This window comes from Ranitomeya imitator, chromosome 1 (assembly GCF_032444005.1).
Source record: "Ranitomeya imitator isolate aRanImi1 chromosome 1, aRanImi1.pri, whole genome shotgun sequence".
NCBI lineage: Eukaryota > Metazoa > Chordata > Amphibia > Anura > Dendrobatidae > Ranitomeya > Ranitomeya imitator.
In genome coordinates, this window is record NC_091282.1 from 643,596,514 (window position 1) to 643,668,602 (window position 72,089).

The 72,089-nt window shown below is 46.0% G+C and overlaps 1 protein-coding gene across 2 annotated transcripts; it reads right to left on the bottom strand.

The window, feature by feature from the left end:
• Positions 1–12,675: 12,675 nt before the first annotated feature.
• IQGAP3 (IQ motif containing GTPase activating protein 3) lies at positions 12,676–40,315 on the bottom strand. 2 transcript variants are annotated; one of them, XM_069727832.1, is made up of 38 exons: positions 40,200–40,315; positions 38,726–38,813; positions 38,485–38,641; positions 37,774–37,851; positions 37,573–37,649; positions 35,799–35,866; positions 35,609–35,722; positions 35,219–35,397; positions 34,582–34,669; positions 34,337–34,500; positions 34,176–34,263; positions 33,740–33,903; positions 33,497–33,657; positions 33,266–33,387; positions 28,238–28,401; positions 27,380–27,470; positions 26,741–26,908; positions 26,500–26,642; positions 26,248–26,418; positions 26,071–26,154; positions 25,926–25,997; positions 25,705–25,774; positions 25,227–25,435; positions 24,991–25,143; positions 20,616–20,779; positions 20,306–20,530; positions 19,864–20,004; positions 19,680–19,764; positions 19,336–19,562; positions 19,130–19,262; positions 18,940–19,042; positions 17,450–17,597; positions 17,252–17,339; positions 16,966–17,178; positions 14,982–15,148; positions 14,799–14,900; positions 14,612–14,720; positions 12,676–13,795 (listed from the first exon to the last, which is right to left on the bottom strand). In XM_069727832.1, exons 1-38 carry the CDS (start codon positions 40,237–40,239, stop codon positions 13,679–13,681), a joined length of 4,935 nt encoding a protein of 1,644 aa, XP_069583933.1. In that variant the 5' UTR covers positions 40,240–40,315; the 3' UTR covers positions 12,676–13,678. The 2 variants fall into 2 exon arrangements, with proteins under 2 accessions (XP_069583933.1, XP_069583941.1); XM_069727840.1 differs by having other exon boundaries at positions 16,966–17,174; positions 17,248–17,339.
• Between the last annotated feature and the right edge of the window lie 31,774 nt (positions 40,316–72,089).

The window sequence follows — 72,089 nt, forward strand, 5'->3', positions numbered from 1 at the left end:
ACCCCTCTGGCTGTCAGGAGGGTAGGCCTATTCTCTGAATACACAGGTTCTACCAGGGCCTGATAGTCCTTACCCCCAAGGCCTATGGCTGCCCGACACCATATTAACATTTCACTCCTGGGAGGTATTGCAATGGGATTCGAATCACTCACTGTGACCCGGCCAGTTTCACCACCAGTCAGCTCCACTTGCTGTCTCCACATTAGGGCTCTGATTTCTTTCTGCAAAGCACGTTGTTCACTGTGACCAGCTGTCTCTGCTACTTGCTGCAACAAGACAATAACTTCTGCAAGACAATTTTCTATGACATTAGTACTGATGGTCATCATGGGGTAACGGTCACGTCGGTCAATATCAACAACGACAATTCCTTGGGCCTCCAATTCTACCCGCCCCACCTTAATAGTGACCTCTTTATATCCCACTTGTGGCAGTGGCTGACCATTGCTAGCTATTATGGTGAAATCATCATCAGGGGCACGGGTAATGTCAGTGTCCTCCCAATAACGCCTATAAAGAATGTAGGGCATAGTTGTCACCTGAGAACCGGTGTCCAGCAAAGCGTTCATGGGGATACCGTCGATCACGATGAGGAGAACAGGACGCCCCCTGACGTATTTGGCTCTCCAATTTTGCGGGCCTGGGCGTTCTACTCCTGGGGGTTGGCCCTTGGCCCCAGGGGTTGCTCGTTTAACAGACAGTACCTTGCAAGATGGCCCACCTGGTGGCAGCGGCGGCAGATAGGTCGTCCATCCTGATGAAAACGATCGTCGTCTCTGCCTCTGGTCGATGGAACCCTCCTTGGTCGTTGCCAGGGGACATCCTCCGGTCTGGAAGCCAGCTGGATCTTCTCCTTGGGGGCCTCCTGTAGGGACTGGATGGTCCGGGCTAGGGCAGCAACGCTCCTGGTCAGTTCCTGTACCTGGAGGTGCAGTCCTGCAGGGGAGTTGTCTTCCAGGATCTGGGCATCGGCCTCGGCGGAGACAGGTGCGTCCGGTGCCACCTCCTGGTGGTATGTGAGGGCTTGCCGCCTGGGAAGTGTGGCATGGCTGGGCTGCCGCTCCGGTAGCACCTGGATAGCTTTATCTTTGAATAGCGCGAAAGTCAGATCTGGATTCTGCATGGCCAGGAAGTGTAGCTGGGCCCTTTGGTTACTGCACAGGAGCCCTTCAACGAACCACTCTTTCAGGAGTTTATCTTCATCTTGCATGCTGTTTGGGTCACTTTGCTTGATGGCCCACAGCGCCTCCTGCAGATTAAGGGCATAGTCCCGTAAGCTATCCTGCGGCCGCTGCTTGCACCCATAGAACGTCAATTTAATTTCAGTAGCGGTGCGGGTGTCAAAGGTGGCTTTAAGCTTGGCAAATACTTGTTGCGCAGTTTTCTTGTCCGCAGCGGGCCAGGACTTTACTTCCCTCAATGCCGCTCCAAAGAGTTGGCCGATTATCATATGAACCTTCTGAGGCTCCGTCAAGGGATAAAATTCGAGCAGGCTACAAATCCCTTCTTTAAAGTCAGTTAACGTATGAGCTTCTCCAAAGTATCATGGGAGCCAGGCGGCCCCTGGTAGGTACGGCATAGAGAAGGGCATTATGGCTGCTGTAGCGGCGGCAGTATCCGGCTGGTTGGTGGGAGCGGTAAGCCCCACGGCCTCTAGCGGTGATACCGGGTTTGTAGCTGCGCTTACCGCGGAATCCGGAAGTGCTCCCGAGTCTGCAGCTGTGGCCGCCGCCTCCGCTCCTCCGGAATCCGACATGGCTGTTCCTCCCCCCTTGCTAATCTGTCGGGGTCGGGGTTCTCCTTCCGGGGTCGGCGCCTCACCGCGTCTTCCGCTCCGCACGCTTTTCCAGCCGGCTCCACCCATGAAGCTATGGCTCCTCCCTTCGCGCTCCACACGGCGTGGCAATGGCGGATTTTTGGCGGCAAATAGCAATACACAGTCTTTGCAAAAAGTCACAGTTCAATCACAGTTCCAAGGCACACATGACCTGATTCCTCAGGCTTAAGTAGATCCTGTTCGTCACGCCAAGTTGGATCGCCCCCAGACGCAGGGCCACGGGTTACTCGGTACCGGTCCTCTGCTGGCTCAGTTCTGGGGATGTCACGGTGGCTGAACCCGGTCCATGACCCTGCTAAGGGGCGTCCAATAAAGGGTGATGGTGCATAGTGCGAGGAATAACGAGGACACAGGGTTCAGTTTCTTTACCTTTTACTGAAGGTTTCAGGATCCTCAATCCGGGGCACTGTCAACAGGGCTGTCTGAGACCGGCCGGTCCGAAGGCACATCCAGAGTTCCCTTTGCAGGTGGAAATCAGTGTCTACCCACTAGCACCTGTGTGTTGTAGTGCTTCCCTGCTGAGCATTCAGGATAGTCCTCACAACTTCTGTTCTCGTTCTTTCTAGATCTTTCTCTTCTCTGTCCCCCAGGTATGTTATGGCTAGGACGCACCTTTATGACAAGTAGGCGTGGAGTTATTCTGGAACCCTATTGTCGCCCCTCTCCCACGATTGCCTCCTATGTCCTTCTTAGGTGTTGTATGGTAGACAGCCAACCTGTAATTAACTGTCCTGCCGCTGTTTGAAGTAATGCGTGGAGACTGTTACTTCCTCGGTGCTCCGGCCACGGGCTATGCGCCTCAGTAGGATGTTGCCATTCTCGGGGCACGACTCCTACTGGTTCTCCTTTGTGCTGATCTCGTTTCTCACTGTTCCACAATATCCTTCACTTTGGGTCTCTTTCTTAGGATACCGGCGCAAGGTAGTGCAGGCGCGGTTCCGTAACAATCTGTCCTTTCGCTAGGTACCTGCCAGATTTCCCAGTTCTGACAGGTCCTCCCTGGAGCTCTCCCAGGCTTCGTTCTGCCTAACTTCCTGTCCAACCCCTAGTTTTACCAATGTGAGGAGTGGCCCAATAAATAATGCCTTTTACTCCCTCTAGTGGCCGGAGTGTTAAGTGTAGTGTGTGCTTGGTGATACCTGTTCAGTAGAACTCCTTTAGTGCAGTCAGACGTACCATCACTCTCCTTAGTGGCCGAGCGACGTTACTGCAACGACCAGATCTCTGGGGCGCTGCATATATTTTAGCCACAAACTATACAAATATATAGTAGACTAAACTAAACAACCCACACTCAAGCCCACCATTCCCAACCCCAGCACTGACCTGAGAGCTGGTCCTGTGTCTTATGCCCCAGTCCATGCCCAACGTCCATAGGCCAGATCAGGCAGTGTCAGTTTTTTCCCAAACACCCCAGTATCCCATAGTCCCACAAGATGACCCCACCTTCCCCCTTTTCCCACCACCCAACCTAACACCTACACCCAAATCTATATCCCTATATACAATATACAGAAACAAACACTACAATAACTGCAAATAAAAACCCAAGTTCGACTCCTGCAGCCCTACATCACTGTATAATGATCAAACAAAACAAAAATCTACAGTATCAGCAGCAGCCCACCACCAGGAAAGGAGATGACCAGACTAGGGCACACTAAAAGAAAAGCCCCTTATACTAAAGACAGCATTATGGCAACATTCTAGGCATATGAATTAATGGTTATTGAGTGAATCCGACTTCAAGGGGATCCTGATAGAATTCAAAAGATGCAAACCCACCCCAAGATCCCAACTTGGGCAATCCCTCAGCGCCAGAGGCCTCTGGAAATGGGTCAACAGAACCCTATTGTCAAGATGTTTCCTTGGCAGAGGCCTGATCCCCCACATTCCCAGACCCCGCCGGCGAATTATCTTCAGAACCAAGGTAGCATAAGCCGGAAGATGTCCATGCAGTGTGCGAAGATCCTTCACTTGCCCTCCTGTCTCCCAATCCTGGAAGAAAGGCTGAAACCATCTCCTACAGAAGAATACCCACGGAGGAGCCTTCTCTTTCCAGATAGTCCAGTCAAAATACGGTTTGACCCGGAACAAATTCCAAGAAAGCATTTTATGATTTTTTTTTATTATTATTATATGTGGGGAACAACATATTAAAAGTTTTCCAAAAATTGATCACCACAAAGGTCCTAACTATGACGTCATAAGACGATGACAGCCATCGCACTAAAAATATCGAATATTGCCCTATTTCATAGCTGTAGCTTTAGGTTACAGAAGAGTTTGCATTTTGTATACTATATATTTTCATATAACAATTTTTATACAAAGTTTTATACTAACTACATGGACAGGCGAGGTCATGACGTCATCAATGACATCATGACATATATGTACATTTCTAGAAATTATAGAATTAATACACAGTGTATTTTAAGACCTACTTCATCACTGAATAAGCGTGTCAGGTCAATAGTCACTATTTTCATCATCAGACACTGCTTCCTCACTCATATTGTCACAATGCCCTTATTGACATGATCCGCATGTACCCGTGAACAGGTAAGTCCGTGTGTTTTGCAAGTGCACCGAAGTGTACTACAACCACGAGAACAATTGCAGTGAATTATTTTCAGATGTGTTTCTGGCACAGGTGAAGTATCCATCATCATTGGAACTAGACTGTTGTTCTGCAATTCCCATCCCCATTCAGTAGTGTCCATGGCCTCACCATTGTCCATCCAAAGCATCACTTGGAGGTAACTCCGAAGGGCATGATACTTCGTTGCAGAGGAGGTCGGTGGCAGTCGTTCAGGTGTAACAAAGATTTTGGCTGAACCAACTTTTTTGCAGAGAGCAGAATACCTCATTGCAAACAGATTGTCTCCGAACAATGCCACCATCGCTTTACACCCATCGTCTTCAATCTCAGCTCTGGTTTTGTTAGGTGTGGAAAAGATTTTACCACAGCTATTTAAGATTGAGTCTCCCTTCAAAACCTTGTGTAGACCGAGTTTTTTTTCCGATTCCAAAAACCGCGGAAGTGGTATCGCCACCCATGAATGCATGAAGGAACAGAAGACTGCTGCAGACATGGTTTCCCAGGAACTTCTTCATAACCTTAATGTCATATACTGTTGCAGGACTCCCTTTATCCGAGTAGAAATAAAGCTTGTTGCCATCGCTGGTTGACGCGTGATGAAGTAACAACACCAAAAGATCTGTATCTTCGCCAATGAGACTAGTACTTTTGTTAGATGACATTGACACTGCTGCCTTAACAATCTCCACATCTGCATCCCCCTCTGATTGTATTAGGTGGCAACCTCTGTCATTCATGCGCTGTGAAACGAGATTGATAAGAGACTGTTTGTTCTCCACATTCGAAAGGAAGTCCTCCTTTTTCCCAACAAATTTTGTTCCTTCAGCAATGTTCACTTTGTTACTTGTTCGTTTTTTGCGCCGTCGCTGATGGGTAATGTCCTTAGTGTTTGGTCCTCCAATGTAACCATCAAATACTATTGTAGCCTTACCATAGTGCTTTAGTGTGAAAGATGCATAGTCTTCAGCGATTGAACAATATGTTTTTCCTTCTGACCACTTCAGGCGATGGAGAAGAGAACCTCCGTCAAGAACATAATGTTCCACTTCTGTTACATCCTTGAGTACTGCGTCATGTGAACTCTGTTCTTTTATAGCAGCCATCAGTTGGGCTTTGTTTGGTTTGCGTAAGAGATGTTTTGCATCAAAGAGGGATGGTGGATATGGTGAAAGTTCATAGGCCATCACCTCATCAAGGGAAGGATCAACAGTTTGAGACACCACAAGAAACCTTTGGAACAAAACAGCGGGGTCTATTGTTTTGTCTCACTGGATGCCAGGGTCTTGGCTTTCATTGAACGCTTGTACTTAACTGAAAACAGTGATTGACCCTCCATTGTTGCCACTATTTCTCTGCCAATGGTGAACAGGTTATGGACATTCACATCCTTATTTGCATTGACACCGGTGATAATGTTGCGAAGAGACACTTCATCAGAGAAAGGTGAAAAGGTCTGAGTTTATCTGCAATTTTCTCCAGGTCTTTTTGTCCTTGATATTCTTGCCTCCTTGTGTTGTTCACTGGTGACAAAGCTCTGGCGAGTGAAACCCTGCATTGCATTACTGTAGGAAGAGGACACTGGCACAGAGTCCACAAGGCCCTCTGATGTTCGGACATTCCACTTCCTCTGGTGAGTCCTCCTGCAGTTTTTAGGGAGTGCATCAGAGCTTACTTGATAACTAGGTCACAACCCAGGCCTGCCCAGTACTGATCAGTCCGCCTTACAACATGCAAGCCATTCATAAATCTATGTTAGACTGATGGCATATCATCTTCCAGAGTGTGAAGTGTAATGTGTTCTGGTGATACCTGGTCAGGATAACTCTTTAGTGCCATCAGACGTACCGCTGCTCCCCTTAGTGGCAGAGCGCTATACTGCAACAACCAGGTCTCTGGGGCGCTGCATTAATGTCAAATGAACAATGATACAGTCTCCAGCATGTAAGTCCTTCCCAAAGTACGCGATTCTCCCTTGAATCGTGATTGCCCAGTCATCATTACGCTGTTTGCAATGTGACATGATGGACCTTACAAATCCATCCATTTTAACAAAGCTATAGTCATCGAAATCACTACTAGATCTTGTCTTCACCACTTCATGTCCACAGAACAAAGACTGCGTCGTGCTATCATAGGATCCAGTAGACACCAGTGTACCTCTCTTGGCAGGTGAACGATGAACGGAAGTAGCTTTCTTATGTAAGTCTATTTGCTTCTTGTTTATGTAGTTCATACAACATCTCTTGTGCACCACTGCTCCAGCAGCTAACAGTGCTAACGCTCCTCTCAATACTGGCTTTATTGATCCCTTCAGCTCCTTTCGCACCAATCACCACTCTTTCTCCGCCATCTTCTACTTCATGGCTGCATAAGGGGCAAGTTAGATGGCTTTCATCTTCCCACTCCCCTTATCCTCTGCCTCAGAGGAGGAATGCTTCCCCCTCTTTAACAACATAGAGGTGTCCATTCCCACATGTTTTTTCTTTTTATAATCTTAGTCTCCAGACTCTGGGCCAGTCCCTCAATTCAAGGACCTTACATTCTCAGAAGGAGACTCGGCACCCCCTGTAAGCCCCGCCGAAGCCGGAACCTCACCCTCCTCCTCAGAGGAAGAGATGTTCTCAAGGGCTTGGAACCGGTTAGAAAGGCCAACCAGAGGGGAGTCAGTTTTTCCTTCCTTAGGTCCCTTGGTCAGAGTGGGAGATGTTTCATCTCTCTTGTTTTTAGTGCTGAGCTTACGCTTGTCCTGTAGCCACTGCTTATTATCCTCATTCATACTTTCAGAATAAAGGGACTCTGAGGAAGTGGTGCTTTCCTCCCTGTGGATCTTCATGACCTCCTCATCCAACTCATCATCCCACGGGGCCTCAGTAGCAAGACTGGCATCCAGGACAGGGGCCACCCTAGTAGCCTGAATGGGGCTCACCCAGCTCCCTCTCCTATCTGCGCTTGTCTAGATGCTTCAGCTGGGAAGGCATCTTTTTATTGCTTTTCCTCCCTGGCCCCTCAGTTCCATCATCCCTGTTAGTTCCTTCCTCAGCAGAATCATCCTCGAGGCTTTCTTCCACCGGAGTCACGACTGCATTAGCAAAGGATTGATGACAACGGCTGAATGGGTGACATAACTCAACACACAGGTGGCACCTAATCTATACACAAGATGCAGCAAGATAACCGATATCCCCACACAATGCACATTTCTGCACAGTGCAGTTTGTATTGAAGTGTGTAGGGTCGCAGCACGTGACAGGGCTTCGGTTGCCCCTGGTAGACCTGGATACAATCCCTACTCAGGATGGCAGATGATGGAATGTGGGCAGCCGTACCACCTGAGCACTTAAGTTTTTTTTTTTTTTTATAAATCTGTTTATTGAGTTTCTCAACATAAAACAAAACAGTCATATAAAAGTAGTTAATTCAACAGTAACTCCCTTCCCTTAAGCCCACCCATAACCCTCCCACCTAACCTCTGTGTGCGCATCTGTAGCCATAAGATTATGGAATTGGTGAATGACCACTTATCCGTTGCAGCAAATACCATTGCGTATTTTCAAATTGGGCTCGTAACCTCTCCCTGATTTCTAGAGGAAGCGAGGGAATAAAAAGAGACCATGTATTCAAAAATTTGCTCGATAACCTCTCCTTATTAGACTGAGCCTCCAACCACTCCATTTTAAACAAAAAATTGACCTTTGTGTGTATAAGAGAGAGCGATGGGGCCATTGGATTCTGCCAATGTTGTAGTATGCTTTTTCTGGTGGCCGAGGCCCAGAACACCAAAGTTGCCTTAATGTGTTTAGGCCAATTCTGATTTGCCTCGTCTATGATGTTAAAGATGGCCCATTGCGGCGTGAGTGTGAAGCTGATCCCGCATAGCCTCTGTAGCTCAGAGTGTACATTGACCCATATATCCCGGATCTTTAAGCAGCTCCACAAATGATGGAAAATGTCAGTGTTACGCGCTTTACATTTTGAGCATAAGTATACACCTGAGGGAGACATTCTTGATTGCAAGTAGGGAGTGATATAGGCTCTATGTAGGATTAGAAGGGCCATGTCAGTGTAGCTGCTGTACGTGATAAATTTCCTTTGTGTCATGGTTGCTTCAAGAAAGTCTCCTGCTTGGTAACCTGTAAGATCCCCAGACCACCTTGCGACCCCTGTGGTCAAACCTTCCCATGACCATTTCCTTCTTAATACTGAGTAAATAGAGCTTATTGACATCGGTTGAGACTTCGTGTTTCTAATGAGCACTTAAGTTTTACCATAAACGTCCAGGCCCCCGACCAGATACCAAATTCATCACGGTTTTTCTTTGACATCTCCACCACCTCTCCATACCGGCTAAAACACGTCATGATGTCATAACAAGAAACCGACTCATTAAAAGTCATCACGGTCACTTTCTTGACTTTATTTTGGTGAGACACCACCTGAATGGCAAAGTCTCGCCAGCCGGGCTCATTTTTTGCCAACTCATAATTTGACAAGAAGAGCTCAAGGCCCTCTGGCTGAACAAAGCTGACATCAAACTCAGGCGTGGAATAGGGATGTATAAAGGCATAGATGTCAATCGCCTTGAAGCACATCATCAGCAGGAGTCCCACAACCTTATAGAGGACATGCATCACTGCCCCTCCACTGAAGACGGACCACATTCCTACCCACACTACCCAGCCCAGCTGTTGGGAGGGACCACACTGTATCCCTCCCTTTTTTGCACTCAGAAGGCCCCAAGGATATGCCTCTTTATCCAGAAGGATAGATCAACCTCTCGACCCTCTACCGTTAGTGATGGAGCTCTGCGCCTCACTACCATGCTCTGTAATCTCCCTGGGCTGGGCAACAGGGCTTATACAGCGAGCTGACCCTGCAGCTAACTCAGGGGGTACAGGGAGGGGAGATACACGTAGCTTACCGCTTCCTGCAGCTTTGGCTTGTTGGTCTTCTTTGCCTTTTTCTTCTGGCCCCTAGGTGCCTCCTCAGGTAAATCGTCACCAAGATGGAAATTCTAAAGGCACACTGGGGACACTAGGAGCTTGATCTCTGCCATTAGCACCTCTCCCTGGCCGCTGTTGTCACTATCCTTCTCAAAGTCGGCAGAACTGAGACAGGATGTCAATCTTACCTGTCTTTCAGGGAGCTTGCTGCACGTGGCCTGCGGGATACTTTGCAGGCTGCCAGGTGGGGCTTTCTGGTGATCATCACTCTCATTATCCACCTGGCTTTCAGGCTGCAGCTCAAACTACACATGCCCGAAAAAAACTTACAGCGCCGGGGCCGCAGCAGAACACACGGGCAACTACTGCGTGTTGACTTCCTTAAAGTGGTCGCTGTTGTGGCTACTGCTCCAACCGCGGAAGGTCATCTGGGAAGCGAGGGACGCACCGCCGTGGTCACTGACATGGTGGTAAATCCGGGAGCCCCAGTGGGACGCTATTGAAGGCAGAGGAGGCGGATCCTGGCTCGTAGAGTATTGAGTGACGGCTGGGAGGTGTTTGTGTCCGGGGGGAAAAAGACGTGCCCCAAGGACAAATTAGAGGTATCAGGGACAAATTGTAAAAACGATTATTTTAGCATTGAAAGGGACCACAACTAAAAGAACCACCTTGACAGAATGCATCATTAGTGCTGTACAAGGTGGCTTTTAGTTAAAAAACTCCTGGGGGGGGGGTGACAGGTTCCCTTTAAAGGGTCTACTTTTTTTATCTAATAATTGCTTTCCTCACTTGAAGCTCAATAATTTCATGTTTAAGCCTCCTTACCTCCTCCTGGAGTTGCGTCTTCCCCGGTTTGGAGGCACCTGCAGCGCAGCTCCTCCCAGAGCCTCTTGATAGTCTTGCTTGCTTCTTCATACTCACGGAGGTGGCTCATGACCCGGAGGTCATAGGTGGACACAGACTCCCGGGGTCTCTGCAGCCCCCAACCTTCCTCAGGGAAGTCGGCCTCAACTTTGCGAGCACTCAGCTTTCCTCTGGAAGGACCGCCATCCTCCATGTTGGGAGCCTTTCGGCTTCTCTGGGTCTCAACAGATCAGGGGCAGTAGGAGTCACATTGCTGCAACTCCTGGTGGAGCGTCCCACCCCCGAGTCCTCTGATGTGTCCGGGAAATAGAAGCCTGGGACTTGGCTCCATTGCTCAACCCAGAAAACCTCCCTGGGTATTAGAGAGAGCAGGTCCCGAGTTGAAGAGGTGATGATTCTCTGAGCTTTGGAGCACCCAGGGGGATCAGTAGTGACAGCACCCACAATCTCCACAGTGAGCAACAGCTTAGCAGAGCTGCACTCACTATTCTGCTGGTGCAGTCACTGTGTACATACATTACTGATCCTGAGTTACATCCTGTATTATACTCCAGAGCTGCAGTATAATACAGGATATAACTCAGGATGAGTACAGGACAAGTAATGTAATGTATGTACAGTGACTGCAACAGCAGGATAGTGAATGCAGCTCTGGAGCATAATACAGGATGTAACTCAGGATCAGTACATGATCAGTAATGTAATGTATGTACACAGTGACTGCACCAGCAGAATAGTGTGTTTAGCTCTGGAGTATAATACAAGATGTAACTCAGGATCAGTAATGCATTGTACAGTGCCTTGCGAAAGTATTCGGCACCTTGGAACTTTTCAACCTTTTCCCACATATCATTCTTCAAACATAAAGATACCAAATGTAAAGTTTTGGTGAAGAATCAACAAGTGGAACACAATTGAGAAGTTGAATGAAATTTATTGGTTATTTTAAGTTTTTGTGGAAATTCAAAAGCTGAAAAGTGGGGCATGCAATATTATTCAGCCCCTTTACTTTCGGTGCAGCAAACTCACTCCAGAAGTTCATTGTGGATCTCTGAATGATCCAATGTTGTCCTAAATGCCTAATGATGATAAATATAATCCACCTGTGTGTTATCAAGTCTCCGTATAAATGCACCTGCTCTGTGATAGTCTCAGGGTTCTGTTTGAAGCACAGAGAGCATCATGAAGACCAAGGAACACAACAGGCAGGTCCGTGATACTGTTGTGGAGAAGTTTAAAGCCGGATTTGGATACAAATGATTTTGAAAATTTTAAACATCCCAAGGAGCACTGTGCAAGCGATCATATTGAAATGGAAGGAGTATCATATCACTGCAAATCTACTAAGACCCGGCCGTCCCTCTAAACTTTCATCCCAAACAAGGAGAAAACTGATCAGAGATGCAGCCAACAGGCCCATGACCACTCTGGATGAACTGTAGAGATCTACAGCTGAGGTGGGACAGTCTGTCCATAGGACAACAATCAGTCGTACACTGCACAAATCTGGCCTTTATGGAAGAGTGGCAAGAAGAAAGCCATTTCTCAAAGATATCCATAAAAAGTGTTGTTTAAAGTTTGCAACAAGCCACCTGGGAGACACACCAAACTTGTGGAAGAAGGTGCCCTGGTCAGATTAAACCAATATCAAACTTTTTGGTGGTGGCAGCATCATGGGTTGGGCATGTTTTTCTTCAGCAGGGACAGGGAAGATGGTTAAAATTGATGGGAAGATGGATGGAGCCAAATACAGGACCATTCTTGAAGAAAACCTGTTGGAGTCTGCAAAAGACCTGGGACTGGGATGGAGATTTGTGTTCCAACAAGACAATGATCCCAAACATAAAGCAAAATCTACAATGGAATGATTCACAAATAAACGTATCCAGGTGTTAGAATGGCCAAGTCAAAGTCCAGACCTCAATCCAATCGAGAATCTGTGGAAAGAGCTGAAAACTGCTGTTCACAAACGATCTCCATCAAACCTCACTGAGCTCGAGCTGTTTGCCAAGGAAGAATGGGCAAGAATTTCAGTCTCTCGATGTAAAAAACTGATAGAGACAGACCCCAAGCAACTTGCACCTGTAATCGCAGCAAAAGGTGGCGCAACAAAGTATTAAGTTAAAGGGGACGAATAATATTGCACGCCACACTTTTCAGTTTTTTGAATTTCCACAAAAATTTAAAATAACCAATAAATTATGTTCCACTTCACAATTGTGTTCCACTTGTTGTTGATTCTTCACCACAAATTTACATTTGGTATCTTTAGGTTTGAAGCATGATATGTGGGAAAAGGTTGAAAAGTTCCAGGAGGCCGAATACTTTTACATGCACAGTGACTGCACGAGCAGAATACTGAGTGCAGCTTTGGGGTATAATACAGGATAGGTAATATAACGTCTTATGTATGATGCACACATCAGAAGTTACAGTATAATTGAGCTTTATTAAAATAAATGATAGAAATATCAATACAAACTAGCGATTCTTTGATTTTAATATAAAGACGCCATCTGCCTGTACACAGAAGAATGGAAGCAGGTCTGAGAAATAGGGCCAAACATTGCCACAAAGTGTTGTTACATGAGGGTGAATAGTATGCGGGGTGAATAAATATATTGGGGGGCAGACATATACACAGATAAAAGCAGACATTGACAACGGAAACTTCTGCAGACATTAAGATAAAGTCTGTGGTCACCAGATACAATTGTTAACCATTATAGTGGGGGAGCAGCTGACAACTGCACAGGTTGTCAAACACTTTGTAAGATTCCCATGGATTGTCACCATTACAAATTCTGCTCAGGGCACCCACTCAGGCCTTGAGTGTCTGAGCTAACACTGTACATTAGTTAATGCTGGGAGTTATAGTGCTTCAGCAGCTCACATAGGTTCCTTTTCTTTAACAGTGCTCTGCGTTGTTCAGCCATTAGCTCTCAAAGTTGCAGTATTTGGGGAAAGTAAAACTGGGCCTATATACTGGTAAAAGATGGGAGTGAAGGTGTTAAATAAAAGTGCAGAAACCCAAAGGCAAGATCAGCGGATGGTCCAAGGTGACGCATCATGGAGGGCTCCTGCTTCATCAATAGAGACCCCTATGACTGTAAATCATCGTGCTTTGTAGTATAAGTGACGTTATTGCACAAATCATTGAAGTAATCGGCTTGGAAGATCAGCGACGAGACGATAAGGCGAGGAGGCCAATAAGTATCAGTTACCGCAGAAACAAAGCAGCATTTGCATTAGATTAATAAATCTGCAGTATTGATATTGACTAGCAAGTAAACGTGATTCATGGAGGTACTGTGGTTGCAATAGCTGCAATTTCCCATTTGGCCATTAGAGGGCGTTCGTCTCACATCACAGAAGCATGTGGAGGTGTAGTGCTCATTGGAGGCAGAAAGCAGAGATCCCGGAGAAGATTGTTCAGGTCTTGCGGAAGAATTTCTTGTTTAGCAGGAAGATGAGGAGGTTCACGTTAATTTTGGCTTTATCGAACATCTTCATGACGGCCACTCCCTCGTACTGCAGCTGGAGGAGATCCTGATGTGAAAAGGACACAGGAAGATAAAAGGGTTAAAGGAAAGATTTGATCCTGTTTTCTGACACCAACTAGGACTCCTGGAAAAGTATAAAGACTTTATGGCCAACTTAAGAGGTCCTGACACTTTTCATAAATATTTAGCTTGTTTTACATGATGTAAAAGCCGCTGTTCTCCTGAATCCGGCCATGTTTGTCTCTAGTTCCTGTGCCTCTCTGTTACTGAGATATAGCCTCCTCTTCTCGGTCTATAAATCTAGCCTTATATGCAAAGTGGGCGTGGCCTCTGAAAGATGAACACAGACAAGAGTTAAGGCACACGCCCACTGAGCTAAAACTGCTAGATTTACATACAAAGAAGAAGATGCCATATCTCGGGAACGGAGAGGCGCAGGAACTAAAGAAAAACATAATCGGATTCAAGAGAACAGCGGCATTTACGCAGGGTAAAAAAAAAATTACAAGTGACACGTAACCTTTAAGTTTGGGGTGATCCATTTTTAAGGTCTCTGTTTCCTATCAGTGAAAGGTAAACATAGGTTGAAATTATGTAGAGCTAATATTTTCATTCACCCTTCTTACAATTCAAGCCAGATTCAGTCATGGTGCCTCTAGAAAGCGCCATAGTAGAACCTGCATTAGTAGTGCCCTGCCGCCACCCATCATGTGCCACACAGAATACTAGTTTCTACTTATGTAGCAGATGGGCCCCATTGGGCACTGAAGTCAAGGTCTAGTTGCCAGTTGGCTCTGATGTCATCATAGATACTCAACTTGCAGAGCTCTAGTGACTATTTGATAATTAACCCCTCACTGACCTGATAACTAAGCTGGAACTTTTCCATATCAACTCCCAAAAACTTAGTCTTCACTTGAAACTTTCCAGGCTCCTCACAAGGGGTGATGTCAAAAATGACGTTACGGAATCTGGAAGAGATCACATAATTCAGGATTTTGGGCTTGTAGGACTGCGACAACACCTGCAATCTGGGGATAAGTACTGACTGGCTGAATGGCAGGTCTTCTATCTCCAGCAAGACGCCCTTCTCATGTAGTCGGGTCGCCGTGTAGTTCAGAGAATTCTGCTTCTTATTTTTCCCTGTTGGTCTAGGGAGGAAACAAGGAAATCAATAAGGTGTGCAGGAGAGATTCCATGTGCGACAATACCAGTACTAGAGAGCAGCATACTTTTGGTTGGCAGTGAGGTTGTCCAGGCAGGTCTTGATGTACTGGTTGTAGAAGTCGATCTGCTCCTCGTGGAAGGACGTCTTGCAGTGCAGTCTGTGCATGGTTTGACGGAGTTTCACCAACTCTGCTTTTCTGTGCTGACGATATCTCCTCTGGTTCCGGATATCCTAGAAGCAGTGAAAAATAAACGAAAACTAAGCTTCCAAATATGAAACTATTTAGCATATAATCCTGAAAAAAGCTTGAAGATTTCAGACCAAAAGACTACAGAATTGTGAATGCAGCTCTGGAGTATTATAATTGGAGACGGTCAGCAAGTTGACAAACAATTCAGCTGAGCTAATATAGCATTATATATTAATATACAGCGTGTGCTGTAAAAACCATTTCCTGGAGTGCGAGCAGGAACGGATGAGAGATTTCAGCTCTGAAGCACAATACATACCGTATATACTGGAGTACAAGCCGAGATTTTCAGCCCATTTTTTCAGGCTGAAAGTGCCCCTCTCGGCTTATACTCGAGTCATTGTCCCAGGGGGTCAGTGGGGGAGAGGTAGCGGCGGCTGTGACATACTCACCTGCTCCCGGCATGGTCCCTGGCAGCTTCCCTGATGGTCTTCTCCAGGCGCTGACAATTTCTTCCAGCGTTGAGCGGTCACATGGTACCGCTCAGTACAGTAATGAATATGGACGCGACTCCACTCCCATAGGGGTGGAGCGGCATTCATTACTGTAATGAGCGGTACCGGTGACCGCTCAACGCTGGAAGAAACTGTCAGCGCCTGGAGAAGACCATCAGGGAAGCTGCCAGGGACCGCGCCTGGAGCAGGTGAGTATAATAGGGAGGGGGAGCAGCATTGCGCGATATTCACCTGTCCTCATTCCACCGCCGGGCTCAGTCTTCTGCGTCCTCTGCTGCGACGCTCAGGTCAAAGGACGCGATGACGTGGTTAGTGCTCGCCCTCTGCCTGAGTGTCAGTGCAGAGGATGCGGAAGACAGAGCGGCGCCCGGCGGTGGAACGAGGACAGGTGAATATTGTAAGTGCCGGGGGCCTGAGCGACAAGAGGCGAGTATGTCTTTTTTTTTTTATCGCAGCAACAGCATATGGGGCAAATATCTCTATGGGGCATCTTATGGGGCCATAATCAGCATTTGTGCAGCATTATATGGGGCAAATATCTCTACGGAGCATATATTGGGCCCTTATTAACCTTTATGCAGCACTGTATGGGGCAAATGTGTCTATGGAGCATCTTATGGGGCCATAATCAGCATTTGTGCAGCATTATATGGGGCAAATATCTCTATAGAGCATCTTATGGGGCCATAATCAACATTTGTGCAGCATTATATGGGGCATATTTTAATATGGAGCATCTTATGGGGCCCATCATGAACTTTATGAAGCATTATATGGGGCGTATTTTGTATGGAGCATTATATGGGGCTCCTGATTCAATATGGATATTCAAAAACACTTAACCTACTGATGTCTCAATTAATTTTACTTTTATTGGTATCTATTTTTGTTTTTTAAATTAACCGGTAGCTGCTGCATTTTCCATCCTAGGCTTATACTCGAGTCATTAAGTTTTCCCAGTTTTTTGAGGCAAAGTTAGGGGTCTCGGCTTATACTCGAGTATATACGGTAACTAAAATGCCATACAACCCCAGCCATCAAACAATGGCCTCCAAGACTCAAGACATGGCTGGTGTTTCAGTTTTATTATAGCCAAATGGCCTATGGCTGTTGAGTATGCTGGGAATTGTAGTGCCACTGAAATTCAGTGCAACCAAGAGTTGTGAGATATAGGGTAGAGACTACTAGCCCAAGGTTTAGGTACACCGCCTATTCATTATGTATTATGCTCCAGAGCTACAATCACAGTTCTATTGTTATTGGAAACCGCAGAACTATAAATGCTGCTCTGGAGCACAATGTGTCGATTACAAGTTACCCTGACATGGTGTGTTGGCAGATACCTTAGCAATCGTGTTGATCATTTCCTGGTAATGGTTGTGAGCGGACACCAGTCCCAGACTCTCCAGTTTGCGCAGATTCCGGATGACTTTCCGCTTCTTATCCTCGATTGATAGTTTACTGTTGCCCACCAGAGACCGGTGGCGTTTCATCTTCTCCGGGGTCTGGGCATCTCTGAGGGCTCGTTGGTGCATTAAGTGGTAGTGGGATGCTTCCTGAGCAGAAAAGTAAAAATGACACCCTCCATTGGGTGTGATGAGCTGCCATGAATGGCAGTCCTGTACTTGCCTGCTGAGCCGAGGCAGAGGTGTTCAGGACTTCTGCTAGGGAATCTCCGGGCTGGGACTGGATGATATCCACCAACATGTGCTTGGTGCTAGATATAGGAAGAGCAGAAATCAGAGGGTGAAGACACATGGCCTAGTCTTCCCACCAAGGCAGCAAGACATAGGGAGCTCCCTGGGATCGGCCCACCCAACCCCTCACCTTAGCAGTAAGCTGTGAGAGTCCATGTCTTCTGTATTGGCCCCGAGCAGATCAAACTTGTTTGTAAGAGTAAGAGACATCTCCAGCTTCCGGAGCTGGGCCAGAGCTTGCTCAGAAGCAGAGTCCTGCAGGTTGGAGGTGCTTTCTCCTGGGGTATAGAAGACAAAGAAGAGGTTCACAAATACTACAGTCCCCTAAGGAGGTCCTCAGTAGCCCCAGTGCACATGCACGGAATACTAATTAGTCTTATCCAGTAAAAAGGTGAAGACCCTGTAGAGTTAAGATAAAACCACGCTTATCCCCTCTTCTATATTGATTGATGTCCATAAAGACAGTACTTGTGATGACCTTCCATGCCTACAAGGATATAGGTCAAAGCATGTAGTGGGGAAAACACAACATGGCCAACTTATCTTGACTCCGCAGCATCTCCACCTCCTTGACTGACTATGGCATGCCTTAGCTGAAGGAAAAAAATTATATTTATTCATGTGTCAGAGTGTCATGTTCAAAGGTATCATACAGAAGACTGCCATAATTTCGATCCATCTCTCCACAAAGTTTCCCTTACACCATTCCTGACAGGACATGACCAAGGTCAGGGTGAACCGAATCCTTGGTCCATCTTGTAACATCTGGTACCACTGAACACGACAAACTAACATCAATAAATGTAGTTTTCGTCATTGCAACTAACCATGGTGACCTTTCCTACATCATCCAGTCAAGCAAGTAATGCCAATGCAGAGTCAAAATAAGCTGACCACAACCTATTTCTGAACTACATGCCCCAGTTGATGCCCCTATGGACAAAGATCATCACAAGCAACTTTTTTTTTAGGATATTAAAGTAAGCCACATGGAGCAGGAAAACAATAGACTGCTTATTGTGACCCTGCAGCATCTCCACCTACTTCACTGTACAAACTTCATTAGTAAACAGTGCAAGAGGGCGTTGAACTTTATTCTTTGCAAAATGACACACTGTACAGTACAGGGTTATTTTTGGAGACCTTGGTAGACCAACTCCATGAGTCTTTTTTGCTAAATATAAAATTTAAAGCATGCTTGCACTGAATTCAGTCAGGATGGTGGAGATACTGCAGAATCAAGATAAGCTGACCAAGCTTAGACCTGCTGTAGATAGCTTGATTAATGTAAAAAAAATATAGGGCTTGTTATGATATTCTATGTTTTCAGGGACGCCAATCAGGCCATGTAATGTGGTAGGAAGGCTTGGCTGCATATCTTGATTCTGCAGTATCTCCACCTTCTTTACTGGATAACCAGTATATAGTGTAAGAGGGAATTATTATGAAAAAATGAAGTGTATTGGGGCACCTTTGAAAAACCATCAGGTATTGATGGCACTTTTGGGGGGAGGCAAAAGCCTTCAGACAAGTTCCACGCAAATAAAATCAATTCTGAATAGATGTGGACATTGTTGTGGATGGAGACTTGGATACAACTTTCTACATTTTGTAACATACCGATCAAGGACTGGACTGTAGGAAGTTCTCCGAGGTCCTCAAGGAGTTCATGTATTGGATCTTTGTGGTCTGGGGCAATGGCATCTTGGTGCTCTAACAACAACTGAAAATGCAAGAAGCAAGGCAGTAATCATATCACCACATTCAAGGGTGGCCACCAAGCCGATGTGGTAGCCATGCAAATCCGTACCTGGTGTGTGTCTATCAGCTCCCCAACCGTTATGTATATGACGGGTTTAATGGTGTTGACCATCTCAGAGTACTCGTCTACATTGAATCGCTCCTCCGGTTCGGGGACATTACAAGCGGTCAGGATAAACTTCCTATAGGTGAAGAACAGAGACTTGTAAGTCCAAGCACAAGCTTTGAGGATATCAAGAGGTGGTTGACACTCACCTGAACTTCCAGTGCATCTCCGCCAGATACTGGTTGACCAGACCCAAGTGGGAATCGTCAAACATCTTGTTGGCAGCCGCATGCTGAAGAAGCTTGGCGATGGAGCCCAATGTCCGCCTTTGATCTGGATGTATAGTGCCGCCCGCTGACATGTCCACTATGTCGAAAGAATCGGGAGCCACCAAGGCAGGGTTCATAAAGCGATAGTAGAGCAAGTTACCCACGATCTGTAAGAGATATTGGCAGTAGCATAAATGTAGAACGTCCCGGTTGTAAATATGAGTAACGCACAGGAGAGGCTAGAGGATGCGCTTGGTGCAGCAGCACGCATGTCGCAGGCTCACCTTATGGATCTCCTCTTCGCTGGCTCTTGGGAATTTTTGACTCAGTGAATTTTTCAGCACTTTCCCAACATAACGCATGCCGTATCTTAAAGAAGACAATAAGCAGAGAACCGTCATGTATATGTAACTTTACAGAAGACCTCCAGGCCTCGACTGTTGAGCTCATGTCCATCTTTGTACTTACGGTATCTGGTCAACGTTGGCAAAGATGGTGGAGAAAAATCTGTCGGTAACAGCAATGAGGTTCCGGATGGAGATATCGAGACGCCTCTGTACTTCCGAGTGGGTGAGTGCCTGCTCCGGAGTGACATCGTATGGGAGCGTGCTGAAAACACGAACGTTACAGTGCAAATTAAATTATTGAAAGCTTCAAGAGACAGATCTTTTCTTTAACCAAAGATATAGGAAGACATTTGTGGAAAATAGAAGACATGTATAGAGCAGTGCTGGTTTGGGCTCAAGAGCAAAAATCTTACAACTGCAGAAGCCAGGATCAATTACCTCCGATCCCAATCATCTAACCCCCTTAGATGCGGTGGTCCATGCCCACATCAGCGTCTAAGCAGTTAAAGCTTCTGATCCTATAGGGCTAACCTACAGCAGAGATGATCAGCCATCCACACTACCTCTGTTTTCCGGTCTGAGACTCCACCTGGTTCACCCAGCTCTTATAGATTTCCACTGGGTTGATGCGAATATTTATGGTTTTGTCCTGTAAAACCTCCTTCACCACGTTCCCCAGGATCTGGCGAAGAGCGTTCTGGCCACGGGCGCTGCGGTAAAAGCTGACCAGCAAGCGGATGACCGTAGGGTTTCCGGTTATGATGTCTTGTATTCTGTCCACTTTGGAGCTGCAAGGAAGGTAGGGGCAGATACTTATAAATTAATGCCTGTGGTATGTGGGGTTGGCGCATGTGTCCTTAATGGGGTACGCACGTTATTTCCTCCTGGAGAGCCGTCCGGAAGAGTCTGAGGAGCAGGTAGGCTTCCCGCCGATTAGAGGCATAGTTGTAAAGGGTGAAGGTTACCGACTCCATGAATTTGGTGGAGTTGTTTTGAGGCATCTGGAAGATCAGCCTGGCCATGTACTCTGGGTTCGTCTGAAAACATTAATATACTGTATATACTCATGTATAAGCCGAGTTTTTCAGCACATTTTTTGTGCTGAAAACAACCCCCTCGGCTTATACACAAGTCACGGTCAAGAAAGCCGGCGGGGGAGGGGAGCGGCGGGTCACAAAGACCAGAGCCGGCGGCTTCCAGCACTCGTCATACTCCCCTACCTGCGAGCCCTTGGTGCTGGCACTGCATCTCGTTCCAGCCGCTGGCAGCTGTTCCTGCTGAGCGATCACGTGGCCCAGCTCATTAAGGTAATGAATATGCGCACGTCTCCATTCCCATAGGCGTGGAGAGCATATTCATTACATTAATGAGTGGGGCCACGTGATCGCTCGGGAGGAACAGCTGAAGGCAGGTGCCGGAACGAGATGCAGTGCCACCGAGGGCACGCTAGTAGGAGAGTAGGATGTTTGTTTGTTTTTTTCAATAGGAAACATGTACACAGGGATAGGGGATAAGGAGGCATTCATACCAGGACAGGGAAGGGGAAGGCATTCATACCAGGACAGGGGAGGAGAGGCATTCATACCAGGACAGGGGAGGCCTGGGAACAGGGACAGGGGAGGCCTGGGGACAGGGGAGGCCTGGGGACAGGGGAGGCCTGGGGACAGGGGAGGCCTGGGGACAGGGGAGGCCTGGGGACAGGGGAGGCCTGGGGACAGGGGAGGCCTGGGGACAGGGGAGGCCTGGGGACAGGGGAGGCCTGGGGACAGGGGAGGCCTGGGGACAGGGGAGGCCTGGGGACAGGGGAGGCCTGGGGACAGGGGAGGGGGAACCATGCATACAAGGACAGGGGAGGGGGAACCATGCATACAAGGACAGGGACGGGGAGGCATGCATACAGGGACAGGGAGGCATTCATACAAGCCTTATACCCATTCGCCCGGCCCCCGCTTCCCCAGTCCCACTAACAGCAGCCCTGTGGAACGCTCGCTGTCTGCAACAAGCTTTCTTACATCCATGATCTTTTTATTAATCACAAACTTTCCTTCCTCGCCATCACCGAAACCTGGCTCACCCCTTCTGACACAGCCTCTCCTGCTGCACTCTCGTATGGTGGCTTCCCCCTTTCTCACACACCCCGCCCCAGCAGCAAGCATGGCGGAGAAGTTGGTTTTCTCCTGTCAGATAACTGCTCCTTCACCCCAATCCCACTGCCATCCTCTGTTACCCTCCCTTCCTTTGAGGTGCACTCTGTGCGCATCTACTCCCCCTCCAACTGGCTGTCATTTACCGCCCCCCAGGGCCAGCCACCACCTTCTTTGACCACTTCACCACCTGGCTACTTCATTTCCTTTCTGTGGTCATCCCCACTATCATCATGGGTGACTTCAACATCCCCATTGACACTTCCCTCTCAGCTGCCACAAAACTTCTCTCACTTCCTCCTTCGGCCTCACTCAATGGTCTTCTGCAGCCACTCGCAAAGATGGTCACACACTAGACCTCATCTTCACTCACCTCTGCTCCCTATCTAACCTCTCTAACTCACCTCTTCCACTCTCTGACCACAATCTACTCACATTCTCTTCCCTCTCCACTCCTTTTCTACAATCCCCACCCCACAAACTTGCACACCCTCGCAGAAATCTTAAACACCTTGATCTACACTCACTCTCTGAAGCCCTCCTCCCTCTCAGACTTAAGTTCCCTACACAATGCGGATGACGCTGCCGCTTTATATAACACCACAATAGCTGCAGCTTTGGAATCTCTTGCCCCTCTCACATATACCAAAGCTCGCAAAATCAACAGACAGCCCTGGCACACCAGCCTGACTAAAGAACTGAGGCGAGCTTCCAGGGCTGCTGAGCGGAGATGGAAAAGATCCCACTCCAGCGAGCACTTCATCGCATTCAAACAGTCCCTCACTACTTTCAAGACCACACTCGCCACAGCTAAACAAGCCTACTTCTCATCTCTCATATCCTTCCTGTCTCACAACCCTACAGTTATTCAACACCTTCAACTCTCTCCTCCGCCCCCCAGCCCCTCCTTCCTCCCCACTCATCTCAGCTGAAGACTTTGCCTCATTTTTCAAGCAGAAGATTGAGACCATCAGAGACAGTTTTAGTCGACAACCCCCAGAGCCCTTCCTCCCAACTACCCAGCCCTCCACCTCCAAAACCAACTTCTCCACTATTACAGAAGATCGACTCTCCACTCTACTCTCAAGATCGCATCTCACCACCTGTGCACTTGACCCAATCCCTTCCCACTTCATCCCAAACCTCGCCAGTCTTCATCCCAACTCTAACCCATCTCTTCAACCTATCACTAACAACTGGCGTTTTCCCCTCAAGCTTTAAAACATGCCTCAATCACACCTATCATCAAAAAGCCCTCTCTTGACCCATCCTCTGTATCTAGCTATCATCCTATATCACTTCTCCCCTATGCCTCAAAACTACTGGAACAACACGTCCATCTTGAACTGTCCTCCCATCTATCTTCCTGCTCCCTCTTCGACCGCGTACAATCAGGCTTCCGGTCACTCCACTGAAACTGCCCTAACTAAGGTCACCAATGACCTATTAACTGCCAAGAGCAAGCGACACTACTCTATCCTCCTCCTCCTGGACCTGTCCTCTGCCTTTGACACAGTGGACCATTCCCTGCTGCTGCAGACCCTCTCATCCCTTGGCATCACAGACTTGGCCCTATCCTGGATCTCGTCATACCTAACTGACCGAACATTCAGCGTCTCCCACTCACACACCACCTCGCCCCTCTGTCAGAGTCCCGCAAGGTTCAGTTCTAGGGCCCCTGCTATTCTCCATTTACACTTTTGGCCTGGGACAGCTCATAGAATCTCACGGTTTTCAGTATCATCTCTATGCTGATGACACACAGATCTACATCTCTGGACCAGATATCACCTCCCTACTAACCAGAATTCCTCAATGTCTATCCGCTATTTCATCCTCCTTCTCCGCTAGATTTCTAAAACTTAACATCGACAAAACAGAATTCATTGACTTTCCCCCATCTCACGCGATCCTGATCCCCCCCCTCCCCCCCCTCAAATGAACCAATCCATTACAGTAAACGGCTGCCCACTCTCCCCAGTCCCACAAGCTCGCTGCCTCGGGGTAATCCTTGACACTGATCTCTCCTTCAAACCGCATATCCAAGCCCTTTCCATTTCCTGCCACCTTCAACTCCAAAATATTTCACGGATCCGTACATTCCTAAACTAAGAATCTGCAAAAACCTTAGTCCATGCCCTCATCATCTCCTGCCTCGACTACTGTAACCTCCTGCTCTGTGGCTTCCCCACTAACATTCTCGCACCCATCCAATCTATTGTAAACTCTGCTGCCCGACTAATCCACCTGTCCCCCCGCTATTCCCCGGCCTCTCCCCTCTGTCAATCCCTTCACTGGCTCCCCATTACCCAGAGACTCCAGTACAAAAGCCTAACCATGACATACAAGGCCATCCACAACCTGTCTCCTCCATACATCTGTGACCTCGTCTCCCGGTACTTTCCTGCACGCAACCTCCGATCCTCACAAGATCTCCTTCTCTACTCCCCTCTTATCTCCTCTTCCCACAATCGTATACAAGATTTCTCTCGCAGATCACCCCTACACTGGAACTCTCTACCACAACTAGACTCTCACCTACCATCGAAACCTTCAAAAAGAACCTGAAGACCAACCTCTTCCAACAAGCCTACAACCTGCAGTAACCACCGATCGACCAAACCGCTGCATGACCAGCTCTACCCTCACCTACTGTATCCTCACCCATCCCTTGTAGATTGTGAGCCTTCGCGGGCAGGGTCCTCTCTCCTCCTGTACCAGTTGTGACTTGCATTGTTCAAGATTATTGTACTTGTTTTTATTATGTATACCCCTCCTCACATGTAAAGCGCCATGGAATAAATAGCGCTATAATAATAAATAATAACAATAATAATAACAACACAAGGACAGGGACGGGGAGGCCTGCATACAATGACAGGGATGGGGGAAGCCACACATGGCAGGACAGGGATGAGGGAACAATGCATATTCGGCTTATACTCGAGTCAATAAGCTTTCCCAGTTTTCCGTAGCAAAATTAGGTGCCTCGGCTTATACTCGGGTTGGCTTATACTCGAGTATATACGGTAACTGATAGCTGTCAGTGAATGGAAATGTCTACTGGCACACACCTCCCATTCACAGCCCAATGGTGGCCTCACCTGTAACAGGTAAAAGAGGTGCTGATAAGCCTCCAGCTTTTGCCGCTTCTCCTTGCTCAGAGACTTTAACCCTTTCTGCTTATCGATGGCCATCAAGTCCGACAGCTGCTCCTTGTTTTTCTTGGTTAGTTTCTTAGAGTGAGATACGACTTCCTGCGCAACAGATAAAAGTAGTGGTCATTGTAAAACTATCGGGGGTCCAATTAGCGGACATGAGTGTGTGGGCCGCTCTGTACCTGCAGAGTGATCCTATTCTTCACCAGCAGGCCGATCTTTATATCCATCGTATTGAGGTCGTTCTCCAGCCGTTGATTGGATCGGATTTTCTTCACCACCTCCTCCCGCAGCTTCATCACCTCCTGCTCCTCCCAAAAATCACGCTCGCTCTGCTCCAGCAAGTGCGCAAACTTCCGCAGAGTGCTGAGAGGGGGGTTTCTGGCATGGACTGGGACAAGGAAAGGGAAGCAAAACCGTGACGTACAGCCAAGACTGGAGCTGGCTCTGATCCTGGCCGATATAAACCCTTAGGTGCCGCAGTCATTACCCACTGCAGCACCTCAACAGTAGATCAGAAAGGACCTGCTCTGTACCACCATTGGGATCGCGTAACACGAGCCTGGGGTCTGACCACTGAACAAATAAAGGTCCCTATGCTACTATGGAAGGAGCTGCCAGGAGACCTCGGGACCATGGTCTCCTAGTGAGGACCCTCACCCAGCATCCTGTAGTCTCCTCTAGCCTTGCTTGCTCGGAAGAAAGCCTGGATCTTTATCACGCTGCCAACCTGCAAATGCAATAGATCACAATGGGAATCGGACACAGGGGCGGGGACTGATCACAATGGGAATCGGACACGGGGGCGTTGACTGATCACAATGGGAATCGGACATGGGGGCGGCTGATCATACATGGTCTTGTTCAATAGTACTACGTACATTCCTCCGGAAGTATCTCAGCCTCTCACGGTATTTCTTGCGGGCGAGCCACATCCTCACAAGTGACTGGATCTATAGGGAAAAGCAATATTTGTCTTGATCCGTTACAGCTGCACCGAAACCCACGGTGTCCAAACAGTAGTACCTTAATAATGGCGTCCACATTCTCGTGTAAGTACCTCATCCTCTGTAGATACTCCTGTCGCTGCCTGCAGCCCCGCCAGTGTGCCTGTCAACAGCCCACATCAAATCCTATCAAAATTGATGTCCGGCATGCTGGGAGTTGTAGTCTTACAACAACTGGAGCGTCACAGGCTTGTACCTGGATCAAGGTGACAGCAGGCACTTGCTTGTGCAGTAGATGGATCCTCTCGGAGAACTTCTGGCGGACCAGGAAGGCCCTCATCCGCGCTTGCAGTCTCACCAGCATGTCCACGTTAGCCTCCCACTGCTTCTCACGCTTGAAACCACTCGTCACTTTATTAATGGTGGACTGTAAAACAGGCAGGAGTCAATATACCCCATACTGCATCAGACGACGGCCAGCACATTCCTATATAGTCTCCCCTCTTACCTGGATTTCCTCCCGAGAGAGGTGCGTCGTGCTGGGACTGAAGCCAGAAGGCAGATCCCAGGTCCCTTCGAATGAGTGCAGATGAAAGAAGTAGTCACCCCTCTCCTTCACCTTGTGTCTCACCCAGTAATTGGCGGCATCACCTGTAGTAAGCAAAGAGGGACAGGAGAGGGCAGCAGAGCTCAGAACAACCGTGCACTCAAGCCCATGCTGCTTTGCGTTGCTCTGTAGTTTTCCCCACCTCTTTTGCGTTTTGCGGTCATGGCAGAGCCGAGTTCGGCTTGATATCCCTGGGCGCAGTCTGACACCACCCCGCACAGCAAGGCATCTGGGTTACGTAGCACCCGCAGGGTCTGTGACGCCTTCCCTTCCTTTATGGCTTGGTTGATGGCTGCTATGCCCAGCGCCACTAAGGAGCAGCGGTGAAGAATGGGAGAATGTAAGAAACATTACAACCTTCAAAAAGAGGTTCTGCAGCAGCTTAGTGGATTGTCCACAAAATAGTGAACTCATTTTAACCTTTATTAGTGTACATTTTCAATTTTACATTTTTGGGGACAAATTACCTAGGGAAAAAATCTACTATTTTTAATTTTCCTTTTATTAGTAATAAATAAAAACTAAATAGTAAAATAATAAAATCGCAAAAATAACAGAAAATGAAAATTAATTATAAAAAGTCAAATAAAATACTAATAAATAAAAATGGTAAAGAAAAAAAAAATAGAAAAAGGTATTAAAAAAAAAAAGTTCTATATTTAAATACTCCCCCCCCCCCCCCCAAAAAAAAAAAAACCACAGCTAGTAAACGCAAAATAAGACTGAAAGACTCCAGTTGAAAAGCGGTTAATTACAAGTCCCACTGGACTATTTGACTCACTTTTACGGGCTCTGGCATTCTCCTGATTGGCCTGGGACACTCCTTGCTGTATTTCCTCCAACCAGAGCAGTGCAGAGTCATCCCGGGTCACCTGTGCCAGGATATGGAGCCATTTGAGCTATAGCCTTGTCCCCTGTATCCACCACCAGGGGGAGCACACTACATCTGCATTATGTAGTGAAGAATGCACTGTCTGCAGTGAGCTTCCCCTGGTGGCAGCTACAGTTAAAGGGAATCTGTTACCCCATTTTTGGCCGATAATCTGCAGTCATCTCTATCAGGGGCTTATCTACAGCATTCTGTAAAGCTGTAGATAAGCCCCCGATGTATCCTGAAAGATGAGAAAAAGAGGTTGGATTTTACTCACCCAGGGGCGGTCCGGTCCAATGGGCGTCGCGGTCCGGTTCTGGTGCCTCCCATCTTCATACGATGACATCCTCTTTGCTTCCTGTCGTGGCTCCGGCGCAGGCGTACTGATTTGCCCTGTTGAGCGCGGAGCAAAGTACTGCAGTGCGCAGGCGCCGGGAAAGGTCAGAGAGGTCCGAAACCTGTGCACTGCAGTAAATTACTCTGTCCTTAACAGGCCAGACAAAGTACACATGCGCCGGAGCCGCAGCGTGAAGACAAGAAGAGGACGCCCATCGGACCCAGACAGCAGCGGGACCGCCCCTGGGTGAGTTTAATATAACCTCTTTTCCTCATCTTTCAGGTTACATCGGTGCTTATCTACAGCATTACAGAATGCTGTAGATAAGGCCCTGATAGCGGTGACTGCAGCTTATAGGCCAAAAATAGGGTGACAGATTCCCTTTAAACCCAACTTTAACATTTTAGGAGACCCCCACAAGGCCACCTCACCTTCTTTTTGTGACGCAGGTCAACGGTGAGGATCTGGTGATAGAGGCATGCCACAGGGAGGGTGAGGTCACTGAGAGCAGCCGCTGGTAGCAGCAGGGCGGAGAATGTTTTCTGGGGATCGTTCTGATCAAGTGCTTCATTAATGAGGTTGACGGCCAAGATTTCTAAGATGATAAAAAAAAAAAAAAAAGAGTATAAAATATATTTACATACATAAACCATAAATATTATATTAATACAGAAATTATACAAATAAAATATTAATATATTGTACCGTATCTTTAATTTAAAAATGTATCATAAGATTAAAAATTAATACATAAATGTATATGGTTTAAATATATAATACATTATAAAAAATTATCTAGAATGATATTAAAAAAAACTCTATACATAATTTTTTATATAAAAAGTGCTTAAAAATATATATTTATTTATTAAAAGAAATATGACAAGTTATTTTTATCATCATATAATTGTATTTCTTTATACTATTTTTTTTCACCAACCATTTGGAGAACACCAGAGCTGCTGTAGAGGTGGTACTTCACACCTTACAGATTGTCCAAGATCTACTGCAGCTCTCCGGATGTGTGCTGGAGGTGTGGAGACGCCAACACAGATATGTTACATGTTTGGTGGGAGTGCCGTACAGTGAGGAAGCTCTGGGATGCAATCTCCCATTTAGTGTCTCAGATTAGTGGCATCCCAATACAAACTGGGAGAGAGCGGGCGCTTCTGGCCGTTGACCTGGATTTGATCCCGCACGAGTTCAGGACAGTGAGAGCACACATCCTCATAGCTACTAGAATTAAAATCGCATGATATTGGAAAAACCTAAATGTCCATCGTAGCATTGGTGAATGACAAATCACAGAGGATAGTTGCTTCATCCACCAATAATACAACATCATCTCAGGAGATGGGACAGCTGGCTGGCATTCAGACAATACTGTGGTCATAAAGATGTAATAGAGCTATTCATGGTAACACACGGGAATAATAATCTGCAGTCATCACTCCTTCCCTTTTTTTTTCCTATAATAGTTATGTTAAATTATCATTATATTAAGCTGATTAATGTTTTTGAGGAAATATCTGTAATAATGTACTGAAGGCTAAATTGTTGTTAACATGACCTTATGTCTAATACATACTAATACAAAGTTTATGGTTAAAAAAAAAAAAAAAAAAAAAAAAAGAGGGATTTTTGGTACTCACCGCAAAATCTCATTCTTGGAGCCTTCATTGGGGGACACAGATAACCGTGGGGTGTATGCTGCTGCTGCTAGGAGGCTGACACTATGCAAAAAGGAAAAGAACAATAGCTCCTCCCCGGCAGTATACACTCCCGACAGGCACTGAGCATCCCAGTTGGTGAAAAAAAAAGCAGTAGGAGAAATAACCATAACCTAAAACACATGCGTACCAACTCAATCGGGACTTATAGGTCCAAAAACTGTACCAAGAATAAATTACCAGGGAGGGTGCTGTGTCCCCCAATGAAGGCTCCAAGAAAGATTTTCCGGTGAGTACCAAAAATCCCTCTTTCTTTATCGCTTCATTGGGGGACACATAACCGTGGGACGTCCAAAAGCAGTCCCAGAAAAGGCTGGGTAGAAAGGAAACGAGAAAAGGGACTTAGGTCGGCCGGTGTGCGACTGCCGCCTGCAGTACCTTCCTACCAAAACCTGCATCTGATGAGGTCTGGGTATGAACCCTGTAGAACCTCATTAACATATGCAAAGACGACCAGGTGGCAGCCTTGCAAAGCGGAGGCTTGGTGACGAACAGCCCAGGAAGCACCGACAGCTCTGGTGGAGTGGGCCCGTACCCCAGGAGGGGGCTGTCTCTCTCGAACACGGTAGGATTCTGTTATAGCAGAACGAATCCAGCGCGAAATTGTGGATTTGGACGCTTGAAGGCCCTCATCAATGACAGAGTCTGATTTGCAAAAATGGGCAGTTCTAGAAAGATAGATCCGAACGGCCCTGACAACATCAAGCTTGTGAAGAGACTTCTCCAAGGGGTGAACAGGAGAAGGGCAAAAAGAAGGAAGAATGATATCCTCATTGATGTGGAAAGTGGAAACCACCTTGGGAAGAAACTCGGGAACAGGTCTTAAAACGACCTTGTCCTGATGAAAACCAGGAAAGGGGAGCAGCAGGATAATGCTGCCAACTCGGAAACTCTTCTAATTGATGTGATGGCAATGAGGAAGGCCACCTTCCAGGAAAGAAAGGAAAAAAAAAGACGTCCTGAAGCGGTTCAAAAGGAACGGTCTGAAGGGCACTGAGAACCAAATTGAGGTCCCAAGGTTCCAGCGGAGGACAAAAAGGAGGAGCAAGATGAGCAACTCCTTGCAGAAAGGTCTTCACTTGAGAGATGGAAGCAAAGTCCCTTTGGAAAAGAATGGACAAGGCGGAAACTTGACCCTTTAGGGTACTGAGGGACAAACCCGAGTCGAGACCCGACTGCAGGAACCCCAGAAAGTCCGGAAGGGAAAAAAATCATCGGAAAGACGTTATGTGTCTCGCACCACCTGAAGAAGGCCTTCCAGTACCTGTGGTAAATGCGAGAAGAAGCATTGATCTGGTCTAACCGAGAGCCAAAGAGTCTGGAACCCTGAAAGGCTAGGTTGGTGAGAGACTTCTTAGAAGTTGTATCTGCGCTCCATGCTTTGAGCCAAAGAATGCAGCGTAAGGCAATGATGTTGCTACTTGCCCTTGCAGAGCAGGCCGCTGCATCCAAGGAGGCAGCCAAAACGTATTTGCCCGCGTGGCCACACTGGTCCGCTAAATCAGCCAGTTCCTGTGGGGAAGCCGAAGCCAAAATGCCTCATCGAAGAATCTTGGCCCAGGCAGAAATGGCCTTTGCCACCCAGGTGGAGGCGAAACTGGGGCAGAGGGAAGCTCCTGATGCCTCGAAAGCGGATTTGGCTAGAGTCTCAATCTGTCTGTCCGTAGCGTCTTTAAGAGATGCACCGTCCATCTTGGAAGAAAGACGGGAAACTGGCGGGTCCACCTTTGGAGATTCTGCCCATTTGGCAAGAAGATCAGCACTAAAAGGGTATAATATGTCCAGGTGTTTTCTGCCTGGGAAGCGCTTCTCAGAATGTTCCCAGTGCTTGGACAGGGTAGCCTCAAATTCCTCGTGATTGGGAAAGGAGCGAGAGCGAGAAGGGCGCTTGACCCGTTTGAAAGAGACAGAAGGATCCTGTGAGGGAACCTCGTCCTGTTTAAGTTTAAGAGTTTGGGAGATAGCCAAGATAAAACTACCTACAATAATCTGTATGTCAGACATCTGGTCTGAGTCAGACCCGGACAGGGAATCTATGTCCGACCCAAGGTCCTCCTCCGAAGAGGGGAATTGGGAAGAGGTGAGCAGCTTGGGAACTGCTGAGGGACCCGGAGAGCTGGAAGAGGAGCCAGACAGGGACCTCTTTCTGGAGCGGCCGGCCGGAGCGTTCTTCTGAGGGTCGATAGCTGGTGCGTGCGACTCGCCATGAGAGATGGTCGGAGCACTGGTGGCTGTAGATAGATGCGGAAGTCGTTCAAGCACCTGGACCAGAGATTGGGATACTTTAGTCAAGTCAGAGACTGACTGAGACATAGCAACAGCCCACTCTGGGGGAGGGGGAGTGCACACATCCCGAGGTTCGGAAGCTTCCTGCGGGGCAGATATGGTAGGCGGACTGCAGGATTGGCAGAAGGGTGACGACTGACCTGCTGACCACTTTTTCTTGCAGCGTGAGCCAGCGTAATGAATGATGGTGGGTTTGGAAACAGAAGCCCCAATAGAGTTGGACATATGTAGGCTGTGAGCTTACGGTTAGAAAAAAAGGTTGGAAAGCCCTGCCTGTGTAAGTCTAAACTACTGCAGCGCTGCCTCCAGAGTATGATATACTGCAGGGGAGGGTTGCTAGGGTATGGATGAAAGCCTACCGTACAGGAAAGAAAGAGCTGCAGCTGAGCCGGTATCTGAGCCCACCGACCGGTGTAGCGTCCGATAGGGAGCAGAAACCAAAATGGAGGAGGAAGAGAGGTCTCGTGGGGAGTGGTTAAGCGCACAGCAAATGACCGGGAAGAGAGGAAACCCCTGATAGGTCCAACGGCAGAAGGGGGCATGGAGCTGTATTAAAATATCGCTGGGCGCCAGAAAGGGCGGGCGATTAGGACGCGAGGCCGACCAGCCCGAACTGAGGGAAAGTGAAAGTAAAAAGGGGAGCTGTCAGCGCTGAAAGGTCCAGGGGAGGGAAGCGAGCCAGCGTGGAAATGGCGCGTAATACAAACAATCCCCTTCCCCCCCGGTATATCTTCATTACCTTGATCTTCAGCGCTGTATGGTGAGGGTCGTCCAGGGGCCCAAGGGAAGGCAGGGACGCTGGAGAGAAGAACCCTCTTCCAGGAGACGGCATCAACCCCCTTGAGGAAATAAGGGGGTGGGGGTCACTGCTGGGGAGAAATGTCCTGCCAGCAGGCCTGAGTGTTGCGATGTGGGTGACACCACACTGCTCGCTCAGTCGCTATTGATGGGAAGGCAGAGTGAATTAACACCCTGATTCCCTAAAAGTTTAATCTGAAAAACAAAATAAATAATTAGTAAAAAACAACAAATGATTAGCTGCAGATCTGGGAGATCCAGGTCCGCCTCCTACAGACACTAAGCACAAACTGGGATGCTCAGTGCCTGTCGGGGGTGTATACTGCCGGGGGGGAGCTATTGTTCTTTTGCATAGTGTCAGCCTCCTAGCAGCAGCATACACCCACGGTTATCTGTGTCCCCCAATGAAGCGATAAAGAAAAAAGATTTTTACTCTTGAATATTCTATATAAATCCATCCTCCCCTTGTTAAATCCTCTACTGGGGTACTCAGAGCAGATGGGGCCACACTGGGGGGGGGGGGGGGGTTGGGAGAGAGGTCTATGAAATCACTGGATATGCATTGACCAGTGATCACTGCTCAGTGGAGGACTCATCACTCGGCCCCCCACTAGAAGACTTCAGGGGCCGGACTCGTCCACTTACTGTCATCTTCTTCTTGTATTGAGCGGTTGGTGTTATTGACGCAGGACTGCAGGTCGTTCCAGCTGAGGAAGCCGCCGACCCCCTGAGAGCGCCGCCGCCGCTTGCACAACTTGTTGAAATACCTAGAAGAACAGGGGTCCGGCATACCTTGTGTAAATGTGGCGGTACTGCACATAGGGGAGCACTGAGGCTTCACCCCCATTAGGTGATCCCCAGGAGACCCCTCCTCACCTCTGGACGTTCTCCTCGTCCACGTCAGCCAGGCCTAGAGCAGAGCTTGTCATGGCGGCCCAAAAAGCATTCAGATCCCCAGCCTCCACGGCGCGGTTCACCAGGGCTACGGCGGACAGCATCTCCACGGCCACAAACAGCTCCTCCTGCACCAGCGAGCCCTGGGGGGAGAATAGTGGTCACAGCCAATCCCTGGGAGCTGGCGGCTGGAGTTATATGGGCAGCCATATTGGTGGTCCTCACCCGAGGACTCTGTCCCTGGAGAACAGAGAGCTCCTGTTGGTAGAGGTCAGCAGCGAAGGGGTAGACATCCGGCAGCTGTGCGTCTGGGCTGGTCAGCTCATGTACGGTCAGTGCTGAGACTCCTTTACGAATGGCGCTATTAATCCGGGAGACCGCCTGCTCCACTACAGGAGAGAGAGAGCAAGAGAAATATCACACTTTACTCAGCAGTACTGGCGCCGCCTCAGGCGAGGGCCAAGGCTAAATAAGGACAACTTCACCAAGCAAAAATGAGTTCTGCTTGCCAAGGTGGTGGCATACCTGAGGGTACTGCCCCTCAGGCAATCCCCCCAAAAATCTCAACTTCCCTCCCAATCAGACATGATAAAGGCAATGCAAAATGGTTAATAGTCATATTCTGTTAATATGGATTTCCCCTTTAAGACTTGAAACATACAGGCGTGCTCTTTGACTGCATTTTGATTGGCTGCGTCCACTCCAGCTTGCAGCTCCTCCTTTTCCAGCAGATCCATGTATCCCAGCTCCTGGAATGCAATACACCATGACAAGAACCCGAGAGCAGGGATGGAAGTGGCTTATCAGTACACTGGGACTCACCAGTGCCTTCTGCTCCCGGTCATTTGTCAGCTGCTCAAGGTAACAGTCAGCATTCTCCCTCTGCAGCCTGCGCAGGAGGAGCGCGGAGTCCTGCAAAGCGGCATACAGGCTGCCCACATCATTCCTCTCCAGAGCTTCATCCACGTACTCCAGAGCAGCATGCACTGAGGTCGAGCAAGAGGAAAACGTCAGCGTGGCACAAAGTGTCTGCTACATACATCAGTAACATCGCGGGGGCACCTCACCGTTCACTTTGTTAACGTTCCCCTGTATTTCAGCTTGTGTCAGGCAGAGATCGTAGATATCTCGAGTGTCCGAGGGATTCTGCTGAACCTACAGAGAAAGTAGGAGGTCAACACAAAGCCAGCAGAATAGTGAGTGCAGCTCTGGAGTATAATACTATGATGTAACTCAGGATCAGTAATGTATGTACACAGTGACTGCACCAGCAGAATAGTGAGTGCAGCTCTGGGGTATAATACAGGATGTAACTCAGGATCAGTACAGGATCAGTAATGTACTGTATGTACACAAGGACTGCACCAGCAGAATAGTGAGTGCAGCTCTGGAGTATCATACAACATGTAACGCAGGATCAGTAATGTAACGTATGTACACAGTGACTGCACCAGCAGAATAGTGAGTGCAGCTCTGGGGTATAATACAGGATGTAACTCAGGATCAGTAATGTAATGTATGTACACAAGGACTGCACCAGCAGAATAGTGAGTGCAGCTCTGGAGTATCATACAACATGTAACGCAGGATCAGTAATGTAATGTATGTACACAGTGACTGCACCAGCAGAATAGTGAGTGCAGCTCTGGGGTATAATACAGGATAAGCAGTGTGGGTAGGGTCAGGTCAGTCAGCACAACTCACCTTGTTGTGGGCATTCGCCATCTTGGCTGACTTGGCTTGGTGGAGGAGCTCTTGGTATACTGCTGCCAGCTTCTCCTGGATGTTCATCAGCATGGCATTAGGATTGCGTAGGGCGACCATGGTGTCCTGCACCACTCCTCTTTCTACAGCTTCATTAATGGCAATGACAGCTGCATGTACTGCAACAGACAGACACTTTTGGTTACATGCTTCTATAGCAAAGGATTTGTTACAATGTGTCCAGTGCAGGAAATCCTTTAGATTGCAGATGGAAACAATTTGCCACAAACTCAATGAGAGAGTCACATTTCAGATTCTGAAAGTAAATGAGACTGTTCCTATTCACTGAGAGAAAGCAGAGGTGTAAACAGAAGAGACATTGTCACTTACCTGCAGCTTCGTCCACAGACAGCTCGTTGGCCAGGATCCCCCCGATTTTGCTGAACGCCGGCATCTGAATCCCGTACTTGTCCAGCTCACATTTCATGTGGTTTATTTCCTCCTCTGGAAGGAGAATGGTAAGAGACCCCATTAGACCCCCCATACCATGTCCAGAGGAGATAACAGATACTATAATTACCTGTAAAATTCACTTTTCCGTATAAATCCTGAATCTGAGGAGCCAGACCCAGCTTAAAGAGGTACAGACTGTAAAAAGAGAAATAAAAAAAGAAATGCTGGATCAACAGAATATAGAAAACAATATACACTGCTCAAAAAAATAAAGGAAACACTAAAATCCCACATCCTAGATATCTCTGAATGAAATATTCCAGTTGTAAATCTTTATTCATTACATAGTGGAATGTGTTGAGAACAATAAAACCTAAAAATGATCAACGTAAATCACAACTAATATCCCACGGAGGTCTGTAATTGGAATGATGCTCAAAATCAAAGTGGAAAATCAAATTACAGGCTGATCCAACTTCAGTGGAAATGCCTCAAGACAACAAACTGATGCTCAGTAGTGTGTGTGGCCTCCAGGTGCCTGTATGACCTCCCTACAACGCCTGGGCGTGCTCCTGATGAGGCGGCGGATGGTCTCCTGAGGGATCTCCTCCCAGACCTGGACTAAAGCATCCGCCAACTCCTGGACAGTCTGTGGTGCAATGTGACGTTGGTGAATGGTGCGAGACATGATGTCCCAGATGTGTTCACTCGGATTCTGGTCAGGGGAAGGGGCGGGACAGTCCATAGCTTCAATGCCTTCATCTTGCAGGAACTGCTGACACACTCACTCACATGAGGTCTGGCATTGTCCTGCATTAGGAGGAAACTAGGGCCAACCGCACCAGCATATGGTCTCACAAAGGGTCCGAGGATCTCATCTCAGTACCTAATGGCAGTCAGGCTACCTCTGGCGAGTACATGGAGGGCTGTGCGGCCCTCCAAAAAAATGCCACCCCACACCATTACTGACCCACTGCCAAACCGGTCATGCTGAAGGATGTTACAGACAGCAGATCGCTCTCCACGGCATCTCCAGACTCTGTCACGTGCTCAGTGTGAACCTGCTTTCATCTGTGAAGAGCACAGGGCGCCAGTGGCGAATTTGCCAACCCTGGTGTTCTGTGGCAAATGCCAATCGTTCTGCACGGTGTTGTGCTGAGTACAACCCCCATCTGTGGACGTCGGTTTCTAACAGTTTGTGCAGACACATGCACATTTGTGGCCTGCTGGAGGTCATTTTGCAGGGCTCTGGCAGTGCTCCTCCATACACAAAGGCTGAGGCAGCAGTCCTGCTGCTGGGTTGTTGCCCTCCTACAGCCCCCTCCACGTCTCCTGGTGTACTGGCCTGTCTCCTGGTACCGCCTCCAACCTCTGGACACTACGCTGACAGACACAGCAAACCTTCTTGCCACAGCTCGCATTGATGTGCCATCCTGATAAGCTGCACTACTTGAGCCACTTGTGTGGGTTGTAGAGACCTTCTCATGCTACCATGAGCGTCAAAAGTGACCAAAACATCAGATAGAAAGCATTGGTACTGAAATGTGGTCTGTGGTCCCCACCTGCAGAACCACTCCTTTATTGAGTGTGTCTTGATAATTGCCAATAATTTCCATCTGTTGTCTATTCCATTTGCACATGTGAAATTGATTGTCAAACAGTGTTGCTTCCTAAGTGGACAGTTTGATTTCACAGAAGTTTGAGTCACTTGGAGTTATATTCTGTTGTTTAAGTGTTCCCTTTATTTTTTTGAGCAGTGTATATCCGGCAACTTAAAGGGCAATTCCACTTGTATTAAAACGTCAGTCTGAATTGTTTGTTAACCAAGAAAGAAAACATTTGACATCCCCTTTAAATCTACAAAAATGGATAAAGTCCGTGGGTAACATGTCTGACCTCACCTGAGGGCATGCACACAGTACACCACGCGGGGCATGTTCTTCTTGTCATATATGTCCGTGGTCTCAGGCTGAAAAAGCTGCAACAAAAGATCGTCTCAAGTATGAATGGACTACAAGTCCAGGAATAATAGACAGCTCATATACACAGACACACACACACAGAGACAGGCAGGCAGACACACACGACAATTTTTCACTTACTGTCGGCAGCCCGATATGACTCATTGCGTGGCGCCAGTGGTTGATGTTGTCTGTGTGCCTGAAATGAAGGCCCGCTGCCTGCAATATAGTCATTCAGGGGTTAATCGAAAGCTGCAGTCACCCATTCACTTACTGCAATACATTCAGCAGAAATAATACCGGACCAGTGTCAGATCGCTGCAGTCAGATGTTGCTGTCAACTATTGACTGCAGAATCTAAATGGGTTTGCTGGTCAGCAAGCTGCGGCAGAGCGCCAACGGGCCGCCCGAGGCAAACTGCGGCAGAGCGCCAACGGGCCGCCCGAGGCAAACTGCGGCAGAGCGCCAACGGGCCGCCCGAGGCAAACTGCGGCAGAGCGCCAACGGGCCGCCCGAGGCAAACTGCGGCAGAGCGCCAACGGGCCGCCCGAGGCAAACTGCGGCAGAGCGCCAACGGGCCGCCCGAGGCAAACTGCGGCAGAGCGCCAACGGGCCGCCCGAGGCAAACTGCGGCAGAGCGCCAACGGGCCGCCCGAGGCAAACTGCGGCAGAGCGCCAACGGGCCGCCCGAGGCAAACTGCGGCAGAGCGCCAACGGGCCGCCCGAGGCAAACTGCGGCAGAGCGCCAACGGGCCGCCCGAGGCAAACTGCGGCAGAGCGCCAACGGGCTGCTCGAGTAGGTGCAAAAATAAATAAATACGGTAAATAACAGGCTTCATCTCTTTTGCTAACCCTGTAACGCAGCTGGTCACAGTCATAGATTTTTTTCAGCGGCACGATATCTGAAGCAAAGAAATTCCCCAGCTTGGCGAGGAAGACGCCGTTGCGCAGACTCTCCTCCAGCTCCGTAGGGGGCGGCAGCTCCTCATTCAGACAGGACTCCATCCAGCTGCAGAAAAGACCAGGAGAAACTGTGAGGACACAAGAGAACAGAGAAGATGGTGGCAATCACGACCTATCACGTCCTGCTCACCGCTTCGCCTCCTCCAGGTGGCACAGGTACTGATAGGCAACATTCTGACGCCGCTGCTCGTCCATCTCATCCGCCGTGAGACGCTCGTCTGAGAGATAGAAAAAAAAAAAGCATCATGTAAGTAATTTAACATCCAGCCCTCTCTCTGTTGGGAGTTCCTCAAGGCTCTGTCCTGGGGCCCCTACTTTTTTCCACCTATACCCTGGGTCTAGGTCTAGGACAACTCAAAGTCCCATGGATTCCAGTACCACCTTTATGCTTACGACACTCAGATCTACCTTTCTGGCCCAGATGTCACCTCTGTGCTGTCCAAAATCCCGTCCTTTCCTCAGCCCTCAATCTACTAAAACTCTTGTGCATGCCCTCATCATCTCCCGCCTCCCCGCTAACTCTCTTGCACCACTCCAGTCCATCCTCAACTCTGCTGCCCGGCTAATCCACCTCTCTCCTCTCTCCTCTCCTCTGCAAATCTCTTCACTGGCCCCCATTCCCTCAGCGTATCCAGTTCAAATTACTAACACTGACCTACAAAGCCATCCACAACCTGTCTCCTCCATATATCTCTGAACTAATCTCCCGATATCTTCCCTCACGTAATCTCCGGTCCTCCCAAGACTTCACCACCACCCGAGCTACCACCTCACCAACACCGGAGCTGCTCCAAGAACAAAAATACCAATAAAAAAGGACATGCCTAATGAACAGAGTTTGGAAACTGATTGTATAAAGACGTTTCACATCAAGTAATATTAAAATTGAAAAAAAAAAAGGACACATTACAAAAAATTTTGAACATAAGTATAAAAATATTTGTTTAAAGAAAAAGAAATTAAAAAAAGCAAAACGGTAAATCACAAAAGACAGCCTGACCAAGACATTGATTATGGACGGCTATGAGGTGGTAACAAGGAATAGAAATGTTTGTAGTAATTTTTTTTTTATATATTAAATAAAAAGGTGGAAAAAAAAGATACAAAAGGTAACAAAGTGAACACTATTAATAGCAATAAGAAAAAAAATATTAATGACACACAGAAGTACCAGAGACGAATAACGGCCTCCTGATCACTTCTTATAGACAGTGGGAAAAAGACAAGTATAACATCACTTTTACATAAAAACGTAAGACAGAAATATTAAAAGCTAATGAAGCAACACATTAGACTTATTAAGGGAAATAAAGTGAAAACAAATAAAAAGCATCGCATAAAAACAATAATACAAATGTTATTAAAAAAAGTTTAATTAAAAAATATATACATTAAAAAAAGTATAAAAATATTTTTTAATAAAAAAAAAAAAAAATCAGTATTAATACTAATATGTGAGTTTAGACGTCACGTGACTAAATGACAGACATGACGGACTTGTCCTGCTATGGGACAGCACCTATGGCCGGGCATGCTGGGATTTGTATTGCCACCGCCGCTGGATAGCTACTATGGAGCCCTCCCCCTGCAGGTTCCGCACTCACAGCCGTTGGTGGGCGGCCCGGGCCCGGCTCTGCTCCCCATGTCTGCCCGCTGCCGTCCGTCCTCTCCGCCTCCGCTCTCCTCTGTTTACTCTGGATTTGAATGTCCCGCCGCAAACCTTTCCCGAACTAACTGTCAGGTGAGCGCTCGCCGATGACGTCACCAGAGGCGCAGGAATGCCGGGAACTGTAGTCCCTGTCTCCCAGGCGCTGCTGTCCCTTGTAGATGACGTCAGCAGGGCTGCTGGAAACTGTAGTCTTTCATCGCTGCTGTTGGACAGTGAAAGTATGCAGGGCATATTCTCCACACTCAGGACAGTAATTGTATCATTACTAGCTGTATTACCTAGTCATGTACGCTCACTAGCTGTATTACCTAGTCATGTACGCTCACTAGCTGTATTACCTAGTCATGTACGCTCACTAGCTGCATTACCTAGTCATGTACGCTCACTAGCTGCATTACCTAGTCATGTACGCTCACTAGCTGCATTACCTAGTCACGTATGCTCACTAGCTGCATTACCTAGTCACGTATGCTCACTAGCTGTATTACCTAGTCATGTACGCTCACTAGCTGCATTACCTAGTCATGTATGCTCACTAGCTGCATTACCTAGTCACGTATGCTCACTAGCTGCATTACCTTGTCATGTACGCTCACTAGCTGCATTACCTAGTCACGTATGCTCACTAGCTGCATTACCTAGTCATGTACGCTCACTAGCTGCATTACCTAGTCATGTATGCTCACTAGCTGCATTACCTAGTCATGTGCGCTTACTAGCTGCATTACCTAGTCATGTATGCTCACTAGCTGCATTACCTAGTCATGTACGCTCACTAGCTGCATTACCTAGTCATGTATGCTCACTAGCTGTATTACCTAGTCATGTACGCTCACTAGCTGCATTCCCTAGTCATGTATGCTCACTAGCTGCATTACCTAGTCATGTGCGCTTACTAGCTGCATTACCTAGTCATGTATGCTCACTAGCTGCATTACCTAGTCACGTACGCCCACTAGCTGCATTACCTAGTCATGTATGCTCACTAGCTGCATTACCTAGTCATGTGCGCTTACTAGCTGCATTACCTAGTCATGTATGCTCACTAGCTGTATTACCTAGTCATGTACTCTCACTAGCTGTATTACCTAGTCATGTACGCTCACTAGCTGTATTACCTAGTCATGTACGCTCACTAGCTGTATTACCTAGTCATGTACGCTCACTAGCTGCATTCCCTAGTCATGTATGCTCACTAGCTGCATTACCTAGTCATGTATGCTCACTAGCTGCATTACCTAGTCACGTATGCTCACTAGCTGCATTACCTAGTCATGTACGCTCACTAGCTGCATTACCTAGTCATGTATGCTCACTAGCTGCATTACCTAGTCATGTATGCTCACTAGCTGCATTACCTAGTCATGTACGCTCACTAGCTGCATTACCTAGTCATGTACGCTCACTAGCTGTATTACCTAGTCATGTACGCTCACTAGCTGCATTCCCTAGTCATGTATGCTCACCAGCTGCATTACGTAGTCATGTATGCTCACTAGCTGCATTACCTAGTCACGTATGCTCACTAGCTGCATTACCTAGTCATGTACGCTCACTAGCTGCATTACCTAGTCATGTATGCTCACTAGCTGCATTACCTAGTCATGTATGCTCACTAGCTGCATTACCTAGTCATGTACGCTCACTAGCTGCATTACCTAGTCATGTACGCTCACTAGCTGTATTACCTAGTCATGTACGCTCACTAGCTGCATTCCCTAGTCATGTATGCTCACTAGCTGCATTACCTAGTCATGTGCGCTTACTAGCTGCATTACCTAGTCATGTATGCTCACTAGCTGCATTACCTAGTCACGTACGCCCACTAGCTGCATTACCTAGTCATGTATGCTCACTAGCTGCATTACCTAGTCATGTGCGCTTACTAGCTGCATTACCTAGTCATGTATGCTCACTAGCTGCATTACCTAGTCATGTATGCTCACTAGCTGCATTACCTAGTCATGTACGCTCACTAGCTGCATTACCTAGTCATGTATGCTCACTAGCTGTATTACCTAGTCATGTACGCTCACTAGCTGCATTACCTAGTCATGTGCGCTTACTAGCTGCATTACCTAGTCATGTATGCTCACTAGCTGCATTACCTAGTCACGTACGCCCACTAGCTGCATTACCTAGTCATGTATGCTCACTAGCTGCATTACCTAGTCATGTGCGCTTACTAGCTGCATTCCTAGTCATGTATGCTCACTAGCTACATTACCTAGTCATGTACGCTCACTAGCTGCATTCCTAGTCATGTATGCTCACTAGCTGCATTCCCTAGTCATGTATGCTCACTAGCTGCATTACCTAGTCACGTATGCTCACTAGCTGTATTACCTAGTCATGTGCGCTTACTAGCTGCATTACCTAGTCATGTATGCTCACTAGCTGCATTACCTAGTCACGTACGCTCACTAGCTGCATTACCTAGTCATGTATGCTCACTAGCTGCATTACCTAGTCATGTGCGCTTACTAGCTGCATTCCTAGTCATGTATGCTCACTAGCTACATTACCTAGTCATGTACGCTCACTAGCTGCATTCCTAGTCATGTATGCTCACTAGCTGCATTCCCTAGTCATGTATGCTCACTAGCTGCATTACCTAGTCATGTACGCTCACTAGCTGCATTACCTAGTCATGTACGCTCACTAGCTGCATTACCTAGTCACGTATGCTCACTAGCTGCATTACCTAGTCACGTACGCTCACTAGCTGCTTTCCCTAGTCATGTACGCTTACTAGCTGCATTACCTAGTCATGTATGCTCACTAGCTGTATTACCTAGTCATGTACTCTCACTAGCTGTATTACCTAGTCATGTACGCTCACTAGCTGCATTACCTAGTCATGTACGCTTCCAAGCTGCATTCCTAGTCATGTATGCTCACTAGCTACATTACCTAGTCATGTACGCTCACTAGCTGCATTCCTAGTCATGTATGCTCACTAGCTGCATTCCCTAGTCATGTATGCTCACTAGCTGCATTACCTAGTCATGTACGCTCACTAGCTGCATTACCTAGTCATGTACGCTCACTAACTGTATTACCTAGTCATGTATGCTCACTAGCTGCATTCCCTAGTCATGTACGCTCACTAGCTGCATTACCTAGTCATGTATGCTCACTAGCTGCATTCCCTAGTCATGTACGCTCACTAGCTGCATTACCTAGTCATGTATGCTCACTAGCTGCATTACCTAGTCATGTATGCTCACTAGCTGCATTACTAGTCATGTATGCTCACTAGCTGCATTCCCTAGTCATGTACTAGCTGCATTACTTAGTCATGTACTGTCACTAGCTGCATTACCTAGTCTTGCAAGCTCACTAGCTGCATTACCTAGTCTTGCAAGCTCACTAGCTGCATTACCTAGTCATGTACGCTCACTAGCTGCATTCCCTAGTCATGTACTGTCGCTAGCTGCATTACCTAGTCTTGCAAGCTCACTAGCTACATTACCTAGTCATGTATTCTCACTAGCTGCATTACCTAGTCATGTACTGTCACTAGCTGCATTACCAAGTCATGTACTCTTGCTGGCTGCATTACCTAGTCTTGCAACCTCACTAGCTGTATTACCTAGTCATGTATGCTCACTAGCTGCATTCTCTAGTCATGTACTGTCGCTAGCTGCATTACCTAGTCATGTACGCTCACTAGCTGTATTACCTAGTCATGTACTGTCACTAGCTGCATTCCCTAGTCATGTACTCTTGCTAGCTGCATTACCTAGTCTTGCAAGCTCACTAGCTGTATTACCTAGTCATGTATGCTCACTAGCTGCATTCCCTAGTCATGTACTGTCACTAGCTGCATTACCTAGTCATGTACTCTCACTAGCTGCATTACCAAGTCATGTACTCTTGCTAGCTGCATTACCTAGTCTTGCAAGCTCACTAGCTGCATTACCTAGTCATGTATTCTCACTAGCTGCATTCCCTAGTCATGTACTGTCACTAGCTGCATTACCAAGTCATGTACTCTTGCTAGCTGCATTACCTAGTCTTGCAAGCTCACTAGCTGCATTACCTAGTCATGTATGCTCACTAGCTGCATTCCCTAGTCATGTACTGTCACTAGCTGCATTACCAAGTCATGTACTCTTGCTGGCTGCATTACCTAGTCTTGCAAGCTCACTAGCTGCATTACCTAAGTAAATAAGGCAGCACACTGCAGCGGGATCAGAAGGCTAGAGAATACATTTCAAAAACCTGACCTGCACATCCAAACATAGACTCAGTGTGAACAGGTGCTGAACCTAGAGTCGCCAACTCGTATATAGTTAAGTAAATAAGGCAGCACACTGCAGCGCTAAAACATGCAAACTTGAAAACACGAAATTTGAACTGCATTACAGCACTAGAAATATGAAAAATGAGAGCTTTTAGCGCATAAAAATGGCCAATTTTATGTGTACCTGGTAGCCCCTTTACGGCATCTCTCTTATACCAGGTCCTACGCTTGCCTTACCTCGCTGAGAATAAACGTCTCCATCTGAATGGGTACATGTGAAACCTCTTCCTAGACTAAAATTCTCTCTCTCCGTGGAGGGGTATTGGACCTGCTGTAATTAAAACACCTGAAGCTAGGAGGCGGAGTGCATGATCAGAAGGCTAGAGAATACATTTCAAAAACCTGACCTGCACATCCAAACATAGACTCAGTGTGAACAGGTGCTGAACCTAGAGTCGCCAACTCGTATATAGTTAAGTAAACAAGGCAGCACACTGCAGCGCTAAAACATGCAAACTTGAAAACACGAAATTTGAATTGCATTACTGCACTAGAAATATGAAAAATGAGAGCTTTTAGCGCATAAAAATGGCCAATTTTATGTGTACCTGGTAGCCCCTTTACGGCATCTTTCTTATACCAGGTCCTACGCTTGCCTTACCTCGCTGAGAATAAACGTCTCCATCTGAATGGGTACATGTGAAACCTCTTCCTAGACTAAAATTCTCTCTCTCCGTGGAGGGGTATTGGACCTGCTGTAATTAACCCTTGTCAGGCTGCATAATTTTACAACCTTAACAGGCTGCATAGGTACAATTGTACCTTCACATATACCTCCACTGTGGGAAGACTTTACTTGGTTTCAGAAACTAAAGTTCATTCAGCTACAAATGTTATGCTGATATCTATTGTTCAGTGTTGTTACTGGTCACTTATGTTGCTGTCAATTAAGTTAATTCAAACTGGGAGTGGCTTCTACTTGTCTTCCTGCCTCCCTCCTCTCATTAGCCATTTTGCTGTTCATCTCATTGCTGTGAGCACACATTTCTAGGCTTGTGAAGTCTTCAATTTCTTGGAAACGAAGGTAGGAAAGTCTCACAGCATCTAACAGCCAGTTATACCTTTATTCTCATTATGTGGGGACAGAACAGTCAAATTGTCTTTCAGCCTGGACTTGGCTTACATATATTTTGTATGAAACTTATCACTATAGGTATAATTTTTATACGAAAAATGGATAATAATTAGTATCTACATATTGTTTTACGATGTTTTATTTATATTCAGCACAAAATACGAAGCCAAAATTCATCTAGCAAGTCATCATGAGTGATAGTAATGCTGGATCTAGTTTCCGCCATAATCCAAGAAAACGTGTTTGCAGGTTAGTATAATTTTGTGAAAAGCCAATAATGTAGTATTTCGGAAAATTATTTATTTTACATTTTTTCATATTTACAGATTTACGTCTGACGAAATAATGCGAATGCTAGAAGAATCTGATTCTGAGCATGAGGATGAACCATATGTTCCATCTGATGATGAAAACTATGTACCACAAGTGGATGTTACTGAAGAAGATTCAGACATTGAACAAGAAATGGTCATAGAGCATGAAAATGAATACGAATCAGACGAAAGTGTTGAGGATGATTCTGTGCCTCAAAGTGCAGGCGACATTTGGACTGCTAAGGATGAAACTCAATGGTGCAGTAATCCACTGCCAAATGCACAAACAAAATCTCGTAATGTCCTACGACAAAGAGGTGGCCCTGCAGCAATCAGCAACCTATATACAGCAAAAGAGCTATTCAAGTCCATCATGACTCCCGAGATGTGTGACATCATATTACGGGAAACGAATCGAAAGGCCAAGAGAGTTTGTGATGCTTACAACAATGAACTGGTACAACGTTTTCCTGATTCTTCCAAACGGCCACCACAAAAAACATTCAAGCAATTTACTGAAACTGAACTTCATGCATTTTTGGGCATACTGATTGCTGCTGGTGTGCACAGAGCCAACAAAGAGAATCTGGAGGAAATGTGGAATGTTGCTGCTCTGCCTCTTATACGTGCAGCCATGTCTCGTGACCGCTTCAAGATGATACTCAGATTTATCAGGTTTGACAACGAAAATACACGTGCAGAACGTGTGCAAACAGATAAAGCTGCACCAATACGGGACATCTGGACAATGCTGAACAGTAATCTGGAGAGAGCCTACAAGCCATATCATTGTATCACCGTCGACGAGCAATTATTTCCATTTAGAGGTCATACTAAATTTACCCAGTATATACCTTCAAAACCAGCTAAATATGGCATAAAGATTTTCTGGGCTTGTGACTCATCAAATGCCTACCCTTTACAAGGTCAGCTCTACACTGGGAAACCAACTGATGGTCCTCGACAAGTAAACATTGGAGAACGAACAGTATTGGACCTAGTGAGCTCGTATAAAGGCTCTGGAAGAAATGTCACCACCGATAACTTCTTTACAACCATGGAACTAGCTAAGGTATTGAACTCCTGGAACATGACACTAGTTGGTACAGTGAGAAAAAACAAAAGGTTCCTACCTAACAACATGCAGCCTGCCAAAGAAAGGCCTGTATACTCGACAAATTTTGCCTACAATCATGATGCAACAGTCTGTTCATATGTACCAAAGAAGAACAAATCAGTCGTGCTTCTATCATCTATGCACATGACGGGAGAAGTTGAAGAGACACTAGCAGCCAAGCCAGAGATAATAAAATACTACAACATAACAAAAGGTGGCGTTGATGTTATGGATAAAATGTTGGGAGAGTACACTGTGAAACGACGAACATCACGTTGGACTTTGGCATTTTTCTACAATATGATTGATGTCAGTGGGTTAGCATCCTACATCATCTACAGAGAACACAATCCAAGCTTCAGGGCAAAGGATCAACGAAGAAAGTTCCTGAAAGATCTCGCAAATCAGCTGTGTATGATTGCAATTGAAGATCGTAGTACAAACAAAATGATAATGAGAAACCATTTTCTTCGAGGTGCAGTAGAAATGGTGCTTGGACGATGCATTGTGGTAGCATCGCAACCAGCAGCTGGCCCCAAAATACCTCATGGTAGTCGTGGACCCTCCCCTGTTGTTGGTAGTTGCTATGTCTGCAGAGACCTGAGGCGAAAACAACGCAAGACTAGAAAGTCTTGTGTGGTTTGTGTGAAACCCATTTGCGATGAACACTCTGTAGCAAAGCCAACATGCATTACTTGCAAAGAAAATCAATAAAAAAAAGTTTCTTACATTTTCTTTTATAATGTAAATGAACAGTTTTTTACTTGTTTATAATAGTTAAATGGCATTATCATTAAAAAAAAATTTATGCTTTTTCCCTTGCATTATCTTCATTCAAAATATATGAGGTACATTTGTACCTATGCAGCTTGTTATGGATGCAAAAAGATCTCGACCCCTTATCTCGGAAGCGGGTGGAGATATTTTATTGAAATTTGGCCAATATATTCTGGACCAAAAATGTAGAGATGTCACGAAATTTCAGCCCTCTACGTCTTTTCAAAAAAAAGTTATTGCAATTTTAAAACGGAATAGTTACAATTGTACCTATTCAGCCGGATAAGGGTTAAAACACCTGAAGCTAGGAGGCGGAGTGCATGCTCAGAAGGCTAGAGTGTTGTGAAAAGGTAATTCAGTACCACAATGGACATAGAGGTCAGAGCACATACAGTGACCTGACAATAACCCAAAAACATAGAACGAGCTCTAAGACGTGGGAACTCTGCTGACCGCAATCCCTAATCCTCTCCAACCACACTAGAGGCAGCCGTGGATTGCGCCTAACGCTCCCTATGCAACTCGGCACAGCCTGAGAAACTAGCTAGCCTGAAGATAGAAAATAAGCCTACCTTGCCTCAGAGAAATACCCCAAAGGAAAAGGCAGCCCCCACATATAATGACTGTGAGTTAAGATGAAAAGACAAACGTAGAGATGAAATAGATTTATCAAAGTGAGGCCCGACTTTCTGAACAGAGCGAGGATAGGAAAGGTAACTTTGCGGTCAACACAAAACCCTACAAAAACCACGCAAAGGGGGCAAAAAAACCCTCCGTACCGAACTAACGGCACGGAGGTACACCCTCTGCGTCCCAGAGCTTCCAGCAAGCAGAAAAAACAAATAGACAAGCTGGACAGAAAAAACAGCAAACAAAATAGCAAAGCGGAACTTAGCTATGCAGAGCAGCAGGCCACAGGAACGATCCAGGAGGAAACAGGTCCAATACTAGAACATTGACTGGAGGCCAGGATCAAAGCACTAGGTGGAGTTAAATAGAGCAGCACCTAACGACTTCACCACATCACCTGAGGAAGGAAACTCAGAAGCCGCAGTACCACTTTCCTCCACCAACGGAAGCTCACAGAGAGAATCAGCCGAAGTACCACTTGTGACCACAGGAGGGAGCTCTGCCACAGAATTCACAACAGTACCCCCCCTTGAGGAGGGGTCACCGAACCCTCACCAGAGCCCCCAGGATGACCAGGATGAGCCAAATGAAAGGCACGAACAAGATCGGGAGCATGGACATCAGAGGCAAAGACCCACTCCGCCTCCTAGCTTCAGGTGTTTTAATTACAGCAGGTCCAATACCCCTCCACGGAGAGAGAGAATTTTAGTCTAGGAAGAGGTTTCACATGTACCCATTCAGATGGAGACGTTTATTCTCAGCGAGGTAAGGCAAGCGTAGGACCTGGTATAAGAGAGATGCCGTAAAGGGGCTACCAGGTACACATAAAATTGGCCATTTTTATGCGCTAAAAGCTCTCATTTTTCATATTTCTAGTGCAGTAATGCAGTTCAAATTTCGTGTTTTCAAGTTTGCATGTTTTAGCGCTGCAGTGTGCTGCCTTATTTACTTAACTACAGTTAGGGCCAGAAATATTTGGACAGTGACACAATTTTCGCGAGTTGGGCTCTGCATGCCACCACATTGGATTTGAAATGAAACCTCTACAACAGAATTCAAGTGCAGATTGTAACGTTTAATTTGAAGGGTTGAACAAAAATATCTGATAGAAAATGTAGGAATTGTACACATTTCTTTACAAACACTCCACATTTTAGGAGGTCAAAAGTAATTGGACAAATAAACATAACCCAAACAAAATATTTTTATTTTCAATATTTTGTTGCAAATCCTTTGGAGGCAATCACTGCCTTAAGTCTGGAACCCATGGACATCACCAAACGCTGGATTTCCTCCTTCTTAATGCTTTGCCAGGCCTTTACAGCCGCAGCCTTCAGGTCTTGTTTGTTTGTGGGTCTTTCCATTTAAGTCTGGATTTGAGCAAGTGAAATGCATGCTCAATTGGGTTTAGATCTGGAGATTGACTTGGCCATTGCAGAATGTTCCACTTTTTGGCACTCATGAACTCCTGGGTAGCTTTGGATGTATGCTTGGGGTCATTGTCCATCTGTACTATGAAGCGCCGTCCAATCAACTTTGCAGCATTTGGCTGAATCTGGGCTGAAAGTATATCCCGGTACACTTCAGAATTCATCCGGCTACTCTTGTCTGCTCTTATGTCATCAATAAACACAAGTGACCCAGTGCCATTGAAAGCCATGCATGCCCATGCCATCACGTTGCCTCCACCATGTTTTACAGAGGATGTGGTGTGCCTTGGATCATGTGCCGTTCCCTTTCTTCTCCAAACTTTTTTCTTCCCATCATTCTGGTACAGGTTGATCTTTGTCTCATCTGTCCATAGAATACTTTTCCAGAACTGAGCTGGCTTCTTGAGGTGTTTTTCTGCAAATTTAACTCTGGCCTGTCTATTTTTGGTATTGATGAATGGTTTGCATCTAGATGTGAACCCTTTGTATTTACTGTCATGGAGTCTTCTCTTTACTGTTGACTTAGAGACAGATACACCTACTTCACTGAGAGTGTTCTGGACTTCAGTTGATGTTGTGAACGGGTTCTTCTTCACCAAATTAAGTATGCGGCGATCATCCACCACTGTTGTCATCCGTGGACGCCCAGGCCTTTTTGAGTTCCCAAGCTCACCAGTCAATTCCTTTTTTCTCAGAATGTACCCAACTGTTGATTTTGCTACTCCAAGCATGTCTGCTATCTCTCTGATGGATTTTTTCTTTTTTTTCAGCCTCAGGATGTTCTGCTTCACCTCAATTGAGAGTTCCTTTGACCGCATGTTGTCTGCTCACAGCAACAGCTTCCAAATGCAAAACCACACACCTGGAATCCACCCCTGACCTTTTAACTACTTCATTGATTACAGGTTAACGAGGGAGACGCCTTCAGAGTTAATTGCAGCCCTTAGAGTCCATTGTCCAATTACTTTTGGTCCCTTGAAAAAGAGGACGCTATGCATTACAGAGCTATGATTCCTAAACCCTTTCTCCGATTTGGATGTGGAAACTATCATATTGCAGCTGGGAGTGTGCACTTTCAGCCCATATTATATATATAATTGTATTTCTGAACATGTTTTTGTAAACAGCTAAAATAACAAAACTTGTGTCACTGTCCAAATATTTCTGGCCCTAACTGTATATACGAGTTGGCGACTCTAGGTTCAGCACCTGTTCACACTGAGTCTATGTTTGGATGTGCAGGTCAGGTTTTTGAAATGTATTCTCTAGCCTTCTGATCATGCACTCCGCCTCCTAGCTTCAGGTGTTTTAATTACAGCAGGTCCAATACCCCTCCACGGAGAGAGAGAATTTTAGTCTAGGAAGAGGTTTCACATGTACCCATTCAGATGGAGACGTTTATTCTCAGCGAGTTAAGGCAAGCGTAGGACCTGGTATAAGAGAGATGCCGTAAAGGGGCTACCAGGTACACATAAAATTGGCCATTTTTATGCGCTAAAAGCTCTCATTTTTCATATTTCTAGTGCAGTAATGCAGTTCAAATTTCGTGTTTTCAAGTTTGCATGTTTTGGCGCTGCAGTGTGCTGCCTTATTTACTTAACTATATACGAGTTGGCGACTCTAGGTTCAGCACCTGTTCACACTGAGTCTATGTTTGGATGTGCAGGTCAGGTTTTTGAAATGTATAGCTGCATTACCTAGTCATGTATGCTCACTAGCTGCATTACCTAGTCATGTACTGTCACTAGCTGCATTACCAAGTCGTGTACTCTTGCTAGCTGCATTACCTAGACTTGCAAGCTCACTAGCTGTATTACCTAGTCATGTATGCTCACTAGCTGCATTTCCTAGTCATGTACTGTCGCTAGCTGCATTACCTAGTCATGTACTCTCACTAGCTGCATTACCAAGTCATGTACTCTTGCTAGCTGCATTACCTAGTCTTGCAAGCTCACTAGCTGCATTACCTAGTCATGCATGCTCACTAGCTGCATTCCCTAGTCATGTACTGTCACTAGCTGCATTATCAAGTCATGTACTCTTGCTGGCTGCATTACCTAGTCTTGCAAGCTCACTAGCTGCATTACCTAGTCATGTATGCTCACTAGGTGCATTACCTAGTCTTGCAAGCTCACTAGCTGCATTACCTAGTCATGTACTCTCACTAGCTGCATTACCTAGTCATGTACTCTTGCTAGCTGCATTACCTAGTCTTGCAAGCTCACTAGCTGCATTACCTAGTCATGTATGCTCACTAGCTGCATTACCTAGTCATGTACTGTTACTAGCTGCATTACCAAGTCATGCACTCTTGCTAGCTGCATTACCTAGTCTTGCAAGCTCACTAGCTGTATTATTTAGTCATGTATGCTCACTAGCTGCATTCCCTAGTCATGTACTGTCACTAGCTGCATTACCTAGTCATGTACTCTTGCTAGCTGCATTACCTAGTCCTGCAAGCTCACTAGCTGCATTACCTAGTCATGTATTCTCACTAGCTGCATTCCCTAGTCATGTACTGTCACTAGCTGCATTACCAAGTTATGTACTTTTGCTAGCTGCATTACCTAGTCTTGCAAGCTCACTAGCTGCATTACCTAGTCATGTATGCTCACTAGGTGCATTACCTAGTCTTGCAAGCTCACTAGCTGCATTACCTAGTCATGTATGCTCACTAGCTGCATTCCCTAGTCATGTACTGTCACTAGCTGCATTACCTAGTCATGTACTCTCACTAGCTGCATTACCAAGTCATGTACTCTTGCTAGCTGCATTACCTTGTCTTGCAAGCTCACTAGCTGCATTACCTAGTCATGTATTCTCACTAGCTGCATTCCCTAGTCATGTACTGTCACTAGCTGCATAACCAAGTCATGTACTCTTGCTAGCTGCATTACCTAGTCTTGCAAGCTCACTAGCTGCATTACCTAGTCATGTATGCTCACTAGGTGCATTACCTAGTCTTGCAAGCTCACTAGCTGCATTACCTAGTCATGTATGCTCACTAGCTGCATTACCAAGTCATGTACTCTTGCTAGCTGCATTACCTTGTCTTGCAAGCTCACTAGCTGCATTACCTAGTCATGTATTCTCACTAGCTGCATTCCCTAGTCATGTACTGTCACTAGCTGCATAACCAAGTCATGTACTCTTGCTAGCTGCATTACCTAGTCTTGCAAGCTCACTAGCTGCATTACCTAGTCATGTATGCTCACTAGGTGCATTACCTAGTCTTGCAAGCTCACTAGCTGCATTACCTAGTCATGTATGCTCACTAGCTGCATTACCAAGTCATGTACTCTTGCTAGCTGCATTACCTAGTCTTGCAAGCTCACTAGCTGTATTATTTAGTCATGTATGCTCACTAGCTGCATTCCCTAGTCATGTACTGTCGCTAGCTGCATTACCTAGTCATGTACGCTCACTAGCTGTATTACCTAGTCATGTATGCTCACTAGCTGCATTCCCTAGTCATGTGCTGTCACTAGCTGCATTACCAAGTCATGTACTCTTGCTAGCTGCATTACCTAGTCTTGCAAGCTCACTAGCTGTATTACCTAGTCATGTATGCTCACTAGCTGCATTCCCTAGTCATGTACTGTCACTAGCTGCATTACCTAGTCATGTACTCTCACTAGCTGCATTACCAAGTCATGTACTCTTGCTAGCTGCATTACCTAGTCTTGCAAGCTCACTAGCTGCATTACCTAGTCATGTATGCTCACTAGGTGCATTACCTAGTCTTGCAAGCTCACTAGCTGCATTACCTAGTCATGTACTCTCACTAGCTGCATTACCTAGTCATGTACTCTTGCTAGCTGCATTACCTAGTCCTGCAAGCTCACTAGCTGCATTACCTAGTCATGTATTCTCACTAGCTGCATTCCCTAGTCATGTACTGTCACTAGCTGCATTACCAAGTTATGTACTTTTGCTAGCTGCATTACCTAGTCTTGCAAGCTCACTAGCTGCATTACCTAGTCATGTATGCTCACTAGGTGCATTACCTAGTCTTGCAAGCTCACTAGCTGCATTACCTAGTCATGTATGCTCACTAGCTGCATTCCCTAGTCATGTACTGTCACTAGCTGCATTACCAAGTCATGTACTCTTGCTAGCTGCATTACCTTGTCTTGCAAGCTCACTAGCTGCATTACCTAGTCATGTATTCTCACTAGCTGCATTCCCTAGTCATGTACTCTCACTAGCTGCATTACCAAGTCATGTACTCTTGCTAGCTGCATTACCTTGTCTTGCAAGCTCACTAGCTGCATTACCTAGTCATGTATTGTCACTAGCTGCATTCCCTAGTCATGTACTGTCACTAGCTGCATAACCAAGTCATGTACTCTCACTAGCTGCATTACCTAGTCTTGCAAGCTCACTAGCTGCATTACCTAGTCATGTATGCTCACTAGGTGCATTACCTAGTCTTGCAAGCTCACTAGCTGCATTACCTAGTCATGTATGCTCACTAGCTGCATTACCAAGTCATGTACTCTTGCTAGCTGCATTACCTAGTCTTGCAAGCTCACTAGCTGTATTATTTAGTCATGTATGCTCACTAGCTGCATTCCCTAGTCATGTACTGTCGCTAGCTGCATTACCTAGTCATGTACGCTCACTAGCTGTATTACCTAGTCATGTATGCTCACTAGCTGCATTCCCTAGTCATGTGCTGTCACTAGCTGCATTACCAAGTCATGTACTCTTGCTAGCTGCATTACCTAGTCTTGCAAGCTCACTAGCTGTATTACCTAGTCATGTATGCTCACTAGCTGCATTCCCTAGTCATGTACTGTCACTAGCTGCATTACCTAGTCATGTACTCTCACTAGCTGCATTACCAAGTCATGTACTCTTGCTAGCTGCATTACCTAGTCTTGCAAGCTCACTAGCTGCATTACCTAGTCATGTATGCTCACTAGGTGCATTACCTAGTCTTGCAAGCTCACTAGCTGCATTACCTAGTCATGTACTCTCACTAGCTGCATTACCTAGTCATGTACTCTTGCTAGCTGCATTACCTAGTCCTGCAAGCTCACTAGCTGCATTACCTAGTCATGTATTCTCACTAGCTGCATTCCCTAGTCATGTACTGTCACTAGCTGCATTACCAAGTTATGTACTTTTGCTAGCTGCATTACCTAGTCTTGCAAGCTCACTAGCTGCATTACCTAGTCATGTATGCTCACTAGGTGCATTACCTAGTCTTGCAAGCTCACTAGCTGCATTACCTAGTCATGTATGCTCACTAGCTGCATTCCCTAGTCATGTACTGTCACTAGCTGCATTACCAAGTCATGTACTCTTGCTAGCTGCATTACCTTGTCTTGCAAGCTCACTAGCTGCATTACCTAGTCATGTATTCTCACTAGCTGCATTCCCTAGTCATGTACTCTCACTAGCTGCATTACCAAGTCATGTACTCTTGCTAGCTGCATTACCTTGTCTTGCAAGCTCACTAGCTGCATTACCTAGTCATGTATTGTCACTAGCTGCATTCCCTAGTCATGTACTGTCACTAGCTGCATAACCAAGTCATGTACTCTTGCTAGCTGCATTACCTAGTCTTGCAAGCTCACTAGCTGCATTACCTAGTCATGTATGCTCACTAGGTGCATTACCTAGTCTTGCAAGCTCACTAGCTGCATTACCTAGTCATGTATGCTCACTAGCTGCATTACCAAGTCATGTACTCTTGCTAGCTGCATTACCTAGTCTTGCAAGCTCACTAGCTGCATTACCTAGTCATGTATGCTCACTAGGTGCATTACCTAGTCTTGCAAGCTCACTAGCTGCATTACCTAGTCATGTATGCTCACTAGGTGCATTACCTAGTCTTGCAAGCTCACTAGCTGCATTACCTAGTCATGTATGCTCACTAGCTGCATTCCCTAGTCATGTACTGTCACTAGCTGCATTACCTAGTCATGTACAATCACTAGCTGCATTACCAAGTCATGTACTCTTGCTAGCTGCATTACCTAGTCTTGCAAGCTCACTAGCTGCATTACCTAGTCATGTATGCTCACTAGGTGCATTACCTAGTCTTGCAAGCTCACTAGCTGCATTACCTAGTCATGTATTCTCACTAGCTGCATTACCTAGTCTTGCAAGCTCACTAGCTGCATTACCTAGTCATGTATGCTCACTAGGTGCATTACCTAGTCTTGCAAGCTCACTAGCTGCATTACCTAGTCATGTACTGTCGCTAGCTGTATTACCTAGTCATGTACTCTCGCTAGCTGCATTACCTAGTCTTGTAAACTCACTAGCTGCATTACCTAGTCATGTACTCTTGCTAGCTGCATTACCTAGTCTTGTAAACTCACTAGCTGCGTTACCTAGTCTTGTAAACTCACTAGCTGCGTTACCTAGTCATGTACTCTCGCTAGCTGCATTACCTAGTCATGTATGCTCACTAGCTGCGAAACCTAGACATGTATCCTGACTAGCTGCGTTACCTATGCATGTACGCCCACTATTTTTACTTTTTTCCAATCCCATCAGGATAGAAATATAGAAGAGATCCTTTATTAAAAAATTAGATTTTATTTGAATCAATTTTAAAATACAAATGATGCAAGAGTATGCCACAGTAAGGGACATCACCAGGATCCAGACTAACTACAGCAATTATAACCAAGAAAAACCATCTATTGACATTTAATATATCCAAATATAACATGTATACTCATATACCAGAAAGAAATGCCACATAATAGCTACTGTACTTCGTAATAACAAGTGTTATCTAATCATGCTCTGCATAATCAATCTATAATTTTAACAAATGCCAAATAGTGAAAATGTGGTTATTAACATCAATATATCCCCCAATGTAGATAGCTATTGGTTGGTAAATGTTTCTTATTGCACTAAATATCCACGGCCTAGTTTTAACATACAGTAATACTATGATAACTATAAGGTGCTATAGCGATAATTCCCTAGTGTTCAACCTTGTGGTAAAGGGTAGCACTGGGTAAAAATATATACAAGGCTGTAAATAATATACGGGGCTGTACAAAAATGAGATCGTTTAAAGAGGGAAGTCCTTGCTGAATGACTGTTTGTCCAGTTTCAGCCTATTGCCCTGTCTATGCCTCCAAAATGACTAGATCACATAACAGTCAATGCTATATTAAAGTGCCGTGCAACGAAATGACTGGATCGCATTACAGTCAATGTTATGTTAAAGTGCCGTGCAAGGAAAGGTGCTATGCATAAATGCCAATACCTGTGGGCTTGGTATATTTCTCCTGTCCTGAGTCCGCAATGGCAGTGATACCCTTTACCACAAGGTTGAACACTAGGGAATTATCGCTATAGCACCTTATATTTATCATAGTATTACTGTATGTTAAAACTAGGCCGTGGATATTTAGTGCAATAAGAAACATTTACCAACCAATAGCTATCTACATTGGGGGATATATTTTTGTTAATAACCACATTTTCACTATTTGGCATTTGTTAAAATTATAGATTGATTATGCAGAGCATGACTAGATAACACTTGTTATTACGAAGTAGCTATTATGTGGCATTTCTTTCTGGTATATGAGTATACATGTTATATTTGGATATATTAAATGTCAATAGATGGTTTTTCTTGGTTATAACCGCTGTAATTAGTCTGGATCCTGGTGATGTCCCTTACTGTGGCATACTCTTGCATCATTTGTATTTTAAAATTGATTCAAATAAAATCTAATTTTTTAATAAAGGATCTCTTCTATATTTCTATCCTGATGGGATTGGAAAAAAGTAAAAATTGTGATGAATGAAGTGCCTTTAATTGGGACATCAGTTGGACTTTATCGGTTAAACTAATGTACGCCCACTAGTTGCGTTACCTAGTCGTGTACGCCCACTAGTTGTGTTACCTAGTCGTGTACACTCACTAGCTGCGTTACCTAGTCATGTGCGCTTACTAGCTAGTCATGGTCTGTCTCTAGAAGGATGTCTCTAAAAGGATAACAGCAAATATGACAGCAGAAATATGCCAGAAATGAGCCAGAATTGAACTGAAGGTATGACTAACCACTGTTAATAAATGTACTAAATTTCTTTCCCTTTCCACCGCACTTACTCTCATCATGCTGACATACGCTCTAACAGTTTTGGCTCCATTACTCCTCAGCCTCCTTCGCTATCCCCAAACCCCAGCACCCTCTAACCAAGTAATAATCTCTCCTTCCCTCTTGCCTCCCCACCTGTCCTCCTCTGCTGAGCTCCTCCTCAACCTCAGATCTCTCCTAATAAAACACAAAACAAGCCGCCCACTCTCCTTCTCCCACCCGCTCTCCTTTCCTCTGCTTCTCCTCACTGCTGGAGACATATCTCCCAATCCTGGACCCGCACAGCTCATACATCCCATTACTACCCCCTCCTATCGCTCCCAACCCACTATAAACACCCAAAATCTTGCCCACCTCAAATTCGTGCCCATGACGCCCACCCCCCCTGCACCCTCTCTCTGGATCACTATGGAATGCCCGCTCCATCTGCAATAATCTCCACGTGATTCACGACCTCTTTACCTCTCGCAATCTTTTCTTTCTGGGCATCACAGAAACATGGCTGACACCCTCTGACACAGCTTCCCCCGCTGCACTATGTTACGGTGGCCCCCACTTCACCCACACTCCTCGCCCTGGCAATAAACATGGTGGAGGAGTGGGCCTTCTCCTTTCTTCCAACTGTACCTTTAACCCAATCCCACCTCTACCCTCCCTTATCCTCTCTTCTTTTGAAGTCCACACTGTCTGCATCTACTCCCCCTACAACCTCCAAATGGCCGTCATATACCGACCTCCGGGCCCGACCACTGCCTTTATTGACCAGTTCTCCACCTGGCTCCTTCACTCTCTCTCTGCTGACATTCCCAACATCATCATGGGTGATTTCAACATCCCCATTGACACCCACCAGTCAGCAGCCTCCAAACTCCTGTCCCTTACTTCATCCTTTGGACTTACTCAGTGGTCCTCCTCTCCCTCTATCTGACCACCATCTACTCACTTTCTTATCCCTGTCCTCCTCACCTATCACCCATGCCCAGCAACATGCGCACCCACGCAGGAACCTCGCACACCTAGACACCAACACACTCTCTGACTCTATCCTACCACTGTCCTCTATATCCTCACTCCACGAAACAGACACTGCCACTGCTTTCTACAATGCCACTATTGCATCACCTATTGACATGGTCGCCCCTGTCATGGATAGCAGAGTGCGACGAACCAATAGACAACCCTGGCACAATAACATCACTAAAAAGCTTCGGCAAGCATCCAGAATTGCAGAACGGCATTGGAAGAAAACTCATTTGCAAGATGATTTCACTGCACTCAAACAAGCAACACTCACATTCAAATCAGCTCTCACCTCTGCTAAACAGGCCTACTTCACAACCCTCGTATCTTCCCTATCCCACAACCCCAAACAGTTGTTCAACACATTTAACTGCCTCCTCCACCCACCACTGCCCCCTCCGAGTTTCCTAATCGTTGCCGAGGACTTTGCCACACACTTCAAAAATAAGATTGACCAAACAAGGCAAATCTTTGTCGTCAAACCACCACAACCCCTTTGTATACCAGACCACTGCCCAAACCCCCATAACATCCCTCTCCAAAATCATTGAAGGGGAGCTTGCTCACCTCTCAAAATCACACCTCACCACTTGTGCACTTGACCCCATCCCATCCCACCTCCTCCCCAACCTCACCACCACTCTAATCCGATCCCTAACCCATCTCTTCAATCTATCACTTACTTCTGGTACCTTCCCCACTGCTTTCAAACATGCCACAATCACACCTATCCTCAAAAAGCCATCCCTGGACCCAAGCGCGATGCCCAGCTATCGCCCCATATCTTTTCTCCCATTTGCAACCAAACTCCTTAAGCAGCACGTCCATGCTGAAATTTCCTCTCACTTTGCATCTAACTCTCTCTTCAACAACCTACAATCTGGCTTCCGTCCCCACCACTCCACTGAGACTCCCCTGACCCAAATTACTAACGACTTACTTACAGCCAAAGCTAACAGACAATTCTCTATACTCCTCCTTCTAGACCTGTCCTCTGCCTTCGACACAGTTGACCACTGCCTCCTACTATACCAACACTAGTCCCATAGATATCATCCTGAGACTTAAGAAGAGATACCACAAAATTAATATAAGATGAAAATATTTTTTATTAACAACCAGCTGAAGAGCCCGGCGTTGCCTGGGCATAGTAAATATCTGTGGTTAGTTATAGCACCTCACTTCTCTTATTTTCCCATCACGCCTCTCATTTTCCCCCTCACATCTCTCATTTTCTCCCTTACACCTCTCATTTTCCCCCTCACTCCTCTTATTTTCCCCCTCACTCCTCTCATTCTCCCCTAACACTTGTCATTTCAACCTCACATCTGTCATTTTCCGATCACTCCACTATTTTCCCTCACTCCTCTCATTTTGCACTCACACCTTTTCATTTTCACCTCACACCCCTAATTTTCACCTCACACCTCTCATTTTCCCCTCAGTATATACATGTTTGTCATCTCCCTTATATATAGTATATACCTGTATGTCATCTCCCCTGTAAATAGTATATACCTGCTGTATGTCATCTCCTCCTGTATATTGTATATACCTATGTGTCATCTCCTGTATATAGTATATACCTGTATGTCATCTTTTCTGAATATACTATATAACTGTATGTCATCTCCTCCTATATATAGTATATACCTGTATGTCATCTCCTGTATATAGTATATACCTGTATGTCATCTCCACTGTATATAGTATATACCTTCTGTATGTCATGTCCTCCTCTATATACCTATGTGTCATCTCCTCTTTTATATAGTATATACCTGTATGTCATCTCCTCTTGTATATAGTATATATGTGTGTCATCTCCTTCTGTATATAGTATATACCTGTAAGTCATCTCCTCCTGTATATAGTATATACAGTTAGGTCCATATACATTTGGACAGAGACAACATTTTTCTAATTTTGGTTATAGACATTACCACAATGAATTTTATACAAAACTATTCAGATGCAGTTGAAGTTCCGACTTTCAGCTTTCATTTGAGCGTATCCACATTAAAATTGGATGAAGGGTTTAGGAGTTTCAGCTCCTTAACATGTGCCACCCTGTTTTTAAAGGGACCAAAAGTAATTGGACAATTGACTCCAAGGCTATTTCATAGACAGGTGTGGGCAATCCCTTCGTTATGTAATTCTCAATTAAGCAGATAAAAGGCCTGGAGTTGATTTGAGGTGTGGTGCTTGCATTTGGAAGGTTTTGCTCTGAAGTAAACACGTGGTCAAAGGAGCTCTCCATGCAGGTGAAACAAGCCATCCTTAAGCTACGAAAACAGAAAAAATCCATCCGAGAAATTGCTACAATATTAGGAGTGGCAAAATCTACAGTTTGGTACATCCTGAGAAAGAAAGAAAGCACTGGTGAACTCATCAAAGCAAAAAGACCTGGGCACCCACGGAAGACAACAGTGGTGGATGATCGCAGAATAATCTCCATGGTGAAGAGAAACCCCTTCGCAACAGCCAACCAAGTGAACCACACTCTCCAGGAGGTCGGCGTATCAATATCCAAATCTACCATAAAGAGAAGACTGCATGAAAGTAAATACAGATGGTTCATTGCACGGTGCAAGCCACTCATAAGCATCAAGAAGAAAAAGGCTACACTGGACATTGCTAAAAAACATCTAAAAAAGCCAGCACAGTTCTGGAATAACATTCTTTGGACAGATGAAACCAAGATCAACCTCTACCAGAATGATGGAAAGAGAAAAGTATGGCGAAGGTGTGGTACAGCTCATGATCCAATGCATACCACATCATCTGTAAAACACGGCGGAGGTAGTGTGATGGCTTGGGCATGCATGGCTGCCAGTGGCACTGGGTCACTAGTGTTTATTGATGATGTGACACAGGACAGAAGCAGTGGAATGAATTCTGAGGTATTCAGAGACATACTGTGTGCTCAGATCCAGCCAAATGCAGCCAAACTGATTGGTCGTCGTTTCATACTACAGATGGACAATGACCCAAAACATAAAGCCAAAGCAATCCAGGAGTTTATTAAAGCAAAGAAGTGGAATATTCTTGAATGGCCAAGTCAGTCACCTGATCTCAACCCAATTGAGCATGCATTTCACTTGTTAAAGACTAAACTTCAGCCAGAAAGGCCCACAAACAAATAGCAACTGAAAACCACCGCAGTGAAAGCCTGGCAGAGCATCAAAAAGGAGGAAACACAGCGTCTGGTGATGTCCATGAGTTCAAGACTTCAGGCAGTCATTGCCAACAAAGGGTTTTCAACCAAGTACTACAAATGAACATTTTATTTAAAATTATTTAATCTGTCAAATTACTTTTGGTTCCTTTAAAAACAGGGTGGCACATGTTAAGGAGCTGAAACTCCTAAACCCTTCATCCAATTTTAATGTGGATACGCTCAAATGAAAGCTGAAAGTCTGAACTTCAACTGCATCTGCATTGTTTTGTATAAAATTCATTATGGTAATGTCTATAACCAAAATTAGAAAAATGTTGTCTCTGTCCAAATATATATGGACTTAACTATACCTGTGTGTCATCTGCTTCTGTATATGGTATATACCTGTGTGTCATCTCCTCCTGTATATAGCATGTACCTGTATGTCATCTCCTCCTGTATACAGTGGGGCAAAAAAGTATTTAGTCAGTCAGCAATAGTGCAAGTTCCACCACTTAAAAAGATAAGAGGCGTCTGTAATTTACATCATAGGTAGACCTCAACTATGGGAGACAAACTGAGAAAAAAAAATCCAGAAAATCACGTTGTCTGTTTTTTTATCATTTTATTTGCATATTATGGTGGAAAATAAGTATTTGGTCAGAAACAAAATTTCATCTCAATACTTTGTAATATATCCTTTGTTGGCAATGACAGAGGTCAAACGTTTTCTGTAAGTCTTCACAAGGTTGCCACACACTGTTGTTGGTATGTTGGCCCATTCCTCCATGCAGATCTCCTCTAGAGCAGTGATGTTTTGGCTTTTCGCTTGGCAACACGGACTTTCAACTCCCTCCAAAGGTTTTCTATAGGGTTGAGATCTGGAGACTGGCTAGGCCACTCCAGGACCTTGAACGAAGCCACTCCTTCGTTGCCCTGGTGGTGTGCTTTGGATCATTGTCATGTTGAAAGACCCATCCACGTTTCATCTTCAATGCCCTTGCTGATGGAAGGAGGTTTGCACTCAAAATCTCACGATACATGGCCCCATTCATTCTTTCATGTACCCGGATCAGTCGTCCTGGCCCCTTTGCAGAGAAACAGCCCCAAAGCATGATGTTTCCACCACCATGCTTTACAGTAGGTATGGTGTTTGATGGATGCAACTCAGTATTCTTTTTCCTCCAAACACGACAAGTTGTGTTTCTACCAAACAGTTCCAGTTTGGTTTCATCAGACCATAGGACATTCTCCCAAAACTCCTCTGGATCATCCAAATGCTCTCTAGCAAACTTCAGACGGGCCCGGACATGCACTGGCTTAAGCAGTGGGACACGTCTGGCACTGCAGGATCTGAGTCCATGGTGGCGTAGTGTGTTACTGATGGTAGCCTTTGTTACATTGGTCCCAGCTCTCTGCAGTTCATTCACTAGGTCCCCCCACGTGGTTCTGGGATTTTTGCTCACCATTCTTGTGATCATTCTGACCCCACGGGGTGGGATTTTGCGTGGAGCCCCAGATCGAGGGAGATTATCAGTGGTCTTGTATGTCTTCCATTTTCTAATTATTGCTCCCACTGTTGATTTCTTCACTCCAAGCTGGTTGGCTATTGCAGATTCAGTCTTCCCAGCCTGGTGCAGGGCTACAATTTTGTTTCTGGTGTCCTTTGACAGCTCTTTGGTCTTCACCATAGTGGAGTTTGGAGTCAGACTGTTTGAGGGTGCGCACAGGAGTCTTTTTATACTGATAACAAGTTTAAACAGGTGCCATTACTACAGGTAATGAGTGGAGGAAAGAGGAGACTCTTAAAGAGGAAGTTACAGGTCTGTGAGAGCCAGAAATCTTGATTGTTTGTTTCTGACCAAATACTTATTTTCCACCATAATATGCAAATAAAATGATAAAAAAACAGACAATGTGATTTTCTGGATTTTTTTTTCTCAGTTTGTCTCTCATAGTTGAGGTCTACCTATGATGTAAATTACAGACGCCTCTCATCTTTTTAAGTGGTGGAACATGCGCTATTGCTGACTGACTAAATACTTTTTTGCCCCACTGTATAGTATATACCTGTGTGTCATCTCCTCCTGTATATAGTATATATGTGTGTCATCTCCTCCTGTATCTATATATATAATTGTCTAAGGGTTTTTCCGTCTGTCTGTCTGTCTGTCCTGGAAATCCCGCGTCTCTGATTGGTCGAGGCCGCCAGGCCTCGACCAATCAGAGGCCGGCACAGCATCGACGTAGAAATCCCGCGTCTCTGATTGGTCGAGGCCTGGCGGCCTCGACCAATCAGCAGCGGGCACAGCGACGATGATGTCATAATGGTTGCCATGGCGACGATGATGTCATGAAGGTCGCCTCGACCAATCAGCGACAGGCACAGTCAGCCGCGAATTCTGGAATCATCATTGTCCATATACTACGGGGACATGCATATTCTAGAATACCCGATGCGTTAGAATCGGGCCACAATCTAGTATAGTATATACCTGTGTATCATCTCCCCTGTATATAGTATATACCCGTGTGTCATCTCCTCCTGTATATAGTATATACCTGTGTGTCATCTCCTCCTGTATATAGTATATACCTGTGTGTCATCTCCCCTGTATATAGTATATATGTGTGTGTCATCTCCTCCTGTATATATTATATACCTGTATGCCATCTTCTCTTGTATATAGTATATACCTGTGTATCATCTCCCCTGTATATAGTATATATGTGTGTGTCATCTCCTCTGTATATAGTATATACCTGTGTGTCATCTCCTGTATATAGTATATACCTGTGTGTCATCTCCCCTGTATATAGTATATACCTGTGTGTCATCTCCCCTGTATATAGTATATACCTGTGTGTCATCTCCCCTGTATATAGTATGTACCTGTGTGTCATCTCCCCTGTATATAGTATATACCAGTGTGTCATCTCCTCCTGTATATAGTATATACCTGTGTCATCTCCTCTTGTATATAGTATATACCTGTGTGTCATCTCCCCTGTATATAGTATACATGTGTGTGTCATCTCCTCCGTTATATAGTATATACCTGTAAGTCATCTCCTCCTGTATATAGTATATATCTGTGTGTCATCTCCTCCTGTATTAGACCTCGTTCACATGTTATTTGCTCAGTATTTTTACCTCAGTATTTGTAAGCTAAATTGGCAGCCTGATAAATCCCCAGCCAACAGGAAGCCCTCCCCCTGGCAGTATATATTAGCTCACACATACACATAATAGACAGGTCATGTGACTGACAGCTGCCGTATTTCCTATATGGTACATTTGTTGCTCTTGTAGTTTGTCTGCTTATTAATCAGATTTTTATTTTTGAAGGATAATACCAGACTTGTGTGTGTTTTAGGGCGAGTTTCATGTGTCAAGTTGTGTGTGTTGAGTTGCATGTGGCTACATGCATGTAGCGACTTTTGTGAGATGAGTTTTGTGTGGCGACATGCGTGTAGCAACTTTTTGTGTGTCGAGTTGCATGTGACAGGTTAGTGTAGCACTACCAAACAAAAACCTACCCCTAAAACCATAAATCTTTATTAACCCCTTTCTGCCATTGGACGTACTATTCCGTCCTTGTGGGGTGGGCCCTGCTTCCCAAGGACAGAATAGTACGTCCAGCGCAATCGGCCGCGCTCACGGGGGGAGCGCAGCCGATCGCGGCGGGGTGTCAGCTGCCTATCGCAGCTGACATCCGGGGCTATGTGCCAGGAGCGGTCACGGACCACCCCCGACACATTAACCCCCGGCACACCGCGATCAAACATGATCGCGGTGTGCCGATACAGAGAAGCGGCGCGCAGGGAGGGGGCTCCCTGAGGGCTTCCCTGAGACCCCCGCAGCAACGCGATGTGATCACGTTGCAGCGAGGGTCTCCTTACCTCCCTCCCTGCTCCAGGCCCGGATCCAAGATGGCCGCGGCATCCGGGTCCTGCAGGGAGGGAGGTGGCTTACCAAGTGCCTGCTCAGAGCAGGCGCTTGGTAAGCCTGCAGCCCTGTAAGTCAGATCGGTGATCTGACAGTGCTGTGCAAACTGTCAGATCACCGATCTGTGATGTCCCCCCCTGGGACAAAGTAAAAAAAGTAACAAAAAAATTTTTCCACACGTGTAAAAAAAAAAATAAAGAAAAAAATTCCTAAATAATGAAAAAAATACTGTATATATATATATATTATTCCCATAAATACATTTCTTTACCTAAATAAAAGAAAAAACAATAAAAGTACTCATATTTAGTATCGCCGCCTCCGTAATGACCCAACCTATAAAACTGTCCCACTAGTTGACCCCTTCAGTAAACACCGTAAGGAAAAAAAATATGAAGCAAAAAACAACGCTTTATTATCATACCGGCGAACAAAAAGTGGAATAACACGCGATCAAAAAGATAGATATAAATAACCATGGTACCGCTGAAAGCGTCATCTTGTCCCGCAAAAAACGAGCCGCCATACAGCATCATCAGCAAAAAAATAAAAAAGTTCTAGTCCTCAGAATAAAGCGATGCAAAAATAATAATTTTTTCTATAAAATAGTTTTTATCGTATAAAAGCGCCAAAACATAAAAAAAGATATAAATGAGATATCGCTGTAATCGTACTGACCCAAAGAATAAAACTGCTTTATCAATTTTACCAAACGCGGAACAGTATAAACGCCTCCCCCAAAAGAAATTCATGAATATCTGTTTTTTGGTCATTCTGCCTCACAAAAATCGGAATAAAAAGCGATCAAAAAATGTCACGTGCCCGAAAATGTTACCAATAAAAACGTCAACTCGCCCCGCAAAAAACAAGACCTCACATGACTCTGTGGACCAAAATATGGAAAAATTATAGCTCTCAAAATGTGGTAAAAAGCGTATTTTAGTGTGTGACGGCTGCCAATCATAAAAATCCGCTAAAAAAGTGCTATAAAAGTAAATCAAACCCCCTTCATCACCCCCTTAGTTAAGGAAAAATTAAAAAATTTAAAAAATGTATTTATTTCCATTTTCCCATTGGGGTTAGGGCTAGGGTTAGGGCTAGGGTTAGGGTTAGGGCTAAGGTTAGGGCTAGGGTTAGGGCTAGGGTTAGGGTTAGGGCAGTAGCGTAGCTACTGGGGGGGCAGAGGGGGCCGTCGCCCCGGGCCCTGTCACATGAAGGGGCCCACTGGGAGCAAGGGCGAGCCCACTTCTGTGAGGAGGCAGATCACAGCATAGGAGCAAAGCAGTATGTCTGCTCCCGTCTGACGGAGACTCTGCAAGCTGCTAGCACAGTGGCCTGCTGCAGAGTCTCCCTCCTGCAGTGAATGGTATTGCCTGTCTTTTCCTGGGCTGCAGCTCTGAATCTTCACTCTGTGCAGTGTGCACGCTGGGTCCTAGTGCCATTTCACTGACACAGAGACACTTCCTGGTGCTGCCTGTAAACTTCATCAGCAAGTGGGGATAGAACTTATTAGCTTTACTAAATTCAGGTATGTCACTGTGAGGTGAATGTGAGACCATTGGGGTATTGTGGGCGCTGAAAGTAGGTAAGGGAGGACAGGGTACTGGGGGGTAAATGTGAGGCAATGGGGGTATTGTGGGGGAGGGGAGACAGGGCACTGGGGGGTGAATGTGAGGCAATGGGGGTATTGTAGGGGCTGAAAGTAGGTGAGGGAGGACAGGGTACTGGGGGGTGAATCTTAGACCATGGGGGTATTGTGGGAGAAGGGAGACAGGGTACTGGGGGGTGAATGTGAGACCATGGAGGTATTGTGGAAAAGGGGAGGCAGGGCACTGGGGGGTGAATGTGAGGCAATGGGGGTATTGTAGGGGCTGAAAGTAGGTGAGGGAGGACAGGGTACTGGGGGGTGAATCTTAGACCATGGGGGTATTGTGGGAGAAGAAAGACAGGGTACTGGGGGGTGAATATGAGACCATGGAGGTATTGTGGAAAAGGGGAGGCAGGGCACTGGGGGGTGAATGTGAGGCAATGGGGGTATTGTGGGGGAGGGGACACAGGGTACTGGGGGGTGAATGTGACCATGGGGGTATTGTGGGGGAGGGGAGACAGGGCACTGGAGGGTGAATGTGAGACCATGGGGGTGTTGTGGAAAAGGGGAGACAGGGCACTGGGGGGTGAATGTGAGACCATGGAGGTATTGTGGAAAAGGGGAGGCAGGGCACTGGGGGGTGAATGTGAGGCAATGGGGGTATTGTGGGGGAGGGGACACAGGGTACTGGGGGGTGAATGTGACCATGGGGGTATTGTGGGGGAGGGGAGACAGGGCACTGGAGGGTGAATGTGAGACCATGGGGGTGTTGTGGGTGAGGTGTGGACAGGGCACTGGAGGGTGAATGTGAGGCCATGGGGGTATTGTGGGGGAGGGGAGACAGGGCACTGGAGGGTGAATGTGAGACCATGGGGGTATTGTGGGGGAGGGGAGACAGGGCACTGGAGGGTGAATGTGAGACCATGGGGGTGTTGTGGGTGAGGTGTGGACAGGGCACTGAGGGGGTGGATGTGAGATGATGGGGGTATTGTTGGGGCTTAAATGGGGGAGGGGGACAGGGCACTGGGGGCTGAATATTATGTTTTGTTATGTTATTTTATTGTATACCACACCAGCGAAAAAAAGAGGAGTATCGACACAAAAATAGGTAGAAAAAAGATAACAATATTTTATTAATACATAAATACAACGAAAATAACAGACGCATAAAACAGCATGGTAGACTGTAACAAAAATTCCACCATGCTAAGAGGAGGAGAACCAACCAGTACACTGATAGTAAACCACACAGATACGAAATAAGACCTGGGTAAGTATCAGAGAAATTACTTAAAGTGATCACGGATATTAAAATATCTACCATGAGGGATAATCCCTCCAGTGCCAGATAGGCGCCATAAGGTAGTTCAAGGTAATACAATCCTAGATACACAGTATCATCAACATGCTGTATACGCACCCATCATCAGTCTGTATCGATGTGGCCTTCCCTATGTACTCCACATGTAATATTTGCTGTCTTGGGGGGGGGGGGGTAGGGGGCTTTTCATACGTACCACTTGGGTCTTCTATGAGTATTAGTATAGGAAACCCCATACAGTAACCAAGAGCTGCATCACATTTACAGCACCACTCCAGTATTTTTTTTTTTTTCACTGCTGGAGCGGAGCAGAAAATCCAAGTCCCCTGCCCCCTGTCTAATACTCACCTTCAGGGGTTTTCATCGGTTTTTACCTCAGCTCCGTCTCCTGCAGTGTTTCATGGAGCGGTGCAGAGGTCACTAATCATGTAAGTCTATGGGAGCCTCGTTCTGGTATGTTCCTCACTCTCATAGTCTTACATTGAGCGCTTGTGACATAGCTTTTCACTTCTGGCCAGTCAGAAGCTGCACTCACAAGTTTGAGCCGCCGCAGTGCCACAAAATAGTGCGCTTAAAGCACCATTCCAGCGGTAGAAAAAAAACCCTGCTAGAGAGGTGCTTTAATAATTTAATAATAAGCAATTTTTTACTATAAAGTTGATAAAGGCTTGGAATAAATGTCTGCAGTCACTTTATATGACTGCAGACTGCCAAATCATGATCGTGAGCTGGGGGCCCATCATATTGTGTATAAGGGAGCTGCGGGCCCATCATACTGTGTGTAAGGGAGCTGCGGGCCCATCATACTGTGTATAAGGGAGCTGCGGGCCCATCATACTGTGTATAAAGGAGCTGCGGGCCCATCATACTGTGTGTAAGGGAGCTGCGGGACAATCATACTGTGTATAAGGGAGCTGCGGGCCCATCATACTGTGTATAAGGGAGCTGTTGGCCCATCATACTGTGTATAAGGGAGCTGTGGGCCCTTGATACTGTGTATACAGGAGCTGCGGGCCAATCATACTGTGTATAAGGGAGCTGCGGGCCCATCATACTGTGTATAAGGGAGCTGCTGGCCAATCATACTGTGTATAAGGGAGCTGTCGACCCACCATACTTTGTATAGTGAACTGTGAAGGCATTAAATTGTGAATATGGGAGCTGTTGGCCCATTACACTGTATATAGTGGGGCTCTGGGGGTCGTTATACTTTCTATAGTGGAGCTCTGTCAGCATTATACTGTGTAAAGGGGAGCATTGGGCTTATACTTCCTATACGGGAGCAGTGGGAACATCATACTGTGTAAAGGGGAGCAGTGGGAACATCATACGGTGTGTAGGGGAGTTGTAGAATCATAATTTGTATAGGGAAGCTTTGAGCTCACCATACTGTGTATAATGGAGCAGTACATGAGGGAACTTAGGGGACATTATTAAATGTTAAGTGGGCACTTAAGCATTATTGTTATAGGGGCACTCAGAGTATTGTGACCATCAAAGTTGCATATGGGGTATTATTACTTTCTAGGTCAAAAATGTGGAGGGCACTAGCAAAGGGTATTAATATTTTCTAGGAGGCAATTTTACTCTCTAGAGAGCAAAAAGGAGTCATTATTACTATGTAAGGGGCACACAGTGGTGGCATTATTATGTGGGGCGGTAAGAGGAGCCGTTATTGTACAACACAGTAGGTGCAGTAATAGGGACGCATGTGGCAGCAGCAGCTCAGTATTGGGGTATCAGCAGGATGAGGAGTTTGTGCAGATTGGGGAAAGATGTGGACAGTGCAGGAAATGTGAGGAGTCAGATGTGTTGTTGTCATGTCAGTGTGGGCCAGATGGAAAAGATGGGAAAGTGAATGACTCCATCAGAGAAAACGTCAGCTGTAAGTCTCCATCTAAGACTGTAGTGCAATCTCTTATATGGTCTGCAGAACTGGTATCTACCACTATATGGTCACAATATGGCAGTAAAATCAATGTTCGTTTTTGTATATAGATTTATTTTCAATAACAGCGCGGTCATATTCTGAGGTTCCACTATAGTCATAATTAGAGTGCGCAACCGTAGTTGTAATCAGGGTTAGCTGGTTAAGGGCCCACTCAGGTGTTTCGCCCCCCCTAAGGTGAAACCCTAGCTACGCCTCTGGGTTAGGGTTAAGGCTACAGTTAGGGTTGGGGCTAAAGTTAGGGTTAGGGTTTGGATTACATTTACGGTTGGGAATAGGGTTGGGATTAGGGTTAGGGGTGTGTCTGGGTTAGAGGTGTGGTTAGGGTTACCGTTGGGATTAGGGTTAGGGGTGTGTTTGGATTAGAGTTTCAGTTATAATTGGGGGGTTTCCACTGTTTAGGCACATCAGGGGCTCTCCAAACGCAAAAACCAAAAAAGGAATAACTCGGAACCCTAGAAAAATTAAAACACCTAAGCAACAAGAATCCCTAAAATATAACCTTTATTAAGCAATAGTTAAAAAACTCTCTTAATCATGAAAAAAGTAGTAATCATATATTAAACAAGTAGTGTACCTTTAAGGCCCTAGGGAGTCTCTACGCTGGGTCCTACCTAGCAGTAGAGGTTGGCACCCTAATTTACTGCGGTAGGCGCCCCCACTCAACGTTGACTTGACCCTCACAAATCCCTAGAATTCCCTAAATAAGGAACCCTATAAAAATCTGACAAAAACCCTGTAGGAAAAAATTCTACATAACAGTGGGGGTTGGCACCCTAATGTGAAGCGGTAGGCGCCCCCACTCCGCATCGACTGACCCTAGAAGCCCTAAAAAATCCCTAAATAAGGATAGAAAGATAAAGAAATGTGCCCAAAAACTGCCAATCAACCCAATAATAAAGAAAAGAAAAACAAGAAAAAAGGAAAATCTAAAAAATACACAGATTCAAAAAAGCTGTGAGACTATGTCTCGACACTTAAAAATAACGCACCCTAATATTCAAATGGGATGCATTCATAGAGCAAATATCTGCTCTTGCAAAAAATATACAGGTGTAAATGTAACAGTCTCAGTATGGGTGAATGAGAGATGTCAATGA

What these genes read in the sequence shown, in the direction of transcription:
- IQGAP3 (XM_069727832.1), bottom strand. Translation starts at nt 40,239, where the DNA reads ATGGGGAGCAGAGCCGGGCCCGGGCCGCCCACCAACGGCT. An exon ending in CGGGCCGCCCACCAACGGCT is followed by an intron (nt 38,814 to 40,199) that starts GTGAGTGCGGAA and finishes TCTATCTCTCAG; the next exon opens with ACGAGCGTCTCACGGCGGAT. An exon ending in TGATCAACACGATTGCTAAG is followed by an intron (nt 15,149 to 16,965) that starts GTATCTGCCAAC and finishes CACTGCTTCTAG; the next exon opens with GATATCCGGAACCAGAGGAG.